At 33.4% G+C, this 68,299-nt stretch overlaps 4 protein-coding genes and 1 pseudogene across 5 annotated transcripts; 2 read left to right on the forward strand and 3 right to left on the reverse strand.

Annotated features, from left to right (window-relative positions):
* Positions 1 to 3,581: 3,581 nt before the first annotated feature.
* On the reverse strand, positions 3,582 to 6,915 carry NPH3 (Phototropic-responsive NPH3 family protein). The gene is made up of 5 exons (XM_022286209.2): positions 6,549 to 6,915; positions 6,325 to 6,456; positions 6,084 to 6,153; positions 4,682 to 5,992; positions 3,582 to 4,330 (listed from the first exon to the last, which is right to left on the reverse strand). Exons 1-5 carry the CDS (start codon positions 6,590 to 6,592, stop codon positions 3,782 to 3,784), a joined length of 2,106 nt encoding a protein of 701 aa, XP_022141901.1. The 5' UTR covers positions 6,593 to 6,915; the 3' UTR covers positions 3,582 to 3,781.
* Positions 6,916 to 12,232: 5,317 nt separating this feature from the next.
* LOC111012236 (pentatricopeptide repeat-containing protein At5g09450, mitochondrial) lies at positions 12,233 to 16,294 on the reverse strand. Of its 2 annotated transcripts, none has more exons than XM_022286309.2 (3): positions 16,140 to 16,294; positions 15,630 to 15,921; positions 12,233 to 13,167 (listed from the first exon to the last, which is right to left on the reverse strand). In XM_022286309.2, exons 1-3 carry the CDS (start codon positions 16,172 to 16,174, stop codon positions 12,268 to 12,270), a joined length of 1,227 nt encoding a protein of 408 aa, XP_022142001.2. In that variant the 5' UTR covers positions 16,175 to 16,294; the 3' UTR covers positions 12,233 to 12,267. The 2 variants fall into 2 exon arrangements, with proteins under 2 accessions (XP_022142001.2, XP_022142000.2); XM_022286308.2 differs by having other exon boundaries at positions 15,630 to 15,930; positions 16,140 to 16,275.
* A 3,340-nt stretch (positions 16,295 to 19,634) lies between these two features.
* LOC111012229 (E3 ubiquitin-protein ligase Os04g0590900) lies at positions 19,635 to 20,926 on the reverse strand. The gene has a single exon (XM_022286301.2). It carries the CDS (start codon positions 20,826 to 20,828, stop codon positions 19,839 to 19,841), a length of 990 nt encoding a protein of 329 aa, XP_022141993.2. The 5' UTR covers positions 20,829 to 20,926; the 3' UTR covers positions 19,635 to 19,838.
* An 11,996-nt stretch (positions 20,927 to 32,922) lies between these two features.
* LOC148211700 (uncharacterized) lies at positions 32,923 to 36,598 on the forward strand (annotated as a pseudogene).
* A 10,173-nt stretch (positions 36,599 to 46,771) lies between these two features.
* On the forward strand, positions 46,772 to 50,442 carry LOC111012212 (uncharacterized). The gene is made up of 5 exons (XM_022286274.2): positions 46,772 to 47,114; positions 48,063 to 48,128; positions 48,281 to 48,363; positions 48,855 to 49,057; positions 50,256 to 50,442. The coding sequence occupies exons 1-5, from the start codon at positions 46,891 to 46,893 to the stop codon at positions 50,340 to 50,342; spliced, it is 663 nt and encodes a 220-aa protein (XP_022141966.1). The 5' UTR covers positions 46,772 to 46,890; the 3' UTR covers positions 50,343 to 50,442.
* The last annotated feature ends 17,857 nt before the right edge of the window (positions 50,443 to 68,299 follow it).

The raw sequence follows: 68,299 nt of genomic DNA on the forward strand, positions 1-68,299 counted from the left end.
GGACACACTTTGACCATTCTACTTTGTCTCCTAACTTAGGCACTCTAATCCTGTTTTTTTTACTTGTATAACTTATCTTACTACTCTTTTTTTTAGTACAACATGTGGAGATGAAAGATCGAACTCACAACTTTTTGGTTGGAGATATATATCAATTACCACTAAGCTATGCTCGCTTTAACAACTATCCTACCACTATAATTATGGTAGCCATACTATTTAAATTAATAATTTAGGTGATTTGGACACTTTTTTTCCTCGTTTAAAGGTTAGTTTTGGTGAATTTGTGGGATTTGGAATAAGACAGAGGTGAGTAAGGCCTCTCTCTTTTTTTTTTTTTTTTTGACTTTTTAAGTATTAATTAGTTAAGTGAGTCTGGGATGTGGAGTGAGTTAGGCACATTTTTTAGTTTTTAATGGTTAGTTTTGGGGACATGGGTGTGTTTGGGTTAATTTTTGGATTCAGAGTGTATTTTATTGAGTTTGCGGGATTTGGAGTGAATTTGGGTGAATTAGAGGCACTTAATTTGTTACTTTAAGGAACGAAAAATGCATTTTAGGTATACTCAAGCTACTTAATTAGGTCGTATACTCAAGCTACTTAATTACGGGTATAAAGCGTAGTAGGTTAGTTTGAGATGGGCTAGGCACATTTAGTTCACTTAATAGCATGTTTGAATGAGTACATTGTCAGACCCTTTAGAAGTTATAATTACATATAGGATTCATGTTACAAAATTTACACTTTTTTCTTAAAATAAATATATATGTATATATTTACTCTTTAGAAGTATATATATATATACATACATACATATGTATGTAGAATGAACATATTCATATGAATAATTATTGTTGATATTCTATAATAATACATGATAGGCAATTTATATCCTAATTTTTAAAGACGTATATACACTATGCTAATTATATCACTAATAATAGTTGATTTCAAAAGTAGACATAGAATATATGTTATAACCTATATACAACATTAACATAAAATGAGATTAATTAACAAAAAAAAACATGAATAAAATTGAAGGCATAATAATAAATATATATATTTATAGATAAACTATATTTTAAAAACAATAACATTCAATCATACCAATGTTTCAAATATTATAATGAAATTTATGCTAGTAACGTGAGAAATCGAATTTGTGGTGTTGCTGAATTTTTAATGCCGGAAACTTTAGTTGCTAGACGTCAAAAGAATCAATACTTACTAAAAGGGAAAATAGAAATGGATGAACCATGGAACTCAACTGGCCAACGAGAAATGAAAATATAGGCAACAAAAAAAAAGAGGCCAGAAACAAAAATGATGATGCCGACAACTCCATTGTCATCTTACCTCATTATGTCGGCAAATTCCCTCTCCTAATGCTCACTAGTGAATCTCAACGAGATTGAGAAAAATTTTGAATTTAAAAGGTAGTTAAATCCAACTAAAGATTGGAATGACGTATGGATAAATCTTTTTGTAATAAATTTTATTTTTTAGTAGAATATATATCTAAGTAAATTAATGATTATGGAAATAATTGATTTGAGGGTACCAAAAGGCTTAGAAAACAAATTTGGAATCTTAAATCTTTTACATTTAAATAAAAGTAATAATTATAATAAATATAAATGTTATAAATAAGAGTAAATTTGATATTAAAAAAAGTTTTAAATTCAAAAATCCAAACTATAAATTAAAAACCTCGAACCTTTGTGAAAATAAATTTCTAAAAGAGTCGGTTCAAGACATTATTTCTTGGTATGAGAGCAGAAACCCTAATTTGGAAGCATGTTTGGAAAATACACTTTATTATTTGTCTAGTCATTTAAAATATTTTTTATATTATGCGGAGGCTTATTATTGTGGAAAATTGTCCAGAATTAAATGAAGATGACAATGAAGCCTAGGCTTAGGGTCTAGGGTGTTATTATATATTTTTTTATTTTGAAAATATAAACTTGATTTATAATATGCAACCAATATAAATTCTATAATTATGCAATTGTATTTTAAATTTGAATAAAATTTAAATATCGTATCAATTTTAAAATAATAATAATTGGCACCAGTACAGCTAGAAAATTGTTGGTAGAAAATGTATGTCAATTATCGTGGAACTATGCCACTTTGGCACTGCTAGAAAATTGTTGACAATAAATATCAATATCGACCAAATGAAAACATCGATACTTTATTCGGTTATTGTCAATAACTTTCTACCTTCCTCGACAACTTATAGTGATGAATTTTTCAACAAGATTTTCACAAATGGCAACGGTTTGTTTCGTACGCAAAAATCAAATTTTTTTATTGTTGTATCCAACTGAGATATATATATATAGTAATGTTTTTTGTCAACACATTTAATAAAAAAGAAATATGTATATAATATAGGATTAACCTAATATAACACACATAAGATTGGATATTTCCACTATTACTTTATACTTTATAGACAATAATCTTTTTTGTTTCGTATCATTTTATAAAGACAGCTAATTTGGAAGTATTGGATCAGAAACTAACATGTTTTATTTAGTTTAAATCGGTTTTTATATGCTAAAAATATCTAATAGTCCCTGTGGTAGTTTTTTCTCAAATTGCTTCTCGATCTTTTAAAATTTCCAATTTTACCCTCAGTGTACCAATAATTTTCAATTAGGTCCTTCCCTAGAAAACATTGTTAATGTTTGTTAACAAAAAAAAAATTTGATAGATAATTAAATTACTATTTTATTAACATATTTGCACTCATGAATATGCCACTGAAATGCTACTTGATATATGAAAATTTAGTTTGTCCATCTGAACAGCTCGCAAACTCGAGCATAGCTCAACTAGCTAGTTTACTAAAAAAAGAAAAATCTACACAACTCATCAAAAGAGTCATTTTCTTCCAAGTGGCATGTTCAGATGACATGTTAATGTGTTTAAATATGTAAACAGAACGACGTTAACTTTTATTAACAAATTAAAAAAAATTATTAGGATTGAATTCAAAATTAATACATAAGAGTAAAATTGAGATTTTAAAAGATGTGACCAAATTGATTTAAAAAAACCTAAAAAAATTAGAGACTGGTGTATTTAATCTTTTTTTTTTATTATTATTAATCATTTAACAAAACCTCAAATCCAATATTGAGATGTGTAGGTTCAAACACTTATGAAGTAAATGATTAGGAGATGTATTACAGGCTTTGTTAAATGATTTATAGAGAATTAACAATAAAGACAAAACTATTTTTTTTTTACAGGAATAAATCAAAATTAAATATTTTAATGTTCAAAGACCAAAATAAAGTTAGAGAACTAAAATAGAATCTTTTAACTAATTTTTCAATAAACTTGAAGTTGTAGGTGACATCTTTTCTAGGAATATCACTATTTCAATAAAGAGATGGAATTTCGACCTTTGACTTATAAATAATGTTACTACGACGGTTTTTTTTTTTTTTTTTTAACGATTCCAATCCAAAATATTTTTTAGAAAACCAGAACCAAACAATATTATGTTGACATTTGCCACATGCTTTATTGATCCCAATCAAAAGTAGTTTTTGGAACACTAGAACAAAATAATGAACTTTTTATTAAAGAGCTTATAAAAGAAATGATTTTGACAGAGTACTTCTCACAAGATTTCATAATCCCAAACACACCCCTTAATAGAATTTTCTTTTCCATTTCACAAAAGCAGTAACTTTCCTAGAGAATCAATATAACTGTGGAATTATAAAAAGACAAGGCAGATATTGAATTTTCCCTTTCATGATATTGAATTTCTCCACCTTCTATGTGTCTTTCTGGCCTTCTCTCCTGTTGTTGGAACTTGGTCAGCTAATTCTTGGTTTTCCAATGGATTCATCTTGGCCAGTTTACTTAGTTTCTTCCATCCACTGCTCCATGATGATGTTTGTTTCTGCTTTAGGATCTTCTCAAACTGCCTCTGCAAATTCTCCATGTTGTTTTGGAGCTCGGTGTACTTCGTCTTCACGGTATCGAGTTCGAATTTCAGTGTGTTTATGTCTTTCTTAGCTGCTGTCCATCCTTCTTGGAATGATTGTGGTGTTCCTTCAAGGAGTGTTTTCCTGCTTGAGGCCATAGGCTGGTATTGGTGCTCGCTGGGTTCTTTGATTGCGGTGTTGGCTATGGCATTGTTTATCTTCATTTGCTCGGAGAAGAGGACTTGAACGACAACCCGTAAGGGAAGTCGTTCGTTTTGTGCAGCGTGCATACAGGCATCAACGGACAGCTTTTGGCAGTCCATCACACGGCATAACCGCTTCCTTTCGTGCTCGGATAGTGTTGGATGTGCCTGTTGGTTTGTTATAATAGGCAATGGACAAAAGGCAGAATGTCATTGTAACCGAGAAATTTTGAATCATTGTGGAACTTTATTGGGAACTCGAGATTGATAATCAAGTGAACTTTTCTGTAATTCTTACGTTTGGTTGTAATGAAACTTCCGCATACAAGCCCCTTTAACTTTTGCATCAAGTATATAAAGATTTCTTATGTATCCAAGTTTCTTTTGTTCCATATCAACTGTTATCCAGTTCAAATCATGTATATTTTCTCTACATTTCCTTTGTTTAGGGAGAATAAACAGTTAAAACACCAATGAAGCAGTTTAACCCAGACAGAAGTCAGTAAAAAGTCAACTTACTTTAAGATAGGAATCAACTGCTCGATATAGCCCGTCATCGCACGATCTTGCCGATTCAGGCAGAGCCTCAGCCAGAACCTGAAACTTTGTCAAGGAGAGATTTCTATCTCTGGCCACTTCTGTGAGATAGCTATCAACAAGCCTTGCCACTCGCATCTTCGCATTCTGGGCCAAACCAGCAGCCGTTTGAGATCCTTCTGAGACGCCTTTTCCCGAAAAGGACTGACTGCTAGGACTTGAATCCTCTGTTAGTTCTTGAATGAGGAAATGTTCCAAAATCCTCTGAACAAGATCAACATCATACATGGTCTCAGCTGAGTTATAAGAAGGAATGAGAAGATCTCTGAGGGTGGCCTGTTCAAACTGCATCCCCACCCTTTTCTCCAGTTCAGTAACCAAAGCAGGAGCCACCTTCAACGCGTTTGCCATTCTCAGAAGTTGCAGAAGGAAGCTACATGAGACACTATCCTTCTGTGGTGGAAGTATGCTGATCAGGCTCTCGATGATCATTCTCCGTTCTTTCGCCTCAGGCATCGAGATTTCGTCTTTTGGGTTGACCACAACCATATGAAGGCCACCATTCCAATTGTACGTGCTGCTACTGCCATTGCCATTGCTACAGTTTGTGGCATCAGTGCCTTCTCCATTCCCATCAGTTACTAGACCTGGAAGCCATTTAGATGCATAGTACATTATTGCAGCTCCAATCTGTTCAAATCTCATCCCTTTCACCTTTATAGCAGTGATGACTCTCACAAAGTGATCCATCCTCAGGATTGCTGCATCTTCAAACCACCAATCTGCAGGAACGGTATAGCTTCCACCAAGGCTCGGATCCTTCATTTCGGTCCATTTGGGGCTCGAAATGTCCTGAGGCTGAGGCTGAGGCTTCCCAGAATAAGACCATCTCACTCCTTTTGGGTTGGCACAGGCCTTCCAAGCTATGGAGTCACTACACCTTCTAACAATTTGAAGATTCTCGGCCCATGGCGAAAGATTCTCGCAGCTTTTCAACACTACAATTGAGTCACTCCAAGACGACAAGACGACGTAGCTCAAAAATGCTTCGGTTTTGAATATCAGGTTCCCTTCTTCAAAATCCTCCGTCATTTCAAGAAACTCTGCGGCACATCTGAGGCCGGAGATATTAGCTGCCGACAGATCAAGAGGAACGCCATAGCAGAACTTCGCTACCAGTAGAAAAGCCCCAGCCCCTCCAGGGAGGTCGTTCATTACAATCCTGCTCAAATCCGGATCCCTCGATTCATACACAAGTCTCGTCATCCTCCCACTCCGAGAAAAGAGAAGATACTTCCCAACACAAGGAGCAGAAAAAAAAAAGGTCAGAAAACTCAACTCCATAAAATACAGAGCTTCAGAGCAGAAAACAAAAATGGAGTACCTTGTGTAAATGGAAATCTACATCTTCAACTTGAACAAGAAGGTCACTATGAATATCAGTCCGAACATGCCTAAGCAAAACAAAGCATACAATTCAGAACCCCTGCATGATAACTCAATTCAAATTTGGAACAGACATTTCCACAAACACCTTATGAGCACTTCAACCAGAAATGCAAAGTGTGGGGAATTAATGAGAAAATGACCCAACAAAAAATGAGAAAACCAGCCTACAGAAGTACCATGAACGGCCTCTGAGCTCAAACCCATCAGTCTTGATGCAATGCTTGGTCGGACTGACGAGTCCATGCCCATATTCGCGTCCTCGAACGGACTCAGCCTCTGATTCCCACATGATCGGAAGGCAGAGGACCCTGGAAAAAAAGTTATCGTTGAAAATTTAGCAGAAAAGCGAGAGGAAACAAAGGGGGAAACGATTAGTCAGAGTAAGGAAGAGGCAGAGGACCTCAAAAACAGAGATATGAAGCCAAAAAAGAAGAATCCCCACATGGGTTGCTTGGATTTATCCGAGTTGAAATGTCGGCTTGAACAGTTGTCGAATTCGATTGATTTTGTTCACGGGATGTGAATTTGAGGGGGATTGGATACTGATTTTTGCGTTTTCTATTCTCTGATTCGGCCATGGATCTTCTCGGGTACAATTGCTGGATCTCCGGTGTTCTTTTTCTCACCATTTCAGATAAATTTTGGTACATTGTTTTGGGTATTCTTGGTCGTAGAAAATGAAGAATGAAACTATTTTTTTTCCATATAAGCTGCTGTTACAGGCTACGAACAAGAATCCAATTCGGAAGCTCTACGTAGAGATGGGTTCTAAACTTTGAAACTTGACGAAACAGAACAAGAGGAAAGCGATAAAAATCAACGTTTTTTAAAAAAAGAAAAAAAGAAAAAAAATTATTCATTTATAATTTAAAAAATAGTTTACATTTTCTTACTGTGTACTTTTCATTTAAATATTTTCATATTTAATTTTAGGATAATTTTGTCAATAAAGAGTTTTTTCTTACTCTTTCCCTTATTTTTTATTCATCAAAACTTTGAGTTTTTTTTTTCTCTTTCAGTATATTTATCTTCTTTAGTCAATGTCTTGTACTTTTTTATATTTTAGTTAGATTATTTGATTGAACATTCCAGTTTTTAGTATTTTTCGATGTAGTGTTAATAATTATTATTCTAAAGAATACTTGATTACCTACCATATATAAAAGTAATTTATTAAAAAAGAAGACTTAAAAAAGAGATGACATACTTACCTTTTTTTCATTTTCTTTTTCAATGATTCAAATAAGAAATCAAAATAAAATTTTATTTCCTTGGATGCATTATTATGTCTATGGAAAAAAAAGATGAAAAAACCATGAATATATGTTTTTTGAGAAAATTTTTTAAGTAATTTAAGTAAAAAAAAAAATTGATTTTCATATTTTTAAACATTAAAATAAAAATTATGAAATTTCATGTACACCGCATATTTCTTACCAACTACTGATTAAATTATACAAAATACTCTTTGGAACTTTTCCGTAAATTTCAATTATGCCAATGAGCTTTTAAAAGTAACATTTTTATCCTTAAATTTTAAAATTGCTTCAAAACAATCTTTCCTCTATTAAAATGAAAGTGAAAATGCACAGTAATTTGTAAAAATAGAGATACACACGAATACAAGTGACAAACCAAGTTTAAAAAGTTTCATTTTGACTTTTAATTGTTTAAATGTAACTAAACTATCGAAATGATGGAAATATAATTTGGTGACAAGGTTGGAAAAAAAACAAAGATAAATAGGAGAGTTAGTCACATTGAAAAATAATGTTATTTATTTTTTATTATTTTCTTTTTATGGGTGGGAGAGAAGCAAAATTTTAAATATTGATGTCGATGGATATATATCGAAGTCTAATTGCATAGAAATATCAATAAAATGTCAATGTTTCGTTGGGTAAATATACGATATGTATATGTAAACTAAATAACATTGTCAAACATATTACAATATAGGGTACGACACCATTATAAATTTTGACAACTTAATGGACACCAAAATTTAATGAAATATAGTCGATACATGTTTTAATAGCGTTGACTTGAAGACAATTATTCACTCTCCACAAATTGTTAGTAGACTACAACGATCGTCTAATTTTGCAAATCTTAGTATAAGTCAAACCTTAGAACGAATATTGATGGATAAACTTCTTACCTTTGAGGATGAAATTCGTCTTTATTTTTCAATCAATCTTTTTCTTTAACATTGTTCTCCTAGCTTATAGAGATCCACACTTTCCACTGACCTCACTCTTCCACAATTTTTCTCTTCACGAGCATATTGTTTCTCGTGAAAGTTTTATCTTTTTACCTCACTCTCCTTTGAATTTTTTTATGTTTAGTTTTTCCCATGGTATTCCGGAAGCTCCGTAGCATTGGTCCCGATAACCCCCAATTTATTACTTCTTCTCTACAAATAATCCCTACTCCTTCAACTCGTTCTAAAAAAATAGGATTTTGTGTAATAAGTTTTTGATATTTAGCAGCCCCTGTCAAAAAATAGTAGCAGAAATCCAAATATGCACAACCAATAGGGTTTTTGATCATTACTAATGCATGACCTTTCTAATAATGCATAGCTTCCCCATAATACAAAAGGGTTATTTTGAAACAATTTGGACGTTAAAAGAATAGAAATGAAAAAGTTTAGGAACATAATTGAAATTGACCTTAAAGTTTAGGGATATTTTGTATAGATTAACTTAAAATTTTACTTATGCCAACCAATCTGCATGACTCAATTGATTAACGTGTCTTTTAAAGTGTTTAGGGAAAACTGAAAGTTTTTTTTTTCTTTTATAAAAATTTAGTAGTGTTTGATTAAAATTTGGAAGATTACTTTCAACCCATTAAAATCAAAATTTAAACTTTTTTACAATCAAATGTAGTTTTCTAAACAAATGAAGCATGTAATTAGTTTTATCTTCCAAAAGTGATTACAAAATAAATGCTTTCACTCATATACAGTTTTTTCAAAAGACATCACAGCTTAAAACACACAAAAAGAAAGAAAGAGAGAGAAATACTACTATTTGTTTTAATATTGTTGATGGCGAGTTTTGGAGAGGTCCATGTGTCATTCATAATGGAACGAAACAGGTCTGAAGCAACTATCTTCCACTCTTATATAGTGCTCCATCTAATGGACTTGGACAATCAAGTTGTTAATTGGAGCAAAAATAGTTGAAAACACCTTAGGGAATTAGTAATATATATTTTTCACTAATTTGGTGCTGGTGGTTCTTCCTTTTTATAGGTGTCCATTGCCTATCAGGAAAAACGTTTCGTATGTGGAGCGTGCTCCTCATCGTACGAGATTCAGATGGACAGGTGAAGACATTCTCGATGCGCAGCAGTCACATTGTCATTTGTCAGTCTATCCTTTCTACAGACTGTCGTCTGCAAGTCACGATGCATCTCCCATACTGCATAGCATGCAATCCTTATCCTCTCTTGCTTCGTATGTTCCACGTCGTATGTGTTCCCCGTTCCAGTTGTCGCCCACCAGAATCTCACTCGTTGCTTGCTCAAATTTATTTCTCCCTAAACAAATATAACAACAACGCTTTTAAAAAGAATTGAGGGAAAGTATTTGTAATGAGAGCTTAATGAGAGATTGTATGAGTGTAAACATTATAAAAATAGAAAGAAGAAAAAATTAAAAAGAACCTCATCTCTCTTTGCCACACTTCTCTCCATAAAGCTATTTTTTCTTTCTACCACACTCTCCTTTCTAAAAATACTTATCTTCCTCTCTAAGGGTAGAGTGAAGAAAGGTTGGAGGTAGCAATTGTCCATTTTTTAGGACAACATATAGGGATGGGGGATCAAACTCACAACATCCATCTTGATGGGAGATATATATCAATTACCACTAAATTATATGATCACTTTAGCACAATTGTCCTTTTTAGGTTGTAAAATATCGTGTTAGAATCCATATAAATGAATTAAATTTACAACTGATCAGGTTAATCTTTTTGGTTGAGTGGAAGTTTATTCATTCTTAGAATGGTATAGTACAAGTGAGAGGAAGTGTTAGAATCCATATAAATAAATTAAATTTATCCAACCGATCAGTTTAATCTTTTGGGTTGAGTGGTGTTTGTTCATTCTTAAAAATCATATATACAAAATATATTATGATGCAAAAAAAAAATTTTAGAAATCAACTGGGCTCAAGACGGGATATGGAGACCCCAGAAAACCAGCGCAACAAGTAGATGACAGAGACCAACCCGAGGTTCATCACAAAAGCGACAACCAAAAGGGATTGTGGATATTTGTTAATTCTATATTTTGGTAAAATAAATACATCTTAATTGAAGTCTAATCCATAATGTCTCACCCTTGTTTCATCGAGACAATGGAACGATGACAATAGCTATTACATGATCTTATTTTATCGTAGGGTCTATTCATGCAATTTTAAAAATATTTGAAATATTTTTATTTAGTTACGAAGTTGTCGATTCATAATTATTTTTAGAGACAATTTCAAATCAAACAACCAATGTCTTTAAAATATTTCAATTTCAATTTAGTAATGAAGTTGTCAATTCATAATTATTTTAGAGACAATTTCAAATCAAACAACCAAAATCTTGAATTTTTAATATAGATCTAAGTACAGAAAAAGAAATGATGAAATTTCAATATTTGCGTCTCAGACAATAAATGACTATAATTGGTATATTATTATTATCTATATATGGGAGCTTAGAGCGACATGGCCATGTGATTTCAATGCCTTTTTTTTTTCCTCTTCTCCTTCTTTCTCGATAAATGAGTTCATACACGATGAATGTTGAACCATCGAACAAGTGTGACTGTATATAATCGTTGTCGAACTAATCATTAATACTTGTTCAGCAGCTACTTAACTGCAATCCCTGTCTCATGGCGTATCTCCCCCTAAAATCTTGAAGGTAATCGTTGAGGTGGACACACGATCCCGAAATGGTTATCTCTCATTCAAATACATACCAAGAAAGTAACAGAGGGAGTACCTGAATTTTGACTTGAGGACTTTACTCTCTAGAATCATATATGACAAAAACTTTGGAGTGTTGATTTCTTACTTTGCAGGAACATATTCAAGTGTTCTCGAAGAAATTAATGATTTTGGTCAATTTTTTGCTATAAAACAGGTTACATTCTTTTTTGTGTAATATATTGAATGATAGATAAAAGACTTATATCATTCTCTGCATGTTACTCTGTACATTTTGTAATGCTATTATGATTCTAACATTTTTTTTATCTGCTCTAATATGTGCAATAATTTGAAGGAAAAATATATAACTTTCACCCCAGAAAAATTGGATTCAGTGACAGATATAAATAGTGAAAAGTACTGAAAAAATTTAATTGTCACAAAACGGAGGGGCCCTCATGCTATATTATTCAAGGCCGAGACCAAGTCGATTCGAATTGGGCTTGTACGGGGGTCGGAGTTCAGGTTCTTGGCCATTGGATCGAGAATCCCTCTGTGCCGAGGTCTGGTCAGCTACGATCGGCCCGGGACGCTGGGCCCCAACCCACATACCTCTCTTTGGGTTCGCTCCTTCAACTCTATTTCCTCTTTTCGGTTGCTGAATTGAGCACACGATTCTAATAGCTATTTCCCCTTCCAAATAAAGACCCAAAAAATTATTCTCTGAGCTTAGGATCAGTGATCTTAATGTCTTAGGTGAGATTTTGGTTGAAACACCAATCAAGTTCTAAGTTTTTTTAGATGGAATATTAAACTTTCAAATAAGTGTCTTCTTCACTGTGATGAAGAATTGTTTTGTTTTCCAATCAATCGTATCAATCCTGATTCATTTACCTAATCAATGAATTGCAATAAATATCTATACAAACAAGGTCTAATTTAGATTTGAATCTTAATATAAATTCTTTTTTAATATAACAGAGTGAGGGCAGAGATTCGAACTATAAATGCCTAAATTAGTTAAACTATACTAAACCAAGATTGACGGATCTTAATATAAACTCAGGACTAAAATAACTTTTTTAAGCAAAATCCAGACACTAAGACAAAATTTCACAAGGGATTAAAACAAAACCAAAGTATAAAAGTCCAAAGAACCAAGATTTAAATCTATTTTCTACTGCTCTGCTTTTATGGGGTTACAGTTCTTCTGAATCAAAAGGGTGACAAAACTGTTGGCTTTCTCATTCAAGCCAGCTTCAACAAATGCATTTACAAGCCTATTACAGGCACAAATATCAAAATCTGTAGAACTTGCCTGTTTCCACTGATCAATAACTTCTCCAATTTCCTTCAAATCATCAAGCATCAGGTAACAAGAAATGACGCAAATGTAGTTTCTGCTTGTCATTTTTTGCTTTGTCATCCTTAATGATCTCCAGATCTGATCAATCTTGTCCTTGTTTCCCAGACCAGCATTCAAAATAATGAGAAGGTCGTAAGTTATCCATTCTCGCTGACTAATGCCACTCTCTGACTCGACTACAGAGTTCGACCCTGTCTGTAATAGGTGAGTGGATGTAATGTATATGTTGACGAGATCAATATATCTCGCCCAATCTTCATTTGAATTGGGATTGCGACTCATCTCGTCAAGAGTCTGTCGAACACCATCGATGTTTAAAGCTGCAGCCTGTGAGCTGATCCAAAGATTGTAAGTGAAAATGTCAGGATTCACCATCTTTTGCTTCAGGTCATCTACAATGGAGGATACCTTTTCTACTTGCCCAACGGACATGTATAAAGTCATCATCTCGTTGAATGGAAGGGCTGTGAGAGGTGTATCTGACTCCTTTATTTTTTCGTAAAGTGTTTCAGACTTTTCGGTCAATTTGGACCCGGCAAACGAGTGAAGAAGAGCGGTATACGTCTCACAAGTTCTGGCATCACTAGGTAGACCTTCGAAGTAGCGTTCAGCAGCATCGATACCAAATACTTTTGTCATCAAGTCTATGCGTATTGCAAAGTCAGAATCAGATAACTCAGACTCATTATTTGTCACCATCCATTCTAAAATCTGCAAGCAATAGAATCGTATTGGCAGTTAACAATTACGTGGTAAAATGTGGTGTAAATAGATGATCACCATTCATTGTAAGAAAAGAAGATGACATAAAAGCCCCTGATAAGCGTTCAACAGATCAACACAGAAACTATGATGATCCTTTTACCATTTCCTTTTCATTTACAATACAACATGGCCAACTTTCTCCTGAATGCAAGCATATAATTGTATAAAACTATAAATAATATATATGCAGCCAAATATCATTTGAATATTTAAATGTTAAGACTTCAACCGATTAGTGAGACTCCCAAAATATGCAGATTACATTCTCTATGGAATCACTCCAGACATGGAAATTACTCATTTTCTATTCAACAAAACTTTCAATGGATGGTCAATTTCAACATAGCCCGGGTTAAAGCATATGTCTCCGACAAAAAGGTCGTGAGTTCAAATCACCACTCCATATGTTATACTATAAAAAATAAAAATAATAAAGAAAAACTTTTGAATGGATCACCACTTTTGAATGGATCGCCCTTGGAATACTTTCTCTGCATTCGTGCCATTACAAAAAAATTGTTGAGTATATCAGTTATTGTTTTTTTTTAACCAGAAACAAAGAGTATATCAGTTAATGTTAAATTTGACTCTCTTCGTTTTTTTATCATATCCGTAAGTTGTTCTGCCTAGCTTATAAGCACCTCCAACTCTTGCGGGGGGGGGGGGGGGGGGGGAGGATGGGCTACAGCTGCAAAATCCAAGGCGAACAACGCTATAGTGTCTACTCTCTCCCTAGTTTCAAAAACTAAAGTAGCCAATAATTTCTCTTGTAATACTGAAATCAACTCCTAGTTTAGCCCCATGTAATTACAAACGCCAGATCAGTTAATCTATTGCAACAACAACAACAAAAATAAAATAAAAATAAAAAATAAAATAAAATAAAATAATAATAATAATAAATAAATAAATAAGTCTTCGCCATCCCTCCCCTAGTGTACTGGAATCCTTTCTACAGTTATGGGATTTTCTGGGAGAGGGTTAAATAGAACTCTAAGCATGTCAAATAGGAAATTTTCATAAATATTTTGTCTTCATCTGGTCATCCAGCTTCTACTGTGTACATAAAATTCCCAAAATTTTAAATCTCATTTAAAACAGTCTCTTCTTGGCTGTAGTTAATGTTTATAAAGGCTATTTGTGTTAGTGGTCGCACACATTGATGGTTGTGTTTCATTCAATAAGCTTGAGATTTGTTTTACTCATCAAGTTGCCTCTAGTAATAAGATGTCGTATTACCTTGATTGTCGTCAGTTGATATGGACATTCTGCTATGAAAGCATCTAAGTCACTAATGATGATAACTTTAGCCCTCCAACACAGGTGGCCACTGACTTTTCACCTTTACCAGCTAGTGATTCACATACTTCCTCACCATTCAATGGCTCCTTGTCTTTTACATTTCTTTCTTTGTTATCTATCCAAATGCCTATTTCTGTTCATAAACCTTAACAGAATCCAGACTCCAAGGCAGAAAAGTTTAAACCTAATTCTCCAGTCGATGGCTATGCCTCTTCGCCATTACTTTGTGAATGTGAACCCACCAATGCCTTACCTGCTCTTTGCTGATCCTAGTTGGAAGTCTACCATGGAAGAGGGTATAGTGTTCTCTTATGTAATAATTCATGGTTTCTTTTACCTATTCTACATTTTACGGTACAACTTTGTTGATAATAACTGGCTTTCCTAAAAAAGGAGTGGACCGAGCAGTTAATGTTGATGGTAGTGTCAGCAGACTTGAGGTCTTCTTGTCGTACATGGGTTTCAACAAATTCTTGTAGTCAAGTATTTTGACAACTTTAGCCCATCTATCGAGCCCTCGGCAAACAGTGTTTTATTTGCTCTTGATACTACTTTTAACTGGGAGATACAACAGCTATACTCAATAATTAACTTTAGAATGGTAATCGGAATGAACTAGTGCACACAAATGGGTGTTCGTTTTCTAGTTTCTAACAAAGAGTCTTTCTTGTAAAAGTTGCATAGATCTTTACATGGCTTGCATCAAACTTCACATCTTCGATTCAACAGGCTCAAATGTTTTGGTTTGTAGACATTCCTTCTTGTTCTAAAACCGAAATAAGATTAGAGATTATACTTACTGCACTCTAGAGGACTTAAATAACTAGACTAACAATATAACTAAGAATTATAAATACAAACCTTCCTCAACAGCGTTTCTACAGATCACGAGCACATGAGTTAAATTTCAAATTTTCTTTGTATTAGAATCTAGAAGGCAGCATAAATTTCACTCCAGCATTTCTCATTTGGCTGAAAATTTTCAAAGTATTAGTCCACTTTCACTTATATAATTTCTTGGCCTATTTATTTTGTTGCTGCCTCCTATCATCTGCAAGTATGGAACTATAAGCCAGCAAGCAAGAAGGAAATAAATAAAATCGTACCTCTTGAGCGTGCTTGTAACGCTGAAGCCTTCTGAGCTCTTTCGAGATATTCCGGAGCTCAGTGATCGTAACTTGATTGCCCTCGCTCGTCCATCTCAGGAGAACGTTGGTAGCGCTTCGCTTGGGCAATCTGAGGCGGAATATTCTACTCTTCAAGTCATCGGTTTCTTCAGAATTAACTGATTCCTCAAAAGATTGACTCCTCAGAGCTCCATAAGAGCAGTAATTCGACACGCTGGGTTCGTTGAGGACCGGGATCGATTTGAAATTTCGATTGATGAAGCCTCTATTCCTGAATTTTCTAGGGTTCAGATGGATTAACAAAAACTCTCAAAATTACGGAGAAAACGCTAGAGATTGGAAGGAATGCAGCCGTATTTCCTCATTTTCACGTTTAAAGTGAAACAAAGAATTAAGATTCCATTAAATTTGAATTAAACGCATTTCTCCATCTTCTCGGGAGAAGCAGAAGAAGAATAAAGTTGCGTAAAAGAAAACACAGGGGCTTACCGGCTGAAGGTGAGGAAGAGAGATCGAGAAGCCATGGATCGTCACTTGGTGGCCGGGTTCCCGATTTTGCTTGGGTTTCTTGATGAATCGGCGACAATCTGTCTATGGGACCACTTCAAAAAGTACGTGTCAACTAGGTCCTAGAAGCCAGTTTTATGCCACGAGACCTACTCAGCATAATTATGGGTGCTCAGTGTCACAATTGCACACTCACAGGGTTAGCATAGCGATCGTGCCATAAGTAAATCGACCAATTCAAAATAAGATTTTGACGATGGTACGATGGAACTATCTTGTAACCTTAAATAAGTCGGTCAATTCAAAATAAGATTGACGATGGCACGATGGGACTATCTTTTAACCTCAAGTAAGTCAGCCAATTCAAAATACGATTGACGATGGCACGATGAGACTATCTTGTAACCTCCACCCACGTATTAAGAAAACGTAAATTAGGTAAACTTTTATTTTAGCCACCAAGCTTTCTTGAACCTTTGCAATTTCATATTTGTTTGAGTTGCATGCAAAGAATATTGAGGTGGGATTGATCATCCTATTTTATGGAGTCTTCGACTCTTGAGACAATAACTTGTTCTTTGTCTCATGAAGTTTAATCTCAAGGCAATCTGTATTTAACCTAAACTTTATGATTGAAATCGAGTCGATTTTGAGATTTTAGTGTCTGTGAATTAGAGGTTCATATACCCATTCATATTCACTAGGGTTTTAACATCAATTATAGAAAACGTGGTCGGAGAAAATTTTTTGGAAACTGTTGGAAAACGTTTTAAAAAGCATGTTGCAGATTCTAAAACAATATAAAATAAACGACAGTTTGATAAGCATACACGTCAAAGTAGGAAGGATGGTAAATAATGCTTTGAAACAAGAGATGTTCCTGATTCTATCAGTACTTGTACACATAGGTAACTAACTGTGTTGGTGGATGATATTAATTTAATTTGAATTCTCCACATACCTCTTATTTGAACTAAAAAAGGAAAGAAAAACTGATGGATCAACATTTTAAAGCTTCTAGACTTGGGCTATTAACTTGAATAGCCACTTTTTTTTTACCATTATTCTTTCAAAAAATAGCCAATATTTTGAAAATGTTCATCAATTCATTAAAGAAGAAAGAAAAAAAAAATGTATATACTCATTTTTATGATTTCTTAACATAAGGATACACCCAAAAAAATCCATATAACACCATTTTCGTATTAAATGAAAAAGTTAATGGAAAAATAACCTACAATTATCATATTTTGAAAAATAAATATTTGAAAAAACATGGTTTTTTTTAAATGGTTTAAAAAATATTGTGTGCCCGTCTCAAACGCCTCACCGTTATAGTATATATAGGATAGTATATATTTACAATGTATTTTATCCAACATTGATAATGAAGTTGTTAATTTATATTTTAAAATTTAGATATATTAAAATGGATAAAAAATGTTAATATTGTATATTAAAATATATTTATAATATAACTATCCAACATACCAATAATTGTGTGTATATACAATGGAGATTTAATTAATAATCAATTTATGCACTTGTTCCCTCAATTAAAATTATTATAATAAAAAACTCACCATATGGGTTAATTAAGATCACATGCTAGATTTAGAAATTGAATATTAAACTTGATCCAATATTTGAAAGACCAATATCATTGGCTTAAGATATCTCGTACACTCCTTTGGATTTTGTGGATGCATGGGCCTTAAGCAATGGATCATAGTCGTTTTGTAAGTCCGCAGTTGTTCATCCCTAATCTCATAGGAGCGTCTAATTAGAAATCCTTGAAGGGTGACCGTGCGATTGAGTGGATGAAGTTGGGTGACGTCATCAAGCTACTTTCCTGACGATTAGACGGATGATGCTTGAAAATAATGCAGATCTATCTTTATTTTACTTTTGTAAATTAAAGTTATTAGTCAGTTTGTAATTATTTTGCTTTATTCTGTCTTATTTTAGTTGTTTTCATTCTAAGATAAGATTCCTTCAAGATAGGGGTCTTGTCGTATCTTGTCGGCCGCATCTTCTCTTTTACTTTCCAAATAGTTGATTTCTTTGAGATAAGACTGCCAGTTAGGATCTTGTCCTGTCTGTCATAAATCTTATCCTTATCTACTCTCATGTAATGTCTTATCAAGAGATTTATTCCTCACAAAAACTTCTATCTCCTTCCTTCTCTCTATGGAGTAATCTTCTTTTTGTGGAGAAAATGGGAAACACATAACCATTTAGTGGTATGCTATTAGCTTTTGAAATTGTAAGTCTAATTCATGTCTATTACTTTGTTAGTACAGTAAAGTAACAAGATATCCTATACTTACAATGTATCTTATCCAATATTGACAATCAAGTTGTTAGTTTATATTTTAATTTTTTTTAGTACAAGTGGTGATCGAAGTCACAACCTCTTAGTTGGAGATATATGTCAACTACCACTTGAACTATGCTCGTTTTGACTAATTTATATTTTAAAATTTAGATATAATAAAATGGATAAAAAAGTTAATGAGAATAATAAATGTATTCATAGTATATTAAAATATATTTATAATATACCTATCCAACGTACCAATAATTGTGTGTATATACAATGGATATTTAACTAACCATCAATTTTCCATCAATTAAAATTAAAATTATTATAATAAAAAACTCATCATAGGGGTTAATTAAATCACATACAAGATTTCTTTCTCAAAAAAAAAAAAAATCACATACTAAGATTTAGAAATAGAATATTAAACTTACTATATTGTTGGTTTGATCCAATATTTGAAAGACCAATATCGTTAGCTTAAGATATCTACTACACTCCATTAGATTTTGCAGTAGAGAATCAAATTGAAAGTATTAACATTGATACCAAGCAACGGCTTGAAACTCATGGTGATGAAGAAATGATATATAAGAATTTGAAAAACAACGTGACACGAACCGTGACCAGCATTCTGAAAACAACAATGAGCCTTACTTAAATATATAAATATGTTTTATCATTTAAGTAATACGTCACATTGGTACATAGTAAATGATGGAGTGGTTGTTTCAACCGTGGATGGTTTTGTGCCAAATATTTGGGCAAATAAAGCCCATACAAAAAGTATCATCTTCTTGTCTTTCATATCAAACCAAGTAAAAACTCAATTAAACTATATCTTCTAGTCTCATATTATCTTCTACATATGATATATGTTTGAGCTATTCTTTCATTTCATTATCAATTCTCTAATTGAAGAACAAAAAACCATAGAATTCAAGTAATCATGAACCCCAATTGCTATACAAAGTCATAATCAAATTATTCTAAGTTCTAATCCATCCAAGTTAACACAATATAAACCAAGAATTGAATCACTCAGTTTTGGGATTTGCATTATTCATAGTGTTTTTCTGTTTCTTGTTTCTTTAGAGCAGCAATTCAACCAGACAATTTGTATAACATATCCACTGTCTGAAGAACCAAACACAAAACCAAAATTATGTTTCAATTTCAACCTCGTATATGCACTTATATCATTAATCCATTCGAATCATCTGTATAGAAAAAGAAAGCAAAAAAAGAAAAAAAGAAACAGCTTTTGAAGAAACCTCTCAGCTTCTTGAGCCCAGTTTCTCAGACATCTCCATCTTCAGAGACATCTCCCAAAACAAAACAAAAATAACAAAAACAGTTTAATTTTGATTCGTTCCACAACTTCTCTGAGTGGAACTTCTCATCAGAAACTTCCCACTGCAAGAAACAGACCTGTTCATGGCAGCAGAAGAACCCCATTTCTGCCCCATTTCACCTTCTCCAGAAGAACAATCCACTTTCAGAACAGAGCTGATTCCCAGAGCCGATACAGAATCCAGCGAAACCGATCTTCTCACAGCTTGCAAATCGGCCACCCTCTGCTCCAAATCTCCATCATCAGCCGAATCAAGAACTTCATCTTCCTCCTCCTGATCTCTCACAGAATTCGCCCCCAAATCGCCCGAATTCCTCTCCTCCGCACCAAAATCGCCAGAATTCTGCAGATCCGCCATCTGGGTTTCCTCCGGCACGGCGGCTAAGAGAATCGGAGCGCGGCACATGGGGCAACTGGTGTGGGATCGGAGCCACGTGTCGATACAGGGGAGGTGGAAGGCGTGGCTGCACTTGGGGAGAAGCCGCAAGTTTTCGCCCTCTTCGAATTCGCTCAAGCAAACAGAGCACTCTGTTCCGTCGATCAAGCCCTCACCGGACTTGAATCTGCAGACAGCGATGGCGGCGATGGCCGCCGGCGGGAGCCCCACGGTGCGGATGTACCAGATGGGGTGGTCCACGACCGGGCCCTGCTCCTCGTCGAGAAAGTCCTGGCGCTGGGTCGCCGGCGGGGGGCGTCTGCGGCGGCCGGAGTAGAATCTGGCGTAGATTGCGTAGCAGAGGACGATGAGGAAGGTGAAGGAGACGACGGCGACGGTGGCGGCGACCAGATTGGAGAGCTTGTGGGGGGATTTGGAGGGTGGGGCTGGAATTGGGAAGTAGGAGCAGGAATTTGGGCATTTGGAGACGCAATCGGAGGGGCAGGAATCGGGAGAGTACTGGTAGTAGAGGCATCCATTGCAGAATTTCTTGAGATCTTTGTCGACGTCGTCGTCGTCGAGAAGGTGTCGGAGGAGGAATTGGGGATGTTGTTCCATGGCGGAAGAAGAACGGAGGGGTTGAAAATGGAGGAATGGAAAAGTGGGTTATTTTGTTGGTCGAAGTAGGTTACCCAAAGCTTTGAATATTTTGTAAAGGCAACAATAATGCTAGATGCTTTTTCTCTAATCCCAATTGTTGACTTTTTAGCTTGTGGCGGCGGATCGAGTCAAGCTCATGGTTTGTACTTGGATGTACATGATGGGCCCATGGCCCATCAATCAATCGTTTGTTTTTTTTTACCATAATATGTTTCGGCTCCAACAGGGGTTGATCGGAGAAGAATGCGACACTCTGGTTTCCTTTTCCAAACAATCTGATACCATATCAATATTTATGGGTTCCATCTCAAAACCAATTGGTAATGAGAGAAGTAGCTCATGTCTATTATAAACCATTAGGACTGAGCATCGGTCGGTCGGGGTCGGTTTTTGGTCGACCTCGACGTTGAAACCGACCAAATCGGTTTCCATATTTTGAAAACCGACATCTCCCTTCGCATGGATGGCGCCGATCGGCCGACCGATCGGTTCGGTCGGTCGGTTTATCGGTTTAACCGACTCTTTTTTTTTTATATATACTGTGTCTAAAATTAGGAGAGGAGAACAGAGAACAAGGAGAGGAGGGGGGTGGGCGCGGTTGGGTTGGGCGGCAAGAAGAACTGAGGGTGGGAGGGGATGGCGGGGGCGCGGTTTGCGGCAAGTACGGCGATGGCGAAGGGCAAAAACTAAAAAGAAATTGAAAGAGAAAAGGCGATGGCAGAGGATGACAGCGAAGGCGAAGCGAGGGGCGACGAGCGACTGAGGGCGATGGCGGAGGGCGACGAGCGGCTAAGGGCGACGGGCCAGAGAGAGAATAGAGAGTGAGGAGAGACAGCGGACGACGTGAGGGAGATTGGAGAAAACAAAAAAGAAATAGAAAGTGAAACCCTACAATGACTATTAGAAAGATTTATTTTATTTTTTTAATAAATAAAAAAATTAGATTACATATTCGGTCGGTCGGTATCGCCTGATCGACGGCCGCCGACAGACTGACAAAATCGGTTTGGGAACCCCAAAACCGACACCGAACTGACGGTATGTAAAACCGACCGACCGACCTCTTTTCGGTAGGTCGGCTCGGTTTTTCAAATTTCCATGCTCACCCCTACATTAAATAACCACTAATTCATTTAGGAAGAATGTAATTTAAGAATATAAAATAAATATAATAGGATGATCTTTATTGAGGATAATTTTGGAACAAGAAATCTTAATAGGTCTCGAAATCTATATTGGTAAGTATTAAAAACAATGGACTTTTGTGAAATATAATATCTAATATCATCCACTAGATAATTTCTTAAAATCTACTGATGTTGTTTATAAAAATTGAATATAGAATCTATTTAGATATATAACACTCCTTTTAACTCTATCAACTTAATATGAACATAACTCTTTTGGTTAAGATGTATATCATCGACAAAAGGTTAAAAAGTTTAAAGTTAAATTCACAAAGAAAAATATGTCTCTTTGAATTTTTTTGTAAATTTATTGTCTATTATTTAAATGAATTCATAATTTTTTATATTTTAAAATATTCAATTATGTCACTACTAGCAATGAATGTTAAATTTGATGGGTGATAAACTTATACAATGTTGGAGGTGATTTCTCACTAACCACGTAGCAGACCCTGATACGTTGAGGAAGACTAGTGGCTTCGAATATTGCTTCAATAGGTCGAGCTGATCTGATGTCAGTTCGATCCACTATGCGAGCCGACTGAGCCAACCTTATCTTCTACACATTAGCCATTCGAGCCACAAAATAACACTTCATCAGGAGTGCATTTCTGACACATTCCATGACAAAGCACCGCTATTTCTGAAACTTTAAAGAGTCATTGGAGCTCTGTCAAAAGTCCTGTTGGAGGCTCCATCTATAAATAGGAACCTCCCACCTCATTTCCAGGTACGCGAAACTATATTCTTTCTCGGATATAGCTCAGCCATTCACTGCTTGGGCATATGAGTGTCTTCTGTTTTGTAGGTTTCATGTTCATCACACTTCCAACTCGTTTGTCAGGTCATGTTCCACCTGAGCCAAGGTTCGCGGACTTTGTCAGGTTCCTGATCAAACATATAACATGATAGTTTATTGAGTTGGTAAAAATTTAGATGAAGAACTAGACTACCCATAAAAAAATAAAAGCTGAAGTTTATATCAACTTATTAGAAATTTCATAGCAATAAAAATTTTATCCAAAAGAGAAATATAACATGTTTTTAGTACAACTCATTGATGGTTATTAGCAAATTTTTTATCAGTGAAGTGGTTTGATCTCTCAACAAAATTTAATTATGTCAATTCACTATGTTACATGTTGTAACATGGCATATTGATGGTTCTTCCTATCATAGTAAATATAGTTATTTTTAATGTTTATATTATATACGTGGAATGTTGATTGTGTAATTGAAGAGAAATTAAATATATACTTGTTAGATTTAAAGAAAAATAAAGGAATTTGAACATAAATCTATATTGTTGGAGAAGATTTTATAACATTTAAATTAGAAATTATCTCAAAATCATCGACTGTCTCTGTCGAAACTTGGCCACCCTGTAAGATTTAGAGTAGGAGACTCATTTGATAACGTCCATGTTTTTCCTTTCTTTTTGTTATACGTTTTTTTCTTATTTTTTAAGAAACTGACATATTTGATAACCACCGATTTATATGAAACCACGTTAATCACTAAAATAAATAATGCAAAGATATTTTCTTTGTTAATATTAGATGTATTAAATTTGTCAAACTTAAATATAGTTAATAATATAGATTTGAATATTCATTCCACATGCATATTAAAAAAAAATCATTAAATTTGATAGGTCTTAACTGAGTAACGTGACAATAACAAAATACTTTTCTTAATTAGGATATTGAAATTCTAACTTCAAAGTAGAACGAAATCTATGTTCTACAGGCAAAGAACCAAACTGGGAAGTTATTATGGGGAGGAAAGTTTTTAATTTCTCTTTCAAATTTCTTGTAAATCAGTAAAACTTTGTACTTTTTTCCTTTTAAATTGTCTAATTTCTCCTCCAACTTTACTTCTACTCACTAAATATCTTGTCATATAAATTATCATAAGTTAATTTTAGTTTTTTTTAGGTACAGTCAAGTTTAATATAAGAGACCAAATTGGAAAGAAAAAAAAAATCTAAAAGACTAAACCTATATTTAACCTAAAATAAAAAATTGTTCAATTGGCCAATTCATCATAGCTTGACGATTAAGGCACATATTTCTAATCAAAATGTCGTCAGACACTCTTGCGTTATACTTAGAGATAATGTCTTGGATAAGCTATTTTGCAAACTTATTTTCACAAATGATCCAATGTTTATAAATTTTATAGTTTTAGATTTCTGGATTTAAAACTTTTTTCAAATGTTAAATTTGTCCTTATTTATGGCATTTATATTTATTATAATTTGTCTTTTATTTAAATACAATTGATTAATATTCCAAATTTGATTTTGTAAACATTAAATTATTGTGTGACCTAAATCAATCATTCTTATAATTCCCTAATTTACTCATAAGAATGAAATTTATTACAAAATATTCAATTATTATCATAATCCCCAAATTTACTCCTTAATATATTCTACTAAATAATGAAATTTATTACAAATATTTTATCATTTTATTACCTTTTTGGCCAAATTTTAATAATATAGCCATTATAACATACACTTAACAATGGTGATATAAACTATATATATATATAAACTATATCCAACTACATTTTCAATTATATGGAAATATAAACTATATCCGACTATAAACTTAAGCAACATACACTTAACAATGGTGATATAAACTATAGTAATTATAACATACACTTATATGGAGATATAACCTATATCTGGCTATAAAGTATATACGACTATATCCCTCTACAAATTTTTCAATAAAGCAAATAACCTACAAACCTTTCGGTCGGCGACTAGACAATGGTCGGGATAAACGGAGGGCTGGAATGATCGACGGGAGGTAGGCGACAAAAAAGAAACCTCGGGATAAACGAACGGAAACAATGGACGGGCGGCCGGAGACGAAGGAGAAGCTAGACGGATTGTTCCAGTGACGAAGAAGAACGGAGACGACGGTCGGAGACAAAGGAACGCAGACAGCGGCCGGAGACGAAGGAATGGATGGAAACAGAACGATAGAAGAAGAAGAAAAGTCGGAGGATGAGGTTTTCGAATTTTTTGAATAATGGAGGATTTTGGGGATTTTATATTTTTGACTTTTGGAAAGTCTAATTAGGCAAAATTTAAGAAATTTAAAATGTAACCTCCCAAATAGCCAATTTTGGATTTTTAAAATTAATTAATATTGAGGTGAGATACAAAACCATATATTAGTAAATTCGTTGATGGGTACTATCCTAAATGAGGTTGTTTCATGACAAAAAGTATAAATTTTATACAATTCAATCCTTTTATGTAATTATAATCTCTAAATAGCTTATCACTGTACTAATCCCTTACTTAAAAAGAAAACTAAAATAAAACTTATAGTTCAAATCTCTCTTTTTAAGGTCCATATTCAGTGTCTAAATGAATCCATTTAAGGCACTGCCCAAGGGTGAACTTTCTTGTCTCATTTTGTTAAGGTCAAATATCTCAAAAAAAAAAAAAAAGTCTATATTTGGTGTCTTAAATGAATAATTTAAGGCAGTAGGCCAAGGATGGACTTTCTGCCTCATTTTTCTAAGAATACTTTGTTACATAAAAGATATATGGAGTCATACGACAAAATGTATCTGGCTCTTTTATATTGTTCTTTTTTTAGTACAACTACGAGAATAAAAACTATCGACCTCAAAAAAATTTTTTTTTTACCTTTATCAATAAATTACACTTATGTTGGCGAGATTTTGAATAATTTATACTGGGAGAAGGCTGATTCAAATTGCTATGGTGCCTATAATTGGTTCCAACAGTCCAATCAAATTAACATTATTGGAGAGTGGAAACTTGTTGGGATTGGTGGACCCAAAACGATGTGAGAACGCGTTAGGGATAAGTCGGGATCAAGCCGGGATGAAAACAGGTGAAGCGGGGAGCTGCAGGTCAGGAGGGCCGAGGCAGTAGGGTCATGGCGCTAGGGGACAGCGCTGTGGCACTATCCAATTGTGCGCACGCAGACGATTCTCTGTCCATAGCGCCATGGCGCCAGGGACAGCGCCATGGCGTTGTATCACGATTTTATAAAAGTAGCAGCTTCGATTTTAGGTTTTTTGAGACCTCAAAATGTAGCAGTTTAAGGGTTTTTCAGCAGCCGACTTTAGGGTGTTTTGGTAGCTGATTTGTGGTGGTAGCTCGGACATTGGCAGAACAGATTGAGGAGATCAAGATCATCGTTATTGGGGTATTGTATCTTGATCATTCTGTGAGTGTTTTCATTTCTATACCTAAGTATAGTGTTTATAATACTTATAAGTTATGAGGCTTTTGTTGAGACTTCTAGATGGCAAATATCGGGGTGAGATGTTTGAGTGCTTTGTATCCAATCTCTATTATAGTGGAACCCGCATCTGAGCGAAAGACTGGACGTAGCCTATAAACTGTTGGGGTGAACCAGTATAAATCTTGTGTCATTTATTGCTTTCCCCGTTTTTCTCTTGTGTTGTGTGATTGACTTAGGTATCTGGATATAATTGGGGAAATTATACAAGAACTGTTAATTTCTCCAACAAAATTAACATGACACCTGGACCAATCACTCAATTCGATTTATTCCATTGAAAGAAGTCTGACCTACTACCATAATCGAGTTGGGACCAAATGAACCGGAGAATCTCCCAAGTCCATCCAATCGAGGTGAGGATACCAACCTCAGATCTGACAATTCGTAACCGCCCCAACCTCTTGTTGGAACGGTCATAATAGACTTGTTCCCCCACTCCGCCTATAAGAGGGGCATCATTCCTCGCTATTTTGCCTGAGGTCGACTTACTGAGCTCGAAACCTCACTAACTTGAGCTTCGAAGTGTTTGTTTCCCTTTGTGTAGGTTTATCCTTGCATAGCTCTCTCTTTCCTAATTCGTCCAAGTTCAATCGAAGTCGATCTTCAGAGCTCAGTAAAATTCAACACCAACATACACCAAATCCAACAAAAATGATCAAAGTCAAATTGAAGTGTGACTTAACTGGCCAAATATTTTTCAATAGTATACTTTTGAAAAACATAGCAAATTGAACCAAATAAAAGTAGTTCAAATCAACTAAATGAGATTATTTTGGAACATTGTCTTGCTTAGAAATAAAGTGAAATTGTGGCATTCCATCAAATTATAATTCTTAGTATCAAAACGAGCATAGCTCAATTATAATTGACATATATATTTAGTAGGCCTATTCTGTGAGTTACACTATTGATGTTGAAATGTTGTAGCAATAGCACAAAAAAAAAAAAAAATATTCTAATTCGAGAAATGTCATTTTTGGAGATGTAATTTATGGATTGGAATGTTTGTTGGAACTCTTTGGCTTGGATGCATTGGGTTACATAGTCATTGTGGATGTTTGTTTCAAGTTCTTATTTGAGATATATCACCTTAAATAGGCATAAGTTAGTTCTAAAACGGTTAGGAATTAGTGGATCCGTTACTCACAATTTCGTATGCTTGCGTAGTAAGTTTTTGCACATAAAATTTTTGCTCCATTATTGGAGACTAAGTTTATTGCAAACATCATGAAATTGAGTTTTTTTATTTGCTATTTTGAGTTTTTAGTTTAAACATACAAATATTTTACTAGTGTCGAAGTGGTGGATGATGAGAGATGTTGTGTTATAGAAGAGTATGCTGTGCCACTGCTAATATTCCCAGTTGACATATCAGCCTTTGATTTAAAAAAGTTCTAACTAAGAAGAGCAGTGCGAAGCCGATTGTGTCTATTGGATTTAAAGGTGTGAAAGAATGTGTAAGAAACTTATTCACATATACGTTAGTGAACATGTTTGTGGTTTTGTTTCTTTTAATATTAAATTTGGAGTTATTTATTTAAATGAAAAAGTTGTTTCTTTATTTTGTTAATTTGTAACTTTATATATGTTAAATTTACCTATGTAACATATGCAAAAAAAGGTTACATATATGTTTAATTTTGTGTGATAGGTTACATGTTTGGACAACTATATATAGTTGTGGATTTCTTCATTTTGAGATATCCAAGCATACCACAATTGGGTATTCTCCTCCTCCCACAAGAGTTCTCTCTTATTTTGAGTTTTTCTTCTTGTTTATGTTGAGAGCAACTATCTAAGAGTTCTGTCAAATCCGAGTAGTTCGAGGTTGCTGTTCTACTGGAGTTAGTCGTTGTATCATTCTGAGACGAAGTCTGCTAGCAACTTGTGTAGAGCGAATAATTATCTTCAGGTCAGTGCTATTGTAGCGTGTATCGACTATATTTCGTAATGTTTTTGTGTTCATCAAGTTGTCAAGATTTGTAATTGTTTGTAGCCAATTACATTGTAAATTGTTGCTAGTGTTATTAGTTTACATATACAAGGTCTATTTACCCAACAGTATCAAGCGCGTAGAGTTTAAAGCTCATATAGAGCTTTGAACAACTTGCAGACGTGGTGCGGTAATTTCTGATCTACAAAACCAAGTGGTGGTGGGGTGAAAACATCTACAAGCAAATTACCATGTAGAAAGGCATTGATGGCATCAAGTGGCTGGATGGGCCATTGCCAAGTAATAGCTATTGTGAGAACAATCCGTACGGTGGATGGTTTGATTACCGGACTATAGGTTTCTCCATAGTCAATATCGGGTGCTTAGAGAAAACCTCTAGCCACGAGTTTGCGCTTTGTAACGTTGAATGGTGTCATCAGCATTTCGTTTGATTTTTTATACCCATTTGATGTCAACCAAATGTTGTTTTGGTGAAGGAGGAACCAAAACCCAGGTTTCATTCGATTGAAGAGCAGAAAATTTTGTTTTCATTGCTTTTTGCCATTCCAGATGTTTCACTTCCTCATAAAAATTAGGAGGTTCACATTGAGAGTAATCAGACAGGTGAGTTAGTTTAGTGAGACCGCCGAACATTTGTCTAGGTTTGGTAATTCCATATTTGCATCGAGTGATCATATGATGATTATTTGAGATATGTGGGGGTGAGATGAAATTTAAGTGAGGTTCAGAAGGTGGGCTATGAGAAGTAACAGGAGCAGGTGATGAGGCAGGAGAATGGAAGGTATATACAGGAGGAGAATCAAAGGATTGGGAGAGAGGTTGAGAAGTAGCAGTAGCTTGATTGTCTGGGGTGGGAGAAGAAATAATTGATGATGAAGAAACTGAAAACCAGGAGGGAGTAGGCGGTAGGCAGCTTGTTGTAGGTGAAGAAGAGGATGGAAACAGGTGGCTATAATGGAATTCACGTTCGTTAAACGTGACATGCCGAGAGATGTAAATTTTGCCACTTTGGTTAAGGCACTTATAACCCTTGTGATAATCACTGTAGCCTATGAAAACACATTTTTCACTGTGAAAATCAAATTTATGTTGCTGATAAGGACGAATACGAGGGTAGCATGTGCTACCAAAGGTGTGAAGTTCACTATAATTTGGAGTTTGATTATGGAGAATGTTTTATGGCGCTGAAGAACAGGGGTAGGCATGCAGTTGATCAGGTAAATAGGGTGTGAAATGATTCCCATCAGTAGGTGAGAGGCATAGTAGCTTGAGCTGAGAGAGTAAGACCAGTTTCAACTAAATGTCTGTATTTTCGTTCTACTCTTCCATTTTGAGATGAAGTATAAGGGCATGACAGTTGGCCAAGGTTAGAGGTCACATAATTACTAGAACCAGATGAGACGAGTTTGATTAGGATAAGGTGAGTATCTGCCTTTGCCACGGAATCTCCCACGATTGTTTGAGTGATAGGGTGATCGATTGGTAGTCTGTGGGTGAGAAACATGGGGTTTATCAGCAACAATGGTAAGGTTTAGAGATGTAAGGGTGACAGGAAGGGCAGCAGCATTTTTAAAAGCCTCAAAACGCTGTCTTTGTTCAAAAGCTAAAAGCTGAAATTGGATTTCACTCCAGGAGATGTCTTTTTGGTTTCTAATAACAAACACAATTGGTGTGTATTCTTCATCCAAACCTCCAATGGCATAAAACACAAAGGATCTCATATCCATAGGATATCCAACCAAATGAAGATTATCATGAATTTTCTTCATTGTAGAGAGATATTCATTCATTTTGGCGGTTCCTTTTCGGGTTTGTTGAAGCATTTCCCGATTGAACTACTCTTGAGAACGAGATTGAACATCGAAGTATTCTTGAATGGCATTCCACAAGGCTTTTGCATCGTTATGGCCATAACTTACGTAGCCACTTCTGATGACATTGAGTTATAGAGCCAGCCAACAAGGAGCTAGTCAACAGCGATCGAGATATCATATTCAGGATTAGGGAGAAGCAAACCATTTGGTTCATCCTCTGATGGAGGAATGATGATGGAAAGTTCAGGACATGAAGTGTTCCTAGTTAGACGTCCTTCTAACATGAAGTGTTCTGGGCAGTCGGATCGAACAAGTGGGTGCTAGGTAGGTTCATTTTGTTTTCAACTTGGGTAGTAGGGACCTTAATTAAGGGTGCGTGGTGATATCAGATTTTGATGTATCAGAGGGAGATGGAACACTATAAGAAACAGAGTTTTCAGCGACAAACTTTTAGAGACATATTAACAACAATGTCACTAAAATGAGCTTTCAGCGACATCGTCAACATGTGATGTCGCTGAATCTCCTTTTCAGCGACGCCCTCAACCATATGTCGCTGAAAGTCTATTTTCAGCGACAACGTTAACAAATTGTCGCTGAAAGTGCCTTTTCAGCGACGACGTCAACTGACGGCGTCACTGAAAACAGTTTCATCGACACATAAGTGAGATTTGTCGCTGAAAATGTAATTTTATCCCGAATAAAACCCACTTCCGGATTTTACAATTCATTTTCAGCGACACTATCAACAGAATGTCGCTGAAAGTGCATTTTTAGCGACGCCGTTAGGTAAATGTCGCTGAAAAAGCACTTTCAGCGACGCTGTCAATTGACGGCGTCGCTGAAGAGATTTTCAGCAACACATAAGTTGTATGTGTCGCTGAAATCTCTGATTTTTATCCCAAATCAGTTCGCGATTTCACAAACCCTCGCCGCCAACGCAATTTCTTCTCCCATCCGTCGCCGCGTCACCGATTTCAGCACCTCCCCTCTCCGTTCATCTCCTCCGGTTGTCGGTATCGAAGTGTGGTGGTTGCCGTCGCCCATAGTTGCCGGATTCGAGTGGGTAGCGTCGGATTCTAGTGGGTAGTCGCGGATTCGAGTGGCCTTTCGTCTCCTCCGGTTGCCGGTATCGAGGTGTGGTGGTTGCTGTCGCCCAAGTCGCCGGATTCAAGTGGGTAGCGTCGGATTCGAGTGGGTAGTCGCGGATTCGAATGGGTTGTCGCCGGATTCGAGTGGGTATTGTTTAATCTCTCCCTTTAAGTTGTATTTTCACTTTTGGATGGTTTAAAATTTGATTTTGGAATGGGTTAAAATGTGGGTTGTTTAGATTTATGAATCCTATTTTAAATTGTCGTTTATGTGGATTGTTTTGATTAGAATTTGATTTTGGAATGAGTTAAAATGTGAGGTGTTAGTTGTATTTTCACTTTTGGATGGTTTAGGATTTGATTTTGGAATGAGTTAAAATGTGGATTGTCTAGATTTATGAATCCTATTTTAAATAGAAATTTATGTGGGGTGTTTTGATTTGATATTTTCACTTTTGGATGGTTTAGGATTTGATTTTGGAATGAGTTAAAATTTGGGGTGTTTTAATCTCTCCCTTAAGTTGTATTTTCACTTTTGGATGGTTTAGGATTTGATTTTGGAATGAGTTAAAATGTGGGTTGTTTAGATTTATGAATCCTATTTTAAATAGAAATTTATGTGAGGTGTTTTGATTTGGTACGTGCAAGTCATTGAGCTAATAGAAGTAGAGTTCTTGTTTTGCCTTTTGAAAAGCATTTATGATTCTAATTATATTTTTTATTCATCAACATTATTCTATGGGAGGTAAGGACTGTATAGTTTATGTTGGATATGGATTCTCTAGTTTCTTATTTTGAAGTTTATGTTGACTATGGATTGTAAAGTTTATATATTTTATTTTGATGATTATTCTAAAATGGAGTTTGATGATAGATTTTGAAGTTTGGCCGTGGGAATATTGGGAGTTTTGTTGTGTTCCCCTTTAATCTTACAAAAAGTAAGCTTCTTCTCCTCCTCAAATGAATGCTTTTGTCAAAATATCGCTCGATTAAGTTTATGATTCATATAATTTCTCATTTCAGTTTTGGTTCGTCGTGCCTTGCTCCGTGAGTTTGGTGGCTACTGTCCATCCGTTTCGACTGCTGTAAGCATCACCATCCCGAGGTTCGCTTCAAAATTATCGATGTTTTCAACATTTTTTGTAGAAATATACATTATGGATCTGAATTGGAATTTAGTAATGAAGTGTTTGTGTACTAATTATGACGTCAATTGAATGTTTGTTGTATTGGATGTTGCTAAAGTTGATTTTGATGTAGTTTGTGGGAGTAAAAATGGAATTAATATTGCAATGAAGTGATGTGAGTTATTCGATTCTTATTTGATGCTTTGAATTGTTGGATTTTGTCATAGCACTTAGTTGCGTGATGGAAATTGAAGTGTAGTTTTGGATATTGATTAACACTTAGTTTTGATTATGAAGTTTATGAGTTTGAAGTTTGTGTTGGATATGAATTCAAAAGTGTTTTTTTTATAAATTTTATGTTAGACATGGATTATGAAGATTATATATATGAATTTGGTGTTTTGTTCTTGTGAGACTTATTTGAATTTGATTTGATATTTGATTATGTAGTTTTTGATGTGACAATATGTCTCGATACCGTTTTTAGTTATAATTCACATTAGTTTTAGTTAAATCAAATTTAGAGTTAGGTAATTAACTATAAGCTATATGTTTTTATAGAAAACATTGCTATGGATCGTACTTGGATAACTTTGAAAGATCGGAGATCTAGTCAATATTCTAATGGCGTTAGCAATTTTATTGAAGTTGCTAAGAATTATTTGGATGAAGAAGGAAAAACAAGATGTCCTTGTTCAAATTGTTTAAATGTCCTAAGGAATAATTTGAATGATGTAGAGCGTCATTTATTCAAATATGGTATGTCTCCGACATATAGTAGATGGACATTCCATGGAGAAAAGGTAGATATTTCTTCATTCTTAAGACCTGGATCAAGGTTTCTTGGAGCAACATTTTCAGATTCTGTTAGAAATAATAGACCAGATGGTGGGAATCGTATGGATCAAGTGTCACATGTGGTCAATGATAATGAGATGCGCAAATGATGAATGATTTAAATGGTCCAGTGTTTGAAGACATTTCCGGAGAATCCAGTGAGCAGCAGAAGACGAATAATATTTTTTCTGAAATGTTTCGTGATGTTAACGAAGAGTTGTATCCAGGATGCTCGAAGTATACATCGTTTAATTTTTTAGTTAAGCTTATGCATACTAAAGTTCTTAATCATTGGAGTGATAAATCATTTGATATGTTACTCCAATTATTGAACGATCATTTCCAGATGGTGTAAAGCTTCCTAAATCAAATTATGAGGCTAAGAAAAAATTACGTGATCTAGGGATGGGATACGAATCAATTCACGTGTGTAAGTATGATTGTGTTTTATTTTGGAAAGAATATGCATCTCTTGACAATTGTCCTCAGTGTGGAGAGTCGAGGTACAAATTGAATAAATCAAAAGGAAAAAAAATTCCCCACAAGGTCCTGAGATATTTTCCATTGAAGGGAAGGTTGCAGAGATTATATGTTTCAAAACATACTGCTGAGGATATGAGGTGGCATAAAGACAAAAGGTGTGAAACTGAAGGAATACTTCGACATCCTGCTGATGCTGAGGGTTGGAAACACTTTGATAGAAAGTACCCTCTTTTTGCTGCAGATGCTCGTAATGTGAGATTGGCTCTTTCTTCAGATGGTTTTAACTGTTTTGGAAATATGAGTTTATCGTACAGTATGTGGCCAGTTATGCTCATTCCATATAATTTGCCTCCTTGGAAGTGCTTGAAAGAATCATCTATTTTTCTATCTCTACTCATCCCTGGGCCAAGGTCTCTTGGTAAAGAGATTGATATTTATTTACAGCCCTTAATAGATGAGTTGAATGAGTTGTGGGTGAATGGTATTCGCACCTATGATAGTTTTAGTGCATCTTTCTTCCAGCTTCATGCAGCTCTATTGTGGACGATTAATGATTTTCCAGCTTACGGTGATTTGTCTGGTTGGAGGACGAAAGGATATAAGGCATGTCCAGTTTGCAACGATGATTCGAGTTCAATGAGATTGAAAAGCAAAATTTGTTTCATGGGACATCGTCGATATTTGCCTCAAACACATACATGGCGTAGGAGTAGGCAACACGATGGGAAACAAGAATTTAGATTAGCCCCGAAGTGGTTAACTGGACAAGATATTATAAATCAATTGAATTCATTGAGTTTCCCTACGTTGAACAAGCATCCTACAATGGTATCTGATAACAAACGTAAGCGATTAGCTAACAAGCACAATTGGAGTAAAAGAAGTATCTTCTTTGATCTTCCATATTGGAAAAATCTTATGTTACGTCAGAAACTTGATGTGATGCATATTGAGAAAAACATTTGTGATAATTTGGTTGGTACTTTACTTAATATTGATGGGAAGACTAAGGATACCATTAAAGCTCGTGAGGATTTAGCAAACTTGAAAATTAGAAAATAACTTCATATACAAGAAATTGGAGGCAGGCGTGTGAAGCCTCATGCATCGTTCACATTAACTGCAAATGAAAAAGTTAGCTTCTGTACATTTTTAAAATCTGTAAAGTTTCCAGATGGTTTTGGTTCGAATATATCTCGGTGTGTGAACGGGAACGAGGGCAAAATCACCGGTCTAAAAAGTCATGATTGTCACGTTTTATTACAAAGACTTCTTCCAATTGGTATTCGGCCATATATACCCAAAGACATTGCTACAACTATATCAGAATTGTCAAACTTCTTTCATGATTTATGTGCAAAAACTCTGCGCATATCAGAATTAGAAAGAATGTAGACTGACATAGTGTTCATCCCGTGTAAGTTGGAAAAGATTTTTCCACCAGCATTTTTTAACGTTATGGTTCACTTAGCTGTTCATTTGCCGTGGGAAGCAACGATCGTTGGTCCGGTGGGTTATAGTTGGATGTACCCAATTGAAAGGTATGGAAATGTATCATTCTTCGTTCGTTCCATTTTTTTTTTCCTACGATTGATTTTAAGTCCTGAGTCATTCTTCACGATTTTTGTATTAGGAGTCTGCGATATTTGAAGCAATATGTTAGAAACAAAGCTCGACCTGAAGGTCCAATTGCAGAAGCTTACATCATAAATGAATCTTTAACTTTTTGTTCTATGTATTTACATGGGATTGAAACAAGATTCAATAGGAGTGAGCGTAATTATGATAATGTCGAGAATGTGGAGAACAATAGTGAGCTATCGATTTTTTCTGGACGTGTACGACTATTGGGTGGTAGCCAATTGAAATGCTTGACTTCTGATGAGTTAGAAAAAACACATTGGTATATACTAAGCAACTGTGATGATGTGGAACCTTACCTCGAGTACGTATCCTATTCTAGTACAACTCTAATACTAGATTTTGACATTATGATGAAATTAAGATATGTTTCATGTTTAGGGAGCATATGAGTCTTCTCCAATCAAACGGTCATGGTGATTTGCACAGGAGACAACAATTAGAATTTCCTACTTGGTTTAAGAAAAAAGTAAGTTGGTACTTTTTAGAATGACAACTCTATTATCTCCATTATTTTAACTATAAATTAAACTCTTTGATTAGGCTCAAGTATTGTATCGTGAAAAAGGGATTTCTGATGCATTATATGTCCTAGCAATTGGCCCGAACGACTGTGTTCGATCTTACACTGGGTGTATAGCCAATGGAATTCGATTCCATTCAAAAGAGCATGGTAGTCGTTGAGTTACACAAAATAGTGGCGTGATGGTGCCTGGAGATGATGAAACCGGACAAATAAATTTTTATGGCGTGTTGCATGAAGTAATTAGGCTACAATACATTCATCTGAAGTCAGTGATTCTTTTGAAATGTGAATGGTACGATACAAGTTCAAGAAAGGGTAGAATTAATGTATCTGATGGTTATACATCGATTAATACTCGTTATAGATGGTACAAAGACGAGTCATTCATACTTGCAAGTCAAGCTACCCAAGTATTCTACTTAGATGATTACAAACTTGGACAAGAATGGAAGATTGTTCAACAAATTCAACCAAGACATGTGTGGGATATTCCAGAGGCTGAAAATAATGAAATAGAAGAAGTAGTGGCGGATGAAAGCATTCGCACATGTTACCCACAAGTTGATGATAACTTAGATTCACAAACCTTCCATAGAGAAGATGTTGAGCCGATGCCTATTGAAGATATAGTATATATAGATAGTGACAAGAAAACAACTAGTGATGAAGAAGAGTTTGATTTTGAGTATTCTAGTGATGATTCTGGAAGCACAGATTCCAATATGTTATTAGACGATGAAGAGAGCGATAGTGACATATAACTTATTTGTAAGTCGTTAAATATGCATGTAATATTTCGTCTTATATTTACGCTATTTTTCTATTTCGACCTATTATTAATTACAGTTTGATTTTGTCCATTATTATGTTACAGGATGTCGTCTTCAAATCTTGGACCAGGGAACCGACGGAGTTACACAAGTAACGTCGATAGAATAGAAAGCACTCAACCGGGAGAGGCTAATCAAACAGCACAGAGTATGATATTTAAATAGAAATCTTTTTTTATTCCAAGTTAAACTTAAATATATAAATATATGATATCTTTCGTGTAGGTTCTGGCACGACTAAAAGAAAAGGTAGACGCAACACTAGAGGGCTGAATGTTGATAAACATGTCCAAAATCATGGTCTGATAGAAATTAATATCGAAGAAGAAGATGGCAAGCTAGTTTGTAGCCATAGTTCGAAACTGGTCTCTCAAATTGGGGTATGGGTGCGGTCAATCGTTCCTCTGAATTGTGAACATTGGTCAGACGTCAACCAAGACGATAAAAATAGTATCATAGATAGACTTAGCGTAAGTTTCATTTAGTGACACTGTTATATTGTGATTATCATTAACACGTCGTCTTTTTGTTATTTATTGTTAGAACCAATTCATTCTTGATCTCAATGATCCAATTGTTTATCGTTATTTGGAGCATGAGATGAGTAGTCGGCATAGAGATTTTCGATACAGGTTGCATAAGCATTACATGCAATATTCTCCAGAAGAAGCACGACATCACAAACACAAAGATGTTGCACGAGATGAAGATTGGCATCGCTTATGCGATCGTTGGGAAACAAAGAAGTTTAAGGTACGTATTGTAGATATGAATTAGTTTTATTCTAAGTATTTTGCTACTAACTATTATATATATGTCAGAAAATTTCTGAAACAAACACTAGAGCTCGAGCGTCTGTACCGTACGGTCATACAACAGGAACGATCGCATTTTTACGTCATAGAGAAAACATTGTATGTATCTCTTTCCTTGTTATAACTTAAAAATATTTCACTACTCATAATCTTGTTTGAATTATTTAGAAAAACAAAGAGGGACGAGAGGTAGATGACATTGAACTGTTCGAAGTAACACACAAAAGGATGAACGACGAGTGGGTGAGCCCGGTGGCTGGTCAAAAACATGTAGGTAAAACTATTTTTTTATTTTTGTGTTATTTGACATGTACTAATATTATTTATATATGGACATTTTAGGAACAAATGGTTGAACTGAAAAATGCACCAGTGGAAGAAGGTGCAGAACCTCCTTCAGCTCGACAAATCAATGTTCAAGTACTAGGCAGGCGAGGTGCACTTGGGTGGGGACCACCGACGGCGACGACTCAGAATGAACGAAGTTCTCAAAGAAATAGAGAGTCAAGAAATCAAATCGCTCAATTACAATCCGTTGTACAGACGCAACAAAGCCTGCTTGAATCAGCAATGACGCAATTGAGTCAGTTACAAGAAACTGTAAACAGGCTAAGCAATGCTGGAGAAGGATCGTCACAACAACCTAATTCTCAACCGTCGAATGATGCTTAAAAAGGTACTCATACAAATTTTCCATAGTAGATGAATATTTAAGCAGATGATACTTTATAATAGATATTGGACTTGATGTGATTTGAATTGTTGTGACTATCCTGCAGTTATGGTAGTCAAGACTTACGTTATATCGATATGAATTTGTATACTTATGAAATACTGGTTTTGAAGTAGTTTGGTGTTGTGGCTATCCTGCAGTTATGGTAGTCATAGTTTATATTATGTCTAATATAGGTTTATAATAGTCATAGCATATATTATGTCTAATAAAAGTTTGTTAGTAAATTGAAGTGTTAGGAGCATTTGAGTTGCTCGTCATGTTAATAGAAGTGTAGCTACATATTTGATGCATGTACTTATGAAATACTGGTTTTGACGTAGTTTGGTTTTGGCGTAGCTAAGTGTTGTGGCTATTCTGCAATTATGGTAGTCATAACTTATATTTTATGTCTAATATAGGTTTATGATGTTAATAGAAGCATAACAACGATCATTTGATGCATATACTTATAAATATTAGTTTTGATGTAGTTGAAATGTCGTGATGATCTTGCAGTTATGGTAGTCATCACTTGTGTTGTATATATATACAAATGAGTTTATTAGTATTTTATGAAGTTATGAACATTTTGGGTTGTTTATAGTGTTGATATAACATGGTTATTTCTCTTGTAGTGTTGCAATTTTGTTTGTTTTAGGAATGTTTTAATAGTTGTTTGGATTATAAAATATGATTTTGGAGTTCTAATAAATTACTTTTTGTTGATTGGTTTAGTGTTGTTCACTACGTTTTTCATTATTTAGTAAGTTGGTGTGGATATAGATATATATATGTTGGTTTAGTAGGTCAAAAAACTTTTTTGATTATATTTTCATGTTAAATAAGTTGTGTTGTTAATTATTTACAGGATACAATGTCATCAAAAGCGGGGCGGTACTGGATCATTCAAAAGAAGAACTTCGTGCACAAAACAACATGTTTTCTTTTGTTATATGTAAGAATCATCTATAAGAAAGATTGTTATTTGTAGCTAGAAAGTACTTTTTTGTTATAATAGGATGTTACACATTTGGAGAATCTACCTTACTTATTTTTTAATATTACAAATACTTTTCAGCGACGTTTTATATATGTGTCGTTTTAAAGCACAGAAATTGAACAAAATTGAAGGCGAAATTGAAAAGAAAATAGGCCTATTTTGTAACTGGTTTTCAGTGACAGATGAAGATGTTGCTGAAACGTATTTTCAGAGACAGACTAGTATGTCGCTGAAAGACATTTTCAGAGACATCGTTATCTGTCGCTGAAACTAATTTTCAGCGACACACTGACCTGTCGCTGAAAATGTCCTTCAGCGACAGAAAACCATATATGTCGCTGAAAAGCATTTTCAGCGACAGATGACGATGTCGCTGAAACTTTAAACGACGTATTATTTGCGACGTCCGTAGCGACAAAGGTCTCGTCGCTGAAACTTTTAGAGACAAAATTGGGTTTTCGGCGACATTTTTCTTGTGTCTCTGAAACTCATTTTTTTTGTAGTGGAAGAGGATTTTTATGCTCTGATACCAAAATAAGTTTTAGAGAAATAAGAAGAAAATCATTTGTAATATTTTTCAATGTTTACATAAGAAAGCTTCATCCTTTAAATACGAAGAAAACTAAGAGATAAGGTACAAGGAGAAGGTAAACCCCTTTCGTCGAGTGCCCCGCCCAGTTCATTGGGCTAAAGAAAGAACTAGAAAACATGGTTTAACTTATTATTTGTCGATATCAAATGCACTCAATTGGTCAAACTTAAATATAGTTCAACTCGGTAATAGATGTATACATATCAAAAGATTATGGACTCGAATCTTCATTCCATATGTTGTCCTATTAAAAGAAAATACTCATTAAATTTGATGGGTCCTAACTAAGTAATTGAGGAAATCATTACGTTATTTTCTACCCCCTTCAATTTTATGGACTTCTTCAACACACGAACAAAATATTTTTCTTAGGATATTGAGATTCTAACTCCAAACTAGAACAAAATCTATGTTCTACACGCAAATAACCAAATTGAGAAGTTATTTTTGCGGGAGGAATGTTTTTAATTTCTCTTTCGAATTTCTTATAAATTAGTAAAACTTTGTACGTTTTCTTTTAAATTGTCTAATTTCTTATCCAACTTTACTTCTACTCACTAAATATATTGCCATATAAATTTATCACAAGTCAATTTTAGTACTTTGAGGTATAGTCATTTTAATACTTACCCATGTAAAATTTGTTAAAATATAAGAGACCAAATTGGAAAAAAAATCTAAAAGACTAAACCTATATTTAACCTAAAATAAAAAATTGTTCAATTGGCCAATTCATCAATTGATTAAGGCACCTATTTGTAACTAAAATGTCGTGAGTTCTAATTCACATCCTATCAAATTCAAATTTCTCTTTTTAAAAAGTCCATATTTAGTATCTTAAATGAATCCATTTAAGGCACTACCCAATGATGAACTTTCTTGCCTCATTTTTCTGAGATCAAATATCTCTTGAAAAGTCACCAAAGCGAGCATAGTTTAATGGTAATTGACATATACCTTAAAAATATCTCTTGAAAAGTCTATATTTGATGTCTTAAATGAATCCATTTAAGGTAGTAGGCCAATTATGGACTTTCTGCCTTATTTTTCTAAGAATACTTTGTTACGTTACTACAAGATATAAGAGTCACATACAACTAAATGTATCTCTTTTATATTTTTCTTCTTTTAGTACAACAGTGAGAATAAAACCTATCGACCTAAAAAAAAGAATATTTTACCTTTATTAATAAATTATACTCATGTTGGCGAGATTTTGATAATTTGTATTGGGAGAGGGTTGATTCAAATTATTATGGTGCCTATAATTGGTTCCAACAGTCCAATCAAATTAACATTATTGAGACTAAAAACTAACATGACATGTGGATAAATTACACTCAGTTCGATTTATTCAATTGAAAGAAGTCTGACCTAATCCCATAATCTAGTTGGGACCAAATGAACTGGGGAATCTCCCAAGTCCATTCAATCAATGTGAGGATGTCAACCTCAGATCCGACAATTCGTAATCGCCCCAACCTCCTGTCGGAATAGTCATCCTTCCTTGCTATTTTGTCTAAGGTCGACTTATTGAGCTCGAACTGTCACTAACTTGGAATTCGAAGTGTTTGTTCCCCCTTGTGTAGGTCTATCCTCGCATATCTCTCTCTTTCCTAATTCATCCAAGTTCATCGGAAGCCGATCTTCAAAACTCAGCAAAATTCAACACTAACATACACCAAATCCAACAAAAATGATCAAAGTCAAATTGAAGTGGGACTTAACTTGCCAAATATTTTTCAATGGTATACTTTATAAAAACAGAGCAAATTGAACCAAATAAAAGTAGTTCAAATCGACTGGATGAGATTATTTTGGAACATTTTCTTGCTTAGAAATAGTTAATATTCGAGTGAAATTATGGCATTCCATGACTCTTATTGCCAAAACGAGCATAGCTCAGCAGTAATTGACATATATGTTTAGTGGGCTTGTTCCGTGAGTTGTTTGATGTTGAAAATGTTGTAGCAATATCAATGTTGCCAAAAAAAAACAAGAAATCTAATTTGAGATATGTCATTTCTGGAGATGTAATTTATGGATTGGATTGTTTGTTGGAACTATTTTGCTTGAATGCATCTGGGTTATATAGTCATTGTGTGGATGTTTGTTTCAAGTTCTTATTTCAGATCTATCACCATAAATAAGGCATAAGTTAGTTTTGAAAAGGTTTCGGTTACTCACAACTGCGTAGGCTTGCATAGTGAGTTTTTGCACATAAATTTTTTGCTCCATTATCGGGGACTAAGTTTATTGCAAACATTGTGAAATTGAGTCGTTTTATTTGCTATTTTGAGTTTTTAGTTTAAACACACAAATATTTTACTGGTGCCGAAGTTGTGGATGATGAGAGATGTCGTGTTATAGAAGAGAGTATGTGGTGCCAGTGCTAATATTCCTAGTTGACAAGCATCAAAAAAAGAAAACAATTGGGATGCATGATGGTAGTGAAAGCAAGGGAGAGCATGAAGGAAAGGACTTCTTATTTGGGTTTGTTATGCAGTGAGCAGGTGAAAACTCTAAGTAATAGAGACCATTTTTAACCTTCCCTTCCAGCAGCATCCTCTTGGTAACCTTATCCTTCACAAAACATTTATCATTTATCAAAGTGAAATTCAACGAAAACATGACTATCCTCGGTAACGTAAGAAATGCTAAGTAAATTATTTGTTAAATCTGGAATATGAAGTATATTTTGTAGGTGTAGCAATGTGATAGGGGCGGTGTGGGATGAAATGGTGGAGTTACTATCATGCTCAATTCTTAAAAGATCACTACCATTTACCATTATATTCAGCCCGTTGATTTAGATTGCCAACCTCCGATGTGCTGTGGTTTATTTGTACCTGAGTCTGCATACCACATAGGGTCAGTAACAACTTTCAGACTTGCAACAAGTGAATTTAATTTGTTGTTGTTTGTATAGTTGGTGTTACTGCTCGAAGAACTCGTGTACTCTTCCTCAAATCGATGATAACTGTAGGCAGCAAAATGACCAAACTCCCTACAAACTTGGCAAGTTGGTTTGGAGTTATTCGAATGACCTCCTCTTCCTCGGTTTCGTCCTCCTCTATTGAAGTTGTTGTAGTTTCCATATGACCTCTATTGGATCCATGTCCTTGAAATTTGCTCATAGCCACATTTGCTGGAGTAGAAATATCAGTAGATTTTGGAATAATATAGAGATGTTCCAATTGGCATTTAAAGGTAAGCATGGTAGCATGAAATTCTTGCCAAAGCCTAACTATTTTTACCATTAATTTGTCGTGATTGGTAGATATTCAACCTCAAGACAATAGATAATAGATGAAATAAATTGCTCGACAAAGATGGATTCACCAGCAACATTCATATTTGCAGCAGTTTGTTTATAAGTTTAAGATATTCTCCAATTTTCATGGACCTTTTTAGTTTGTCGAGGAATGTACCTTAGTCGGTTGATCCGTGATTTGTTAACATTATCGAAACAATCTTCAACGCCCTCCCATAGTTTAGAGGAGGAGCTCAGCTCAAGTAAGGAACTTACTACTATTGACTCCATCCATCTGAACAACCAACCAAGAATTGATTGATCTTTCACCATCAAATCTTCCTAGACTGGATTTAGAACCATTATAGCCTAGTTAGTTGGGGTTTTGAGGAATATATTCCAGTGGCCTTATCTTTGTGCCTACCACAACCATTCAATTGTTGCCCCTTGATAATGTAAGGACAGTTGATTTCCACATAAGATAGTTCTCATATCTAACCTGAGATTCAGCGATGAACTAACACTACAAGAATTAAGAGTTTCGACGACGACATTCAATTGGTCGCCGAAGATATCTTCAACGACGACTTAAAATTGGTCGCTGAAGGTCACATACCTTCGGCTGTGACCTTCGGCGACCAAATCCGTTTTCGTCTCCGAAGGTGTTTTTTTTTTATTATTATTTTCTTTTCTTTTCTTTTTTTTCAACAATAAACCCAAATACCATAGATTGAAAAACATATAAAACTTATAATATTAAATAAAATTTAGTTTTACAAAAAGTACAAGAAGTTCATACAAACAAAAATTAAACAACATATTCTAAGAAGTCTTAAAATAAAAAACCTAAACATAATGTCCTATATTATCAACTTCTTCACGAGAGATAATAAACTTTTCACAAGCTTTCGATACAGAAATCGAACGAACCTGAAAAAATAAATAACAAATATACATGTTAACAAATACTTCCACAAGTTAACTTACCACTTCTATTCAAACAAACTTCTAATTCTAACTCATTCCACATAACAAACTAATTTCAGATGTCATGAACTAAAAATGTTATTCTCACATATGCATGAACTCAAAGTAAGCATTAAAAATTAACTCATTAAAACAACTTTCAAATTCACAAAAACTTACTCTTACTAAGTCTAAGAAACATGCACACAAACTCTACCACTTCAAGGTCCTAAATCACGCAGTCTCCTTTTAGCCTCGTATGACGTACTAGGTATAGATGTAGCTATCGTAAATGCTTCGTTTAACATATCAAACGATTTATTACTCCAATTGTTAATGACTTTGGTATGCATCAACTTTACTAAAAAATTCAATGATGAAAATTTTGTACAACCTGGGTACAATTGACTACGCGCTTCATTGAACAACTGTTCGAAACTATTAGACGTGTCTCTTCCATGTTCGTTTGGGGGCATCTCAAAACAAAATTGTTCACCTTCTACATTTTCTTCTACCGTGGGGTACTATAAATCATTGAGAAGTCCAGACATATCACCATTCTCATTATTCATAACATTGTATTCTCTATTTAATTCATTGTGGGAAGGTGATTGAATTTTTAGGGCACCTTTCGGCGACGACTTTTAAAGTGATCGCCAAAGGTCCAGATTTCGTCGCCGAAAGGTAATTCAAATTTACCCTTTGATTTCGTCGCTGAAAAGACCTGCCAAAAAATGAAATAAATTACTTTCAACGACGAAATGGAAAATTGGTCGCCGAAAACGACTTTCGGCCACCAATTACATGTTTAGTCACCGAAATCACTTTAGGTTTCAGCGACGAAACTTGCCCTTCGTCGTTGAAAGCCAAACTTTCGGCAACGAAAAATGTAATTGGTCGCTGAAGGTCAATGTATACCTTCGACGACGATTTTAGTTAGAATGAAAATCGTCGCCGAAGGTCTAGTTTTCGGCGACCACATTAAATGTCGTCGCCGAAGGTCTGGCTTTCGGCGACCACATCTCTTGTCATCACCGAAAGTTGGAACTTTCGGCGACGACATGTCTTCTCGTCGCAGAAAGCTAGACCTTCAGCGACAAAATTTGTTTTGTCGCCAAAAGCGACTTTTGGCGACGAAACTATATGTCGTCGTCGAAGACTTCATCGTCGAATCCCAAATTTCTTGTAGTGTAAGGAGAGATTGCTGAAATTCTTTCCTGAAATTCATGGTATATAGAGCGATACTATTTGAAGGGCAGTTTGGGCAACAAAAATTGGTTTTGTGGGTGCTGTGTTTTCCAAGGTTAAGGCTTTGTCTACCATAGGGATTTCTTGGATGTTGACCATGAGTACAGGAGAAAAGAGAGAGAGACGTGAGCGATTCTATTATATTATCCTAATGAAGTAATGGAAGGTGTATCTCAGGTACATTATAAATCTTTATTAGATTCCCTCTTTTTTTTTCTACGTGAGATCATTAACGTATCTCTCAACGTATCTCTCAACATGGTGGTTTTTTAATTTGGCTCACTAATCTTAACCGAATCTCATTTTTCGATTCGACATTTAAATTCTTTTTATTTTTTTAGCTTTGATACCCGGTAAAGATTTGTGTTTCACTATGGAAATGCTCCCTACAAACTTGATTGGGGCCAGAGAGAAAAAGATATGATTTATTGAGGAAGTACAAACACGTGTGGAACCCATACACACAAGGCAAGCCCTCAAGACCACGTTTACTTATCCGCAATCATAATGGAAATCAATCGAAATCGTAATGTTATTCCATTGATGTTGTTTACCAGAAAATTTCTAGAATCGTATCAGAACTCCTTTGACATAGAATTCCTTTGATGTGTTTACTAAAACTGTCTAGAATCGGAATTGGAATCAGATATATAACAATTACTAATATACATTTTCCTCCTTTTTAGCTAATTATTGTGCTAATTTTTTTTAAATTACAATAATAATAAATTTTAATTTAATTTATTACTATACTATTGAGATTAAATATTTTTTATTATAAAAATTTATCTAATATTAATACATAATGAATAATGGAAATAAAATTACATCAAATAAAATATTGTTTATTAGAACGACCAAACTTTAATATAACATGCTATTAAGTTTTATTATTCTAATATTTAAAAGTAATAATATCTATGTCAAAGCGAGCATAGCTCGACGGTAATTGGTATATACGAAAATCAAAGTTTTCATTACGATTGCGAGTAAGTAAACGGGACCTAAGATCAAGGATCAAATATCAAAGATTGGGGTAAATCAACCTGCTACAGAATAATCTATACAAGAGAAAAATACAATTGATGCATTTAAAAAGTACTGAGAAAGAAATATAACAAATGTCAGAATCATTGAGCCGATTTTATCATTCTATTCTAACATGTTTAAATAGTTGTTTCAGATAAATTCGAATACATAGCTCAATAAATAAAACAACTATTAGGATTCTTGCATCAATCCCAACCCGTAATTATTCAACTAAAAAAACATCGAAGATAGAGATTTAAAGAGGGGAGAGAGAAATCCCATAACCCATTTTGGCACAATTTTAATATCTTAGGATCAAAATCCATACTTTAAAGCCAATTTTATTAATACTTCAAAGTAACCACCAAAACTTCCCAAGCCAAAAGCTAATGAAATGATCAACGCTTGTAAGCAACCAAATCCTGTCGCGTGTGGGAGTCACATAATATAACAATAAAACAATATAAATGCCTTCTTCTTTTTTTTTCTTTTTTCAATAATTGATATATTAAATGAAATTAGCTTCTGCAACTAATTTGCAGTAGAATTTCAATTTGGTGTGTTCGTCCGCTGTGTCGTCTTTGGACTCCCTCAGGCCGCCCGTCATGTCGTCGAAATCTGGTCATTTCTGGAGTTCTACTGTAGTGCTCAGATTGCGAAGCTTGCTTCAACTTTTCCATAAGACAGAGAACTGCCACGGCGGTGGCGGCGGCGGTCGTCGGAGTTCTCCACCGCCGCAATCCTCCGTCGCGATGCTTCCTTACACGCCATGTTATAACCAACCACCAATTTATCCCATGTTTCGGTTATTTGGTTCTTATTTCACCAGGTATTTTGAATATCCCACATTTTTAAATAATTTCAGATCAAATTACAAGTTTATTACTTTGAATTTTCTGTTTGATAAATCTTCGAACTCTCAATTTGTATTGGATAGGTTCTTTAACTTAATCAACATCTTTTAGAACTCACTGATCTCTATTAGGCAAAAAATTGAAACATTTTGAAGTCCGTTAGTTATATACCTAATTTAATTGAATGTCTAGTAGAGATTTGTTAATTTTAAAAATGGTACGAATATGTCAATTAGATCTATTAAATACAGATTTAAAGTCTGAGGACTTCACTTTTACTTTTAAGGATTTTATTAAACATAAAATTGAAAGTTTAGAGACACGTGAAATTATAATTTTTTTGTTTTTGGTAATTTACTTGTAACCATTAAACAGAAGTAGGATTTGTTTTTGGTGATCATTTTTAAAAAATAGTTTTATAGTTTAAAAAAATTAAATTTCATGATAACTTTTTTGTTAATCAAAAGAACTGTTTGGCGAGTAAAAAAATACCCAAATAAAAAGAGTATATTGTTATTTTTATGTATTTTCCTTTTTTTTATTGAAGTTACTGTTTATGTATAATTATCAATTATTTGTAAACTAAAAAGATAATAGAAAACATTTTTAAATGGTAAATCTGTAAAACAAAATTTTTTTTAAAATAAAACTTGAAAAGAAAAACACCCAAAGAACTCCAAGGTTTCCAACACTTACTTTTTTTTCTTTTTCTATTTTCGGAAAATTAGTTAAAATCTAAAAACTTTTCAAGTGAAAAATTCAGTAAAGACATGGTACAAAAATAAAATTAATTTTTTTGATTTTTAATTAAAAATAAAATCATTATTAAACATGACCTTATCCTATAACAAGCCTGAAAACATTACCAAACCGATTTGAAATTTTCTCGTTCCTCGTTTCTTATTCTTATTTCTATTTTTCAGTGCTACGATGAAACTTAACAGAGAAAAGGACCAGTCATCTACACCTTATTTCTTCTTCCCTGGTTGGTAAGTCAAACAAGAAAATTGATCATGAAAAATAATTTTCCATTTTACTGTTAAATTTTTCATTTGTTTCTTTTATTATATAAATATATATATATATATATATATATATATATATATATATATATATTAATTTTTGGCTGTAATGAATTTAGGGTAAAATGGATTTTTGGCTCTCTATTGTCTCTCTTGATACCCACTTGGAAGCAAAGTTCGAATAAACTGCAAACTCTTGAAGGTATTTTACTTATTTCCTAATTAAACTAATATCTTTCCCTTTTTTTTAATCCCCAACACTCTTTTTTTCCAAGGAAAAAAAAAACAATAAACCAAATATGTTTATTGCTAATTATTTATTCTAAAATAAAAAAGAAAAAAGAAAAGTAGTTTCTAAACTCAACTTTCCAATAGCCTCCCATTTTTTAATTTTAAAATTTTTTGGTTAAGATTTAAAAAAAAAATGTTTTCTAGAAAGTATTTTTAACAAATTTATAATGAAGATCTGAAGATCTAGCTGTTTGTTATGGAAATTATGACTTTAATCAAAGTTAAAAACCACCTTAGTTGGCTGTAAAATTGCAAAAATAGTCGTATTGATTTTTCGGTACAACATGTAGAAGTGAGGATTCGAACTCACGATCTTTTGATCGGAAATAAGTGTCTTTAATCCATTGAGTTATGTTCAAATCGAAGATAGGTCGAATGTACTAATAAATTATCCGTTTCCAGGAGAAGCGGAAATGGTGATTGAGGAGGCTGAAAGTGTAGCAGAAGTAGTAGAAAAGGCAGCAGAAATAGCAGAGAAGGCATCAGCAGAAATTGCAAAGAAACTTCCTGAGAAGAGTAAGCTGAAAGAAGCAGCTGAAGTGGTAGAAACTTATTCAAAGCAAATTGCCCATGATGCTCACTTAACACAAGACATCCTCCACAAGGTTTTGGATTTATTTTTCCATTTTTCACAAATTATCACTTTAATTTGTTTTATTCTTTCTTTCTATTTTCATTTATATCTTTTTTTTCATAAATTTTGAATTTCATTTCTATTTTGGTCCCTAAGTTTCAAAATCATACACTTTTACTTATAAGATTTCAATAATGTTCTATTTTTGGTCTTTCCCTCCCTCCGATGTTATATCCCTTCCTCAACCACTCTCGACGCCCCCACTCTTGTCGTCGTCGCCCCCCTCTTGTCTTAAGATCTAAATTTTTTTTGGATCTGGGGATCGATGATGAGAATTGGAGAAGGGGGCACAAAGGTGTCGGAGGTGCATGGTGGGGGAAGGGGGTGTCGTCGGAGGGGTGGTGTTGAGGTGGTGGGACATTGGGAGTAAAAGCGTATGATTTTGAAATCTAAAAACTAAATAGAAATGAAACTAGAAACTTAGGGTTCGTTTGGTAATGTTCATATTTCCTGTTTTCCGTTTCTCGTTTACTATTTCCTATTTTTTTTTCTAATTTTCTTCGAACTAGGAACAAGAATACACTTTATAATCATTTATGTTTCTTGTTTCTCGTGAAAATAAAATAGAAACAATAATATGTTCCATTTTTATATTTTTTAGTTAAATACGGTGGGATTGACCTCTTGATTGGGATATATATCTTAATTCAAGTTTACTTGTTTTTTTGGTTGGAATAGAATTCACTAGATATAACATATACTCGATGAGTATAATTCATTAAAGAAAGTATAATTTACCATATAAGTTTCTTTGATATATAAAAGTCTAAGTTATTAGTTTAAATAAATAATAAATTCTCAAAATATTTTTAATTTAAAAAATATATATTATTGCTATTTTTTTTTAAATTCCGACCAACCAGATTTCATAGAATTTTAAAGTAAATTAGTTATTTAACTTTATCATATTTTAATTTATAATTAATAAATTTAGATTAAAAGTACAAATTAGTAAACTTTTTATTTTCTTCTTCTTTCAACTAACATTCAAATACAGAAATTTGATATATTCATTTCAAATCATTCTCGTTCCAAATGAGATAAATCATTTTTCGAACTTCAAATCACAAGATTTTAAATCATTTCTTTTGACAAAAAAAAGTGTAATATATATATATATATATATATATATATATATATATATATATATTTTCATCTCTTCATTGTAGGTGGAAGAATGGAAGCAAAAGCTAGACAAGTCAGAGACAGCCATTAACGAACAGATCAGGAAGAAAGAAGGCCCAGCAAACAAGTGAAAGAGGATATAATTATAAGGATCAATATAACATGTAAAAATGATAAATGTAGAAATAACTTTTATTTATTTTATTGTTAAAGAAAACATTCATTTTATCATTTTTTTAGTTTTCTAAAAGTGAATTTGATCTATAACCAAAAGAGAAGGTTTAAGACCAATTTGGTGACATTACTATTTCTTGCTTCTTGTTTACTTTTTCTCATTTTAGAAAAGTAAAAAATTAAAAGTTATGTAGAAATTTTGAAAAGTTTTTTATTTTATTTTTAGTTTTTCGGAAAGCATAAATAAAAATATTGTTTTATCCTTCTTGACATACAAAATGTATAATAAATAATTAAAAATGAATATAATACACTAATTTTGAATATTTGATTTAAAAATTAATTTCTATATAAAGATTTACTTTTTTTTTTGTAAATTTAAAATTTTAGGAACGAGGAAACAATAAATTGTTATCAAACATATTTTCGATTTTTTTCCAATTAAAATAAGAAATAGTTATCAAATGCAGGTCTATTTTCATTTATTAAAAAATATAAAATCAGAAAAAAAAATTTAAGTAGAAACATTGCTAAACACGTCCTAAAGTTTCCAATCAAATGCAGGTCTATTTTCATTTAAACAAATTCATTAAGTGTTATTATTGTTGAGGATCCCACGTCGAAAAGAAAATGAACCTAATTGAATGGAATCCCATAAATATTCATATAACATGTCCCTCAAGATCGTGGTTTTGATACATATTAATATTCATGGAGTTCTATCTCGGAGTAGCACATGTTTATTATAACCAGTGTAGGTGTCTTCTCTTCTCAATGTGAGATCCTTAACAATTATAAACAAAATTTGAAAAAGATAACAATTTCAATAAATTTATAAAAGCAGATCAGATTTATTTCATTGATTTAATCACAGACCTAGAAACTAGGGTTTCAAACTTATTCAAATTTAATAGTAATATAATAAAAATTTTAAATCTGTAAAGTTTTAATAGAAAAAAAAAACAAGCTTAATTAGCTGGTTATGGTTAAGACAGTTCGATTCTCTACCCATATTAGAAAAACAAAACTAAGGACAGAAAATCAAATTTACCCTATTTTTATAACACATTTCAAACTCATGGAGGGTGACAGCAAAAAATTTTTCATAAGAAATATCATACAAAGAGAAAATGACACGTCATTACATAAATATTTTTTCTATTCCAATTATAATTTAGTGATACCCCATTGAAAAAAATACTTTTTCTATCATGAGGATTGTGTTACTCGATGAGTAAAAAAAATGTTTATGTGATTAACTTCTTTTTTTTCCTTTCCATGCAATTATATATATATATATATATATATATATATATATATATTCAAATAAAATTATGTTATTTGAACAAAATTTTAAACTCTACCACTATATTTAAGAATGCATTTTAATTTTTATGTATTCGCCTAAAAATTAAAAAATAAAAATTATATTAAAATCAGATGAAAATGGGAACTCCCTCTGCAACCGTCAAACTCAACCATTCAAATCATCATTTTAGAAAAAATCACGATCTCAAAATAAAACAAAGACAAAAACGAAAATGAAAACAAAAACAAAAGAAGAAAAATGAAAACCAGGGACAGAACTGTAATTTTACCCATTATTAAGATCCAGTGACACGTCATTATGAGCATTACATAAATACTTTTTTCTATTCAAATTATAACTTGGTGATACTTTTTTCTTTTCTTCAGTAAAAATAATTTGGATCTTTCTAATATTCAAAGGTCATCTCTGAAAAATAAGATACGAACTCCCAACGGTAATTTCTTTTTAAAACAAAATCTAGTCTCGAAAATTTAGGAAATTATCTAAACATCGTTTCAATGCAATTTTGACAAATATAATCTCTTGATTTTAAATTTAAACTAAATCTAATTATTAAAATAGAAAATTATCTGTACTAAAAAAAATTATCTAAATTAATTCAACTAAATTTAGTTTTTAAAGTTTAATAAGATTTGTTTTTGAAATCATTTAGGAAATCGTTTGAATGCAAACAAAACTAGATTAATTATTAATTAATTAATTTAAATCTAAATTTGTTATTTGTTATTTGTTATTGTTAGTTTTTTTTTTTAAGAAAACTAAATTTCTTTTCTTTAACTAATTTACTAATTTTAGAAGATTTACTTAACTAATTAGTTATCTTTTTTACAATATTAAAAAAAATCCCTTCTCAAATATACTTAGATTTGATTTAGTTCAAATGTAATTAGTTAATTAGATAATTTATTTAGCTGGTTTAGTTTAGATAATTTTTCATTTTAATAATTAGATTTAGTTTAAATTTAGAATCTAAGAGAAGATGACCTTCTCTCCACATGGTCCTTGTCTCGAGCGAACAAAAAGTATTTGATTTTTAAATTAGTTATTTTTTTACCTATTAAAAATAAAAAGTGAAATTTTTATATTATAATTTTTTTTTAACAGTATCAAAAAGTGATAATTAATTACGTGAAAAAAAGAAGAAATAATTCGAACAAAAATGGAAATAATACTAAGATCGGATGAAACTGGAAGCTCCCTTTACAAACGCCAAACTACAACTTCAAAAAAAAAATAATAATAAAATTAAAATAAATAAATAAAATGAAGGACAGAATAGTAATTTGGCACATAAAAGCGAAACCGAACGCCGGAGCGGGGACCTACATGAGGAAAGCCGCGGCGAAGAGAGAACCGGCGACGGCGAAAGAATTGGAAGCAGCAGTGTTTCCGGCAGCAGCCGGAGCATCGGCGGGAGGGGAGGAGATGGAGGATGGAGGGAGGGCCGGTGACGGAGAAGACGAAGGCGGACCAGCGAGAGAATGCTTACCGGTGGCCGGCGACGGCGCGGATTTCGGCGAAACCCTAGGCGAATCGGCGGCCGGCGAAGGAGAAGCGGCGTGCGAATGTTTCTTCGGAGACTGAGCGGCGGCGGAGGTTATCAGTATGAGCGCCATTAGGGCAAGGACTGTAAATCGTACGGAAGCCATTGACAGAGAGAGAGAGAGAGAGAGAGAGAGAGAGAGAGAGAGAGAGAGAGAGAGAGAGAGAGAGACTAGAGAGAGATTTCTGAGGGAAGAGGGTGAGAGATGGGAGGGGAATATATAGAGAAGGAGAAAAAGAGGAGTTGAAGTTGCACAAGGAGCGCGTGCTGCTGACGCCCCTACATTTTGGACATTTTGGACATTTTGGACATTTCTCATGCTATTATATTTCTGACGACACCTAGTATTTCTAATTCTTTCTCCAAATTTTTTAAAATTATCAGAATTTTTTAATCTTTTTCCTTTTAAAAATCATATTTTCTCCCCTAAATTTGCAGCGGGATGAGAAGAAATCAAAATGTAAATTAGAATATTATTTTTTCTAATGCTATTTATAGAATATTGATCTAGAAATCAATACTAGTATATTCATTTGCTTATTTCTAGCTAATTATACATGAACTAAAAATTGAGCTTTTATTATTTTTAATAACTAAAAAATTAATAAATACTTTTTATTATAATAATTTATTTAATATCAACAAATAAAATAGAATTACACCAATTAAAAAATTTTAATATAATAATAATAAATTTTATTTTAACAATTTATTGATATTAATTAATAATAACTAGGTAAAATTAAATGATTGGTAAATTAAATAGAAATGTATAATATTTTATAATAAAATTATATTAACTTGATTTTTTTTATTAGAAGAAAGGGGAGAGTTAAATTGTAAAACAATTAATAAAAAGTTATGTGTTTCATGTAATTAATAATTATTTCATTCCATTCCTGCAATTTAGTAAAGATTAGGGAAAGAAAATTTTCATTCATTTAGAGTAAAAAGACCTAAATATTGTATCATATAATATTATTGTCAATCAATTTTAAGATAAGAAAGACATAATTGAAAATATATATATATATATATATATATAAGAGACTAAATTAAAACTTTTTAACCTCCAACATTTAATTGAAGAAATGCTAGTAAAAAAACAAACATATATTTAGTATCTCTATCAAAAAATATATAGAGATATGAAAAAAAAAAGTCTACAAAATGCGTAAATATAATATTAATAGTTTATAATTTTTTTCGTGAGCTACTTATTTATTAATTTAAATGTTTTTTTAGGAATTTTTAAGGGTGTTTGATAACTATTTAATTTTTAGTCTTCTATTTTATTGATAAGTTTTTCACCACTTTTAAAAACATCTAGCCAAATTTTTCAAACAAGAATAAGTTTTTAGAAACTTTGTTTTTTTTCCAAAATTTGGCCTAGATTTTAAAAATGTTTACAAAAAATATACAACAAAACAAATAATATTTTTAAACTTAATTTTTAAAAATAGAAAATCAAAATTGAAATGGTTATCAAATGAAGTCTTAACTTTTATAATTTTGTTTAAAAATGTTTAACGAGATCAACATTTTGTCAACTTTTTTATAAAATTGGGACATCAATATTTTCATCAAACAATAATTAAAACCTCATTTCTAAGTGCACATCTCAACTGTAACCTAGTATAAGATATTATTACTATAGAAAATATTTAAGTGCTGATTGGTGAGCACTACCATCATTAGATAGAGAGAAAAATACAAAAGTAGATAATATCTTTAAAAATAATGAGTCGTCGATTTTTAACTAACACGTGTTCACATGTCAGTACCTAAATATTTTCCATTTATTATTATCTTAAGGAATGGAAAATAAAAAAAGTAAAGCAATGAGTGGCCAACGAAGTTCCAGAGGAAAATGAAAAAGAACACCACGATTTTAAATTTTGGAGAGAGGGAAAGGAGAACTCGTTTGAAGGAATCACATCATGAAATGCCAAAGAAGAAGAAATGAATATTTTTTAAAAGAAAAATTGTAACCATTTAATCTTTTGTTTTGTCAAATTTATAATAATTTAGTTCAGTCCGTGAACCTTAATAAATTAAAAAATAATTTAATTTTTATTATATAACGATTTAGTTTTGTAGTTTGCAAATATTACATTCACTCTATTATTTTCAAAAATAAAAAAACATATTCAACAAAAAATTCATTAAATATCAATAATATTTTTCACTTTAAAAACTAAATTGTTACAAATTTAATAATGAAACGAAACAAAATCAAAAGTATTTTTATCCAAATTAATTTTAATTAAAAATTTAACATTTTTTTTGGGAGAAGTGAAATAGGAAAAACAAAACTTGATGATATTACATGGAAAAAATGAATAATGTAGTTTATAAAAAAGAGAAAAGGAAACATAAGATAGCTGGCTGGTATGGGTGGACTGGCTTTTGTTTGTTTGTTTGTTAATTAATAATTTAAAGGTTGATGATGAATGACAACTGTTGCTTGGCCTTTATTCAACTCAAATAAATAATATAATGCCTCCAAACATAACGCTCATAAACATTTCCAAATTTTTTTATGGAGACGCTTTAATGTCAATACGAGCATAATTTAGTATTAAATAATATTATACTTAAAAAAAATTGTAATGACTTAATTTAGATCGATTATACTTCCACTATTAGCCTTCCTTAATTCAACTAAATTTTAAATTTTTAATATCTACGAGTATTTTGATAGGTTATGACTTTGCTATTTTTATTGTCGAGAAACTCATGTGAAATTTTGGGATAATTGTCTATTTTGATCGAAAAAGCTTTTGGGTTTGTTTAGGGGAAAGAATACCCTAGACACGTGGAGGACAGTCATTGGTGCTCCAAAGTGACCCATGAGTCATGCCCCAGCTCGGACCGCCGAGATCACCACCACTAGCGTTGACAGATGCTAAGTATGAGGGCCGAGGTGACCCTGGCCGAGGTCTGATCTACCGGGAAGCTCGGTGAGGGCCGACGTGAGCTACTGTCAGCGGCGTGATTATCAGGTGTAACCGTCGGTCCCGAGATTACCGGGTGTAACCAACGGTCCCGAGATTACCGGGTGTAACCGTCGCGAGATTAGCGGGACTACCACCCATAAGTAGAGGACCTCACTCCACGATCAGGTACGATGATTTCTGACCTCGAACTAAACTGGGAATCCGACCTATACTGACTTGATCGTCGGAGTGCTCACCTTTTTGTGCAGGTCCGCCCAAGTATTCAGATCGGTCCGGAGGCCGAGTTCGAGCTGCAATCAGAAGTACACTGTTGTGCATATCCTTGCATAAACAGGGTTTAATTAAGTTTTTCAAAAATTTTGCTAACATGGAGGAAGGCGACAACCTTTACCAAACAACCCTCCTCTTTAAACGAAAGTGTTAAGGCAAAAAGAACAAAGTATGAAAGTTGTGGTGGTTCTTGTTCTCACACTCGGTGGAGAAATGTTTGAAGAAACTTGGTTGCTCGTGTGTTTTTTGGTGGATTTCAATTCTTCATTTTTCATCTTTGAAGTGCCAATGTCGAGGTAGAATCCACTTTGTTTAGCAGAAAATTAATCGGGGTCTGCTTGGTCAAGGTCAGTAGCCATGTAGAAGATCTGACTCGTCTCTACGGAGATAATCTACACAAAAGGACAAACTCTCCGACACTCAAGTCAGTAAGTAGCTCGTACTCAATATGAAGTTCGAGATAGTAATTTGATACCTGCCCATAGAAATTGTGCCCCCTAGCTATTTATAGGTTGGGGATCCGATAAGCCTTTCGACAGGCGTTATCAAAGTCGAAGGTTAGGTCGGACATATCCTAGATACTTGGTCGGACCTAGTGGCAGGTCAGACACTAAGAGGGTAGACGCAATGAATATTTGATTGAGTAGTCTACCTCGGACCTGAAACCTAATGTATCCAGGTGTGCGTATCTATGTCCTCCACGTGGCGTTATGTTTTCATCCCCAAACACATTTACATTAAATCTCCTCTTCTCACTCGTTATTGGATTAGGGGCAAATGAAAAGAGAAAACGATTTTTCGATTTGAGGGGTTAAGGTTGGTGTAAACGGATAGATTCGAAGGTTTTTGAGCTTGTGTTTGATGATTTTTTTTTAAAAAAAAAAACTAAGGTTTGAGCATTTGAAGGGAGGTTCAGGGGTTGATCATTTTTTTTTTAAAAAAAAAAAAGAAAGGAAAACTAAGATATACTCCGGTCACAAAAAAAAAAAACTATTCAACCCGAAAGAGTTATAGATAGAAAGCCCGTCGATTCCAAATATATGGGCCAAATATGGGGTTGACTTAAGATGTCAAATCCATTCCAAACCAATCTCTCTACGGCTTTGAACGGGCAAGATCTCTTAGAAGATCATCATCCTTGAGATTTAATCCTAAAGAGTCAAGACTAAGGGTAATTTTAAATTTTCCTTTTTAACTTTTTTCTCCCTCAAATATAATGTCATTTTTAATAATTTGATTATTTTAAAATTATTTTTTAAAATAAACATTAATCATTCTCTGACATTTTTAATTATCAAATTCATTTTTTAAGATATAGAACCAAATGATAATATAAACATAACTTAAAACATCTTACCATCTTCCTCTACAAATCAGAAGTTCAATCTCTCGTCTCATCTTTATTGTACTAAAAAATCCATAATCAAACATTAAAATTATTTCAAGATCAATTGCATTTTACAAAAGTATTATAATTATTTTAAGATGAAATGAGTTTTACAAAAGTAGTTATAACGGCCAAAAATTCTTGATCTACAACTAAAACTACTCGAGTGGTTTTTTTTTTTTTTTTTTGTGAACGGTCCTTTTTTTTTTCCTTGGTGCCTCTGAAGTTACCATAATTAAAAGTTTTATTTATATGACTCACATCAAAATAAGAGAAAGCATTTAAATCCCATTGTCGTGTAAAGATGGAACCAATTACCCCAAGTTGTCTTCCTTATATTTCAACATATTTATACCATCACAAGACGATATGGATAATTAACTTCTAATATAGCTAGCAAATTTGAGTATAATTCAACTGGTTAAGATATCTATTTCCAACTAAAAAGTCATGAAGTCGAATTCCCACTCTCACGTACTGTTGAAAATATATATATATATCCACTCCACGTATTATTGTATTGAAAAAAAAAAAAAACCCTTCCTAAGGGATCATTTTGGACGTCCAAAAATGTTCTTTAAAATTTTAGAAGGTACTTAGTAACAAATAAATATCAGTTCTACCCTATTCAAATTGATTTATAATCATTTCTAAGGAGAATCATTGTATGACAATTTGACATTTGTAGAATCGTTTTTAAATTTAGTGCAACCAAACAAACAAGTATTTTAAATATAAAACTAGCTTATAGAAATCATTTTAAAAGGTATATACCAAATTGACCCTTAATCTTCTGAGCAAAATTACGTAATAGCTATTGTTGATGCATGATTATAGATGAGGTGCCGTATCAATGTTGGATTCGAAGTTGAAGCCTAGTAACCTAAAGTGATGACTTGCAAACAAAATCTTGCACCGATGTGGTGCGCTATCGCATACACTCCGAAGCTTAAATTAGTATTTAGTTTGAGATGATTTCAAGTCGATCGAGCTAAATTAGTAAGGTTGCATAGAGTTGCATACCTTTGTAAGGAATGAATTTTGTCTTTCAACAAGGGAACTTTAGAAAGTGTTACCCGCTCTGTACCCGACAGTTAGTGAACTTTACGTCGATGGCATCTGTGCGTCCACTCGATGCCAAGTTGGGCTTTCACCAGGTCAATCAAGGGTGAGTCATTGGTGTAAACCAAATGGTAGAATTCTATTGATTGAAAAACTATACAACAAATGAAGACAGTAACCCCTTTTATAGAAGAGGGCTACAAACATTTAACAAGAACTAACTAATAACACTTAACCAACTAACTTCAGCCTTTAACTAATAACTAATAAAACTAACGGGTTGGTAATTACATCAGTTTCCTTCCCTCTTAAAAAAGAACTCGTCCTCGAGTTTAAATGCAGTGGAGTTAGAAGGCTGTGAACAATCTTAAAAATGGAAAATTTGTCTTTTCTTGTGGTTCAAAAATACTTCAACCCAAAATACCCTTTTTAACTCATCCAAACAAAAATACTCCTTCTCATACCTACATTCTTGAAGTCTTCTGTGAAGGAAAGACTTTGTGGTATATTGTGGTATATTCTTGCTTCAAGCTTCTTTCATCTCCTTCCATCTTTGCACTCTTATCAGAATCTTCTTGATCAATATGATAGAAATAATCTACAAAACCACCGCAAAATTCTTCTTCTTTGCTGGAAAAATCGAAATCTTGAACCAAGAACCCATTGTTTTTGCTTTCTTGAGGTCTATCATGGTGGAAATGTTCCTCATCTTTCTCCTTCTCATTTTCTTGTTCAATTTGGAAGCCTTTTTGAGAAATTAAGGAATTGTGCCGGTTAACTTCTTTGCATTTCAACTTCCAAGAACAATGTAGCTAAAGAAAAAGTAGAATCATAATATCTTCCTATCAATTCTTTATCAACCTCATCTTCCTCCTCAAAATAATTTTTCCTCCTCAAAATAATTTTCAAACTTAAGAAAAAATTCGTCTTCTTGTTCAATGATTGTGTCACAAGGTGCTCTGATACCAATTTGGTGTAAACCAAATGATAGAATTTTATTGATTGAAAAACATATCCAACAAATGAAGACAACAACCCCTTTTATAGAAGAGGGCTTAGTTCACCATCTCCCTTTGGGGTCGGGGGTTGGCTCGAAAGTCGTGAAAAGATGGGCTCTCTAATGAAAAACTCACATTAATCAAGATAGGTCAGGTGTCCATCATGGAATTTGAACTCATTCCCTCCTAGTTACACTAATTCCTTTGGACCAATGAGCCACCCATGATGGTTATATATATATATATATCAGTATTTGTTTTCACTGATTATTTATTTATTTATTTTATTTTGTACCAAAAATCCCACCGGTATGATTGATAACTTCATATTTTAGGTAGATTAACTATATGAGTATATACTTTATATCAATATATCAATTATATAATTTATATACCTCAACGACAAAACCATAAATAACAAAGAAAACTAAAATATGATTTAAAAAACCGATACTAAATAGCAACTAAAAATTTGTATCCATTTTTCGTGTCATGTTTGCAAAACTAAAAAGTTGTTGCTATATTTACAAATATGACGAATATTTTTTCTAATATTTTAAAAAAATAAATATACCCATACAGATCAACCACAAGTATATTTCGTTTCAAAAAAAAAAAATCCACAAGAATACTTGTGGCTGGCGAATCTGTCTAGAAAATATGTGAGTTGTGAAGGCAAAATAAAAATGCTGACTTTGCATGAACATTTAATCCCAAATTTGGCACTAAGCTATTCATCAAAGGCAGCAATGCAATATATTTTTTTCCTTAATTTTAAACAAAACACTATATATATATATATATATATATTTATTTATTTATTTATTTATTTATTTATTTATTTTGTATGCTGTTGATATTTTCCTATGGAAATTTTCATTTTTATGGTAATTATAAATTATAATAGGAGTTGGGTTAGTATCTAATCCATATTAATCAATAATTTGTATTTTTGAGAAAGAACTATTATCATAGTAATTTTCTCTGATTACTTGTTTTTAGTTTTACTATATTTGCAATAATTTTTTCAGTTGCTGTTTTTGTAATGATATTTTATTTAAAATTCGCTAAATTTCTGTTTGAAAAAATAAAATTACTTCAGGAAATCTATCATTTACATTTTCTAAAATTTAAAAATATTAAACTGTAAAATTAAAATGTATATTAAAAGTAAAATGCAATGTGTGGATTAATTTAGAGGTAATGTTTTAATCCAATAATACTGATATTGATTGACTTTCAAACAATATATGGAATCCAATATATTTTTTGTTTCGCAATAAAAATCTAATTTTCTTTCCATAAGTAAATCATTTTCTTATTAGAAGTTTAAGAAATACTTTGGAAATTGGAATTACCACCGAAAAGCATTAATCAAATTATTTAAAAAAAATCATTAATCAATATTATTGATTGTAATAACAATAAAAATTATTAATTACTTTATATTTTCTGAATTAAAAAAAAATCAAACGCTTCACAATTCCTTAAAAATCAATGTCCTAAAATCTCTCACAAAAACATTTAATTTGTCAATATCTTCTACACATATGGAAAAAAATTTACCCACATGACAATCTAATTTAGGAAAATAATTGCCAAAGCAACTCAATTAATTTTTTTATTCTTGCAATATCTCTATAGATTTTAATACAAAATATATAAAACTCAAAAGAGAAAAAAAAACAAAAAAAAAAAACCACCCAAAATCAAAACTTCACCCATCTCTAAAAAAAACTAAATCTATTTCTTCTCTTTCTTTATTTAATTTTCATCAAATTTATGACAAACTAAAACATGAAAAATAAGACATTTTCTACAGACTAAATTAAGGAAAGTAATACTTCATGGATGAAGGAAAATAAAATAGAAAAGGAAGAACAGTTTGAATTCTGACAATTGATGAAATTAAAGGAATATGAAGAAAATTGAAATTCTAAACTATTAATAAAGCAGCAGCAGCCATGGCTCCAATGCCCACTGATCCGACCAGCGAGAATCGGTTTTTTAAGGCGTTGCTCTTATGTTTCGACGGCGCCAGTGCGTCTGCCGGCGGACCGGCGATCCACGACGGAGCCGGAGCCTGAGCGGGCGGCGGAGTCACCGGCGGAGCAGGGCTCTGAGTCTGCGGTGGTGGGGAAACCGGGGCTGCAGTTGGCGGTGCCGGCGGGACCACGGCTGTCGTCGGAGATGGAGACGGTGCCGGAGACGACGGCGGAGTGGGCTGTGGAGACGGTGCCGGAGACGACGACGTCGGAGGTGTGGGAGGCTTTGGATTGGGGGTCCATCTCCAGGGCGGTGAAGGGGTGGCCATCGGAGAAGGCGAGGGTGCCGGCCGGGGAGCGGCGGCGGCAGAGGCGAGCAGCGCCGCCGCCATCAGGGCGTTAAGAAGGGCTGAGTGAGGCATCGGAGGCAAAGGGATTTTGGGATTAAGAATTAAGACAAACGGCCAAATAAATAGGAGAGGTTTTGGGGCGAATTTATAAATTATGTTCAATATTTGGTAATATTCGTAAATTCAATAATATAGTGCGACAAAATTTTTCCTTATTTCATGCCTACTACAAGAAAATGAAAAAAAGGAATACCCTCAATTACCGTATAAAAAAAAAAGGATAATTTTGCACCGTTGGATGTTAAAAGAGAGAAATTAATTATTCCAATATGTATTTTAATCCTGATATACAAATTTCGAATTAGCATTTAAGGGATAGTAAGGAACAGAGGTGTTAAAAAAAAACTAAATAAAAAAAATATATATCTAATAGGTCTGTATAAATTTTCAAATAGGCTCTTAAATTTAAATTTAAAACTTGTCAACTTTAAATTTTTTATTTAATAATTTATTATATATTTTAAAAAAAAAATTAAAGGAGTTAGCTATTAGACACGATAACATTGTAGTAAGTTTTAAGGACTTTTTAGATGTTTTTTAAAATTTAAAGACATATTAAACACAAATACAATTAGTCTATCTCCATCTTCCCTCCCCCTTCCCATTGAAATAGACAAAATGCCCTTGGTTTAAGCGGTTCACTTTTGAGTCCACAGGAAGCCTTAGAGTTGAGAGGATTTTTAAAGAAGGTTGTTTAACGACTCAGTTATCACTCTTTCGTCGTTACCGATTTGCCATCTACTACTTCTTTGGGGCTTTTCTGACGAGAGTTGTAAAGCATGTTGGAAAAATCAAGCTTGAATATACCAGAGAATAGGGGAGACCGGTTGGAGTCATCTTCTTTCAACATTATTGAGTCTTGTTGGTGACTATTTTCCATTTATCGTATGTGATGTTAACTTTTAATATTTGTTTCATTTTGTCGAATAAGTTTTTTTTGTTGATATATCTCAACCTCATGTTAAACATTATATCCTATGAGATAGTTAATCGATATAAAGATTATCGACCGAGATTATATCGACACTATTGAAAAAATAAGAGATTCAACACGTGCTCGTCAAAAACTATATCGAGACGTTACACTGAAGGTCTGGAACTTATTATGCGAGGTATGGGTATTAAAACTCCAGCATGAAAAGTAATTAATATATGAAAGCTGATTCTTAGTTATAATTTTTATACTAACATTTTCTAACTATACATTCGTTTTTGCAAGAAAGGTCCATCAAAAAAGTGTCGCGTAGAAAATTTATATTTAATCATCAGGCTCGAACGAAACTTTTTTCAGTGTCATCGAGAAGAGAAGGTATGAACAATATAATCTATTGGAATTATATTATGGCTTTATACTTTAGGATCTTCTTCTTACTATAATTAAATAATATGTTGGAATAGAAAAAAGAAGATGAGACATGTTTAGGTCGTTCCATTCAAATGTTCTACGAGACACATTTTATCAAAGGAAATGGTTGGGTACCCCGCGAGCCCAAAGTGCACATGTAAGTATTCGTTTAATGTTTTAATACATAAGTTTAAATTTCCTAACTACACATGTTTTTTAGGAATATCAATGCTCATATTAAAAGACTATAAAGAGTCTCAAGGAACACTGAAAACAACAGATGAAGAAATGTTTATGATCCTTGAAAAATAAAATTACATGATAGGAATGAGATATGCACCAAAGCTACTGCAAATTAACGGGGTGTTTGGTTCGCTATTTTGCCATGGTTTATTAAGTTTGGGTTTGTTAAACCTAGGTTAGTTAAGTCTGTGTTTGGTTTGTGGAGGACATAGATTTATTAAGTCTGGGTTTGTTAAGTTTGTGTTTGATTGATGTTAAGTTTGGGTTTGTTAACTCTGTGTTTTGTATTTTGTTAAACTGATTTTATTAAACTTGTGTTCGGTTAGTTGAGTTTTACTTTTCTTTAAAAAAAATTTATAAACTAATTTAAATTATTTAAATTATTTTACAAATGTCAATTTTCTTATGAAATTAGGAAATATTATTTTAAGGATATAAAAAAGATTTTTAATACATCTTGTAAATTCAATTTTTTTCCAATAATTAATTTTTAAAGTAAATATTCCATTATCTATGAAAATACTTTTCTTTCAAGTATTTATCAAAGTCTAAACAAGAGTATAAAAATTCATTCAACATAAATTTGACCGTAGAGAAAATTTTATCAACGATTCATTTAATTTTTTACTATTTACTATCTTAAGTAAATTTGATTACTTAATTATTCTAAAAAACATTTGATTATTTAATTATCATCTACATTTCTATTAAATTTCACTTATTTTTATTTAACAATTACATTTTATTACCAAGTAAAAACCTTTTAATTAATAATACTTGCTAAAACTATTAACTTGATATAAAATTAAAATAAATAATTATACAAAGCTATAACGTCTTTTACAAATGTGATAGATGGTAATAAAAAGTAAATAAAATGGTAGAAACAAAATGAACAACTATATAAATGAAAAAAAAGCTAGAAATAGATACCAAGAACAAAAAAAAAATTCTTGGATCATTTGGAAAAAAACTAGAGGAATTGATTATTTATTACATGTAATTTTAATTTATTTAATTTACTTATTTATAATTAAAATTATAATTAATTAATTTCCTCATTCATTTAATATATCTAATTAAAAAAAATTAATGCATTTTAGAAGATAGAATAAAGACAAAATATATACGGTAACAATTTGGAGAGTAGAGATAAATTACTGTAGAAACCTCGGGGTAGAATAGTATTTATTGTAGCAAACTCGGGTTTATAAAACTGTGAAACAAACGTGGATTTGTCTTAACAGACAAACCCTACTCCCCGTTTTGAAAACGGGAGACGAAACACCCCTAAATGATCAGTGTTCAGTCTTTGAGTCTCGCTTGGTAAAAACCAAGGAAGCACCGGAGACTCAACAAAAACTGGAGAGTTGGTAAGAGTTTGAGAGGAAAATTAGTAAAATCAATCAGGCTATCAAGAGGTTTTGAGAGCATCATAAGGTATGTCCTGAATATTTTTTTAATTAGTTTGATATTTATGTATGACATGAGTTGTGCGGTATTGTGGTTTTTAATTAAGTTCATGTATTGTGATTGTTTTAGTTTAATTAATTGTTGTTGTTTTTTTTAGTACAACAAGTGGGGATGGGAAGATTTAAACTCATGCTCTTTTGGTCAGAGACATGTGCTAATTACCGTTCATCTAAGCTCATGTTCGCAATTTCATTATTGTGTTTCTCAAATTTGAGGTTTAAGTATGCTTGGAGTATGTTTTGTGTTTAAAGTTTTCGAAGGGAGTTGAATCTTACAGTAGGATAGAGTTTGGATCAAATTTTAACGACCATAGGATTTTTTTTAATAATGCTATTTTTAAAACTTATTCCAAATATATGACATTATCCAAACTATTTCCAAGAATAATGATAGTCTTCAAGAGACGACCTATGAATAGGCAGTAGTTTGTCGTCTCTTCGAAAAAATGACTTGCAGACGTGGTGCTTGGTTGGCATTAATGTTGTATGGTCCGACCAATTAGGTAGGAGTCTGTAGGTCGTCTCTTCACATCATGTTTGGTAAATTCAAAAATTGATTTTAGAAAAGCGAAAATCAATGATGCTTAAATATTTTTCTTTTAAAATCATTCATTCTGCCCACTTTCAAACACACCCTTACAAGAAGGGGATAACCAAAGGAGAGACAGCGCGAGCTCCAAATTTGATAATATGGTGATGAAAATTCAAATCCACTATCTTTTAATTTCTCATCGTCATTTGTGATATTCCTTCTCTAAAATTTTCCAAATATTATCCTTCAATTTTAACCTTACCTATGATAGAAAATTAAATTAAAAATATTTATAACACAAAGGACTAAAATATGTATTTTTCTTTTCTTTTTTGTATTTGAAAATTTAATTAAGATTTTAAATTACTTTTTAAAGGTAGAACACTGAGAAAAATTAAATAGTTAAAGACTGATTAAGAAAATAAATTAGTTACTGGAACTGGAGGAGGACCTGAAAATATTTGTTTATGCAAAAAAAAAAATATGACGGGGTATGACCTGGTCAAGGTCCGCCACAAGGAGAGCTCGACCTACTCCAGGTATGACCGTAGGGAGAGCATGACCGACTTTCAGGTATGACTGCGGAAAGAGCTTGGGTTTCCTTGGAAAGGGATGACCAGCTCAAATGGTCAAGGTCGGCTGACTGGGATGAGTTGGTGTCAGGAATGAGCTGAAAGGCCACTTGGCGAGGAAAGACATGCACAAGGAACAAACACTCCGACTCTTAAGTCAGTTTTGAGTCCGACCTTAGTATGGAGGCTGAGCTAGAATACGATACCTGACTAAAGAGTGAAGTGCCCTATTTATAGGTTGAGGTACCCGACAAGGAATCCGACCAACGATTGAGCATGTCGGGACCAAGGTCGGCCTGTCCGGATAGCTATTCCAGTTCATACTCTGTCATCTAGAATTTGGCTAAGTATGGAAAGTCGTTCCTCCCTTGAATTTTCTCAGGTCGGCCATTAGGCAAGACCTTCAGGTCAACCCTCAAGAGAGCTCTTCAGGTCGGCCATCAGGCAAGGCCTTCAGGTCGGCCCTTAGGGGAGCTCTAAAGATCGGCCACTTCAGGTCAGCCAACAAAGGGAAGACCTCCAAAGTTGGATCTTTTTCTGTCCTCCACGTGGCAATACGATTTTCAACCCCCAAACAATATTAATTTCTCCAAATTAAATCTTTATTTTATTGAAGATAAAATTGGGGTTTATAATTGTGATTTGTGAGTTCATTTTTGGAACATTTGTTTTATCATTTATATAAAAAATACAGAACCAATTTCCAACTTGCATCGAATAAACAACCCCCCACCGGCCGTTAAAAATCCATCTGTTTTTCCTAAATGGTTTTGTAACTACCTATTTTTCTTAATTTAAAAAAAAAAACTCTAACTTTTTCCAAACAATAATGATAATAAATCTTATGAGGTAACTATAAAATACCTTTTGTAGCTGAATAATACAGAAAAACATAACTAATTTGGTTCGGTTTTGTTTCGACTACATAAAATCCAATCCAACCGTCGTGGTTTAGGTTGGATTACTCACTTCTTCGAGTTATTGAATTTTTATATGCTCATTTATTAAATTCCAACCCTACTTTCTACCGTCACTTCCAATTGTGTTTTTTAAAGGGAGAATGGAGATTCGAACTAACAATTTTTTTTCTTTCGTCAAAAATAGATATGCGAGCCATTGTAATTTTTTTTAATTATTACAATTTCTATGGGAAGGTGTGAGAATTTAATCCAAAACAGATCAAAAAAATTTAGGACTTACAAGGTGGGAGGTGGAAATGAAAGATCAAACCTCCGGAAAGGAGTTAAATGTCTTTAACCATCAGCTACGACAATGATCGTCGATAACTCAAAATGAGTCCATAAGGCAAATAATCATAATCTCAATGATATAAAAATTAATAAAAATAAATTAATATGATTAATAAGTATTAAAAAAACATGAGAAAGAGCCCATCAGAGAGGTAAAAAATAATAATAACTTAAACAATCAAAGCAGCAGCGAAAATCCCAAAAGCCATAGATCCAGCAACACTAAATCCTCTACCCAAAACGGCGCCGCTTGCAGCCGGTCCGGGCGCTTCAGCAGGAGGACCAGCTATCGACGGCGGCAAAGACGACGGAGGCTGCACGGCTGCCGGAGACGGCGCAGGAGCCGGCGGCTTAATTGTGTGTGAATGATGCGCTGCCGCAGCAGAAGAAATCAGCAGCGCCAACACAAGAACAACGATACTTCTCGAAACGGCCATTGAGAGAATTAAATTAAATTTCTGGAGAGAATTTACAGAATTGAATGAAGAACAGAGAAGAAAGCTTTGTTTTTTTCTTTTTCTTGTCTGCGAATTGAAGGAGACGACGAAAGGCTGA

Source organism: Momordica charantia, assembly GCF_013281855.1.
Source record: "Momordica charantia cultivar OHB3-1 chromosome 4 unlocalized genomic scaffold, Mcharantia_2.0 BLBB01000004.1, whole genome shotgun sequence".
Taxonomy (NCBI): domain Eukaryota; kingdom Viridiplantae; phylum Streptophyta; class Magnoliopsida; order Cucurbitales; family Cucurbitaceae; genus Momordica; species Momordica charantia.

Excerpts from the sequence above, each read along its gene's own strand:
- NPH3 (XM_022286209.2), bottom strand. The coding sequence starts at position 6,592 with ATGTGGGGATTCTTCTTTTTTGGCTTCATATCTCTGTTTTTGAG. Across the intron at positions 6,154-6,324 it reads GAGCTCAGAGGCCGTTCATG|GCATGTTCGGACTGATATTC; the intron begins GTACTTCTGTAG and ends TGTTTTGCTTAG. Across the intron at positions 4,331-4,681 it reads CAGTTGATTCCTATCTTAAA|GCACATCCAACACTATCCGA; the intron begins GTAAGTTGACTT and ends ACAAACCAACAG.
- LOC111012236 (XM_022286308.2), bottom strand. The coding sequence starts at position 16,174 with ATGGCTTCTCGATCTCTCTTCCTCACCTTCAGCCG. Across the intron at positions 15,931-16,139 it reads CTCTTCCTCACCTTCAGCCG|AAAATTCAGGAATAGAGGCT; the intron begins GTAAGCCCCTGT and ends TCTGAACCCTAG. Across the intron at positions 13,168-15,629 it reads GTTACAAGCACGCTCAAGAG|ATTTTAGAATGGATGGTGAC; the intron begins GTACGATTTTAT and ends TATTGCTTGCAG.
- LOC111012229 (XM_022286301.2), bottom strand. The coding sequence starts at position 20,828 with ATGGAACAACATCCCCAATTCCTCCTCCGACACCTTCTCGACGACGAC.
- LOC111012212 (XM_022286274.2), top strand. The coding sequence starts at position 46,891 with ATGTCGTCGAAATCTGGTCATTTCTGGAGTTCTACTGTAGTGCTCAGA. Across the intron at positions 47,115-48,062 it reads TTTGGTTCTTATTTCACCAG|TGCTACGATGAAACTTAACA; the intron begins GTATTTTGAATA and ends TCTATTTTTCAG. Across the intron at positions 48,364-48,854 it reads TAAACTGCAAACTCTTGAAG|GAGAAGCGGAAATGGTGATT; the intron begins GTATTTTACTTA and ends ATCCGTTTCCAG.